Consider the following 71,851-nt stretch of genomic DNA (forward strand, 5'->3'; position numbering starts at 1 on the left):
ATTTAATTTTTTTTGTGCAAGAAAACTACAACAGGAATAGACACATAAACAACATAAAGAGTAGAGTGGCTATGTCTCAACTTAGGTGCTGAAAAATAAAAATCACTAATACTATTGTAATAGAGGTCTAAAACAGTTTTTGAATCAACTTCGAACTAAATCTTATTAAGTCCACAATCAGAAGTCAAATAAGAATATAGACTTGATTAAACCTATATTTTACAGAAACTTAAAACTTGTATAAAAAACAATTAAGGTGGAAATTCAGGTGCAGTCGACTTCAAGTAAAGTTATATCTAAGAGTCGTTAGATAATCCGACTGATTTGACTAAATTTTCATCTAACGACTCTAAGGTATTAACTTTATGTGAAGTCGACTTCACTTGAGTTTTCACCTAATAATAATAAGAATAATAATAAGAATAAGAATAATAAAGTAGAAAGAATATAGTTTGAGTTGGATGTAAATTTTGAAGTAGGTTTTGGTATTGGTGTCACTAATTGTGCATCACTTCTTGTCTTCAATAACCCCTCCACCTCGACTATGTCACATTCGTGTAAATCCAGATATTCAAGATGAGGACAACCATTAAGAATGGCTCTCGAGCCACTATTATTGAAGTTGCTTGGAACAAGTTGGAGATGGCGCAAGTTGGACATATTTTGTGCAATAGCAAATTCTTCTCCAGTATTGTTACGATTGTAGTTAAACTTCAATGATTTTAGAAGAGGACAACCTCGGCCAATTGCCTCTAAAGCAATACTAGATACATTGAGACAAAGGGTAATCTCAAGTTCCTCTAACAATGGAAGCTTTTCAGCCATCTTACATAATCCTTTGTCTGAAATTTGATTCAAGCATTGAACAAGTCGCAGACGTCGCAATTTATGACATCCCCTGTTAGAAATCACCATACAAACTTAATGGTTAAGCAAAATATAATAAGGTGTCTTCTTCATGAGATTAAAACTTGTTTATAATAATTATGACACTTCTTCAATCATGTGTGAAAATCCTTTAATTTCAATATATATCTTGTTCATTACATCTTATTCTTAATATTCCTTCCAACTCAAGTTCTGGACACATACGTAAATCTAAAGATTCAAGTTGAAGACAACCATCAAGAATGGCACTCAAGCCACTATTGTCGAGATGGTTATCAACAAGTTGGAGATGGCGTAAATTGGACATATTTTGTGCAATAACAAATGCTTCTTTGTTACCGTCACATTGTTAAATTTGAATGATTTCAGAAGAGGACAACTTCGGCCTATTACTTCTAAAGCAATACTAGATACACAGGGACAAAGGCTAATATCAAGTTCCTCCAACAATGAAAACTTTTCAGCCATCTCACATAATCCTTTATCTGAAATTTCATAGAAGCATTGAACAAGTCGCGGGCGTCGCAATTTATAACATCCCCTATTAAAAATTACCATATAAATTAAACTGTTAGTTTTTAAATCCACAAATAATTTGTCCAGGTCATTTATTCAGACAATTCAACAACAATACACCATAATCATAATAATATACCAGCAAGATACACAAAACACAACAATAATATGTATTATCTGAGCTTCACTTAGAGAAGTAACAACATATACTATCCTTTACATAGCATAAATTCTAACTACTATCTTCATGGTTAAGCAACATATGAGTGTGGTGTAAGTAAAATTGACACTGCAACAAAAATAAGGTGACTGCTTCATGAGATTAAAACTTGTTTACGATAAGGTAAAATTCAGGTGGAATCGACTTCACGTGAAATTGATATCTGAGAGTCATTAGAGAGCTATGAGATGATTTGACTGATTTGACTAAATTTTCATCCAATAATTACATACTTCAAACATGTGTGAACGTCCTTTATTTTCAATGTATATGTTATTCTTCATCCATGCAGTAGTTAATAATAAATGTTGAATTCATAAAGCTTGTAACAATTTTCAACAATTATAATTCAACTTCAATTCTTCAACTCGATTATAAATTATTGATGAGCTTAGTATAATTACCAATACTATACAAACATCACAGTAAAAATCATATGCCAATAAATGTTAAAAAGTAATTTTATACAATGAAAAATGAAAAACTTTGAACTTACGAGTCAATTATGTATTTGAGGAGATCATCGGTACCAAAATACTCGATACTTATGTCTTCCAACTGGCCACAGCTACGATCGATTGCACGGCGGCACATCTTCTCCAATTTATAGTCCACCGAATTGCGAATCCCAAGATCGCACATGTTGATGGTGCGCCACAAGAGCGGATCCATGCAGATGCTCCACCATTGACGGCACACCTGCTGGACGCTAACCAAGATGTCAACCGTGGAAAGCCTCGAGAAGATCATCAAAGTTAGGTCGTTCGGAAGACCAAGCCAGTTTCTCCCGGCGGTTTTGCGTTTGCGGCTGCGCTTGATAGTCCATCTGGCCATTGGATGAGTAAGGAATTGAATTTGTGGGTTGTTAGTGTTGGAGTGAAAACAAAAGCTTTTTAAATAACATGTGAGTGATTAGAATCCCTATTTTAATTGCGTGGGATGCAAGTCATTAATATTTATTTTCCTATTCCTTCCTTTGAAACCGTCCTCTCCTATGATGAAGCCTCAACTTTCTTATATCTCATCTCTTGAAATATGTGGCCAGTTATTAGGTATTAATTGAGTACTTCAAATGCATATAGATATAGTAAGATGATTTAGTTTGTTCCAAATTTAAAGAAATTGTTGATATGTTGTTTTTTTTTAACTATTCTTTTATAAATTTAATTTTGATGTTATGATATTTAATATTTTACATTTCCATTCAATCATATCTGTTTCTTTAAATAACCATTTACGTGTTGATTATTCAAAATTATTATTTTTACTGACATAGTAATACATAATTAAATATTTGTGTAAAATTATATATTAAAATTAAATTTATTTTTTATGCTTTAACGTGTGTTCACGAGTTTTGAAATATTTTGAAGGAAAAAAAAAAGATTTCAAAAATGTAAAAGCAGTTCATAAATTTTATTATTTAAAAAGTAAATATGTTAAAACTTTTTTTAGTTTTTCAAATCCCTTCAAAACTCCTTATTTTTTAGGTTCTTAAAATTGGAGATTTTATTTAATTTTTAATTAAATTTATTTTTTTATCTTTAACTTAAATCTAATATGTTATTATAAGTAATTAAAGAATGAAATTATAAAAATTATATATAATAAATATTTTATATTTTTAACCTATTTTAAACCAATAAGACAAAGACAGATTTTAAAATTACTAAGTTCTTCAATTATCTTTAATTTCTATATTCTATATTTATAATTAAATTACAAAATCAACATCAAATTTGTTGAATAATGGGCAAACTCATCTGAGCTTTTTACCGATTTCAAATTTAATTTTTTGAGATGAAAAAAAATTTGTTTAGTGAAAAACACTTGCAATCCTTATTTTATTTGTTGTGCTTTCTCTTTCTATAAATGTCAAATATGCAATTCTAATTCCATTGTTGTCCTTTATAAATTATAATGATTGTACCATAATTTGATTCCAAAAATTTCTTTCCAACAATCAAATCAGCTATGATTATTTCCTCCTTTGCCTCTAATAGCAATTCACATATTATGCTAATGCTAATCCACTTTTTCTTTTCCATATATTTGCTTGATCTGATCTGTTATGCTTTCTATGTAGATTCCAAATAAATATAGTAACATCATTTAATTTGTTTGAAATTTCATTAAAGGAACGAATTTTGCTGGCGTGTTTTACCTTTTAACCAATTTGTTGACGGGTTCTGAAACAGAAAATTTGTGGCACATGAACTTATTTATGAATATATCATTTTTCTTATTGTTTGTAACTCTTGGACATGATTATTTAATTTTTTTTGTGCAAGAAAACTACAACAGGAATAGACACATAAACAACATAAAGAGTAGAGTGGCTATGTCTCAACTTAGAGGTGCTGAAAAATAAAAATCACTAATACTATTGTAATAGAGGTCTAAAACAGTTTTTGAATCAACTTCAAACTAAATCTTATTATGTCCACAATCAGAAGTCAAATAAGAATATAGACTTGATTAAACCTATATTTTACAGAAACTTAAAACTTGTATAAAAAACAATTAAGGTGGAAATTCAGGTGCAGTCGACTTCAAGTAAAGTTATATCTAAGAGTCGTTAGATGATCTGACTGATTTGACTAAATTTTCATCTAACGACTCTAAGGTATTAACTTAATGTGAAGTCGAGTTCACTTGAGTTTTTACCTAATAATAATAAGAATAATAATAAGAATGAGAATAATAAAGTAGAAAGAATATAGTTTGAGTTCGATGTAAATTTTGAAGTAGGTTTTGGTATTGGTGTCACTAATTGTGCATCACTTCTTGTCTTCAATATCCCCTCCACCTCGACTATGTCACATTCGTGTAAATCCAGATATTCAAGATGAGGACAACCATTAAGAATGGCTCTCGAGCCACTATTATTGAAGCTGCTTGGAACAAGTTGGAGATGACGCAAGTTGGACATATTTTGCGCAATAGCAAATTCTTCCCCAGTATTGTTACGATTGTAGTTAAACTTCAATGATTTTAGAAGAGGACAACCTCGACCAATTGCCTCTAAAGCAATACCAGATACATTGAGACAAAGGGTAATTTCAAGTTCCTCCAACAATGGAAGCTTTTCAGCCATCTTATATAATCCTTTGTCTGAAATTTGATTCAAGCATTGAACAAGTCGCAGACGTCGCAATTTATGACATCCCCTATTAGAAATCACCATACAAACTTAATGGTTAAGCAACATATAATAAGTGTGGTGTAAAATTGACACTGCAACAAAAATAACGTGTCTTCTTCATGAGATTAAAACTTGTTTATAATAATTATGACACTTCTTCAATCATGTGTGAAAATCCTTTAATTTCAATATATATCTTGTTCTTCATCCATGCAGTTACTCGGTTATGTTTAATCATACGTACATACACTTGTCTAATTAATAATAAATGTTGAATTCATAGAGCTTCTAACAATTTTTAACAATTATAATTCAACTTCAATTCTTCAACTCGATTATAAATTATTGATGAGCTTAGCATAATTACCAATAAAAATTATATGCCAATAAATGTTAAAAGAAATTTCATACAATGAAAAATGAAAAATCTTGAACTTACGAGTCAATTATGTATTTGAGGAGATCATCGGTGCCAAAATACTTGATACTTATGTCTTCTAACTGGCCACAGCTACGATCAATTGCATGGCGGCACATCTTCTCCACCAATTTATATTCCACTGCATTGCGAATCCGAATGTCGCACATATTGACGGTTTGCCACATGAGCGGATCCATGCAGATTCTCCGCCATCTACGGCACACGAACTGAGCACTGGTTAAGATCTCGATTGCGGTAAGTTTCCCAATGATCATTACAGTGAGGTCGTCCGGAAGATGCAACAAGTTTAATTTCTTCGCAGCCTTGCAATATTGGATCTGACGTCCATTGCGATTTACAAAGTTCATAGGTAGGCAAATGAGGAATTAGGGTTTGAGTTAGTTGTGATTTTTAGGAATAGATTTTGGTGTTGGTATTGATATTGCCTCCAAGCCCCAATTATATATCTACGCGATTAGTATTTTGCTAATTAATTTCTTTTTTCTTTTTCTTTTTTTTTCTTAATACTGAATCTCTTTGCGTTTGACTCAAGCCTAAATATAGATATAACAGATAGACGAGTGCATAAATTACCGTGTTCTAATTCTAGACAACAGACGCCAAAATAAAACTAATAACAATTAATAGTATCTTGTGGGATACTAGCTTAAATGTTTAAATTGATTTTTTTTTTTAATATAGTCTCACCACTAAATTTAAAATAAACCTAGGTTGTTAGACAATATAGTTCATAATTGAAGAAAATCTCAAATAAAATATTTGAAATGGATTTAGTTCAACTTAGACGGAGTCGATGAGATATTTGTATAATGTGTACAAGGTGTACAATAGACTGTTTTTTAGCCTAATATAAATTAAAAATAAAAGTTATCCACGAATAATAAATTTAAAAGCTCTCATTCAATTATTTCACATTAAATTTAAAATTTTCAACACTCAAAGAAAAAAAGACAAAAAAGAGGTATAATGATAATAACAGTAATCATTCTTTTTTACTAAAAATATATTGTTTTTGATTTACTTGCTTTTGACTTTGTTACTTAGATTATTTTTTTATTAGTTTAATATTGATGATGATTAATTATAATAAGAAATTAAGAATACATAAAGAATACAAAAAGTTAATCACAAAATATTTTTTCAGATTTATATTTTCAAAATGAATGAAAACATATGCGAAAAAATATTAACAAAATTTTAAGAGATTTATGCGAAAATTAAAAGAATGAAGCCACACACGATAATTCTCATTTGAGGTATTTTATACTTCAACTCGTACGTGTATATTATTTCTCAGATATTCTACCTTATTATTAGACTCTTAATTCAAAAAAATAATATATTTTTATCCAAATTTACTATAATTTGGATTGAGTAATTATATAATTATTTAATGTCATGCATGAAAAATATTTCAAATAAACACATTATATGTATAATAATATATGAGAGGTACCAATTTACCCTTTACTTTCTAAAGTTTAATTTTAATACATTGATTGACAATATAAAATATAAAAATTAATGTTTATTTTTTATTTTATATATAAAATTTTTTGAATAATTGAAGATACAAATTGTTAATTTTTAAATAATTAAAGATACAAATTATTAAAGACTGACAATTTTAGTATAGAAAAAGAATTGACTAATGTTAATTAGTTTAAATTTAGGCATAAATAACAAATTTTTATCACGTAAAATTTTTCATTGACAATAATTTGAAATAAATAATTTAAAAGTACGTAAAAAAATGATAAAAATATTCTTCTTATAAAGAACTTTATGTTGTAACTTCTTGGTGATTCTGTTTAGAGTTTATGTTCTTATTTATTCTGTCCTTATTATTTATGGATAGTTTAAATATGATTATTTGGAATATTAGGGGTGCTTCTAATAAGTTAGCCCGGGTGCATTGTAAGGAATTTGTTAGGAAATTTAGACCTGTTTTCTTTATTGTGGTTGAAACTCACTCACCTTTTCAGCATTTAAAATTATTTTGGGAAATGTTGGGGTATCACTCTGTTGGTATAGTAGAAGCAGAGGGGCATAAGGGAGGTATTTGGTTTCTATCCTCTATGAAGGGTGTTTGTTGTAAGTTCATTAATGCTTTTGACCAGGGTGTTACTGTTGAGGTTCACTTTAATAATTTAATTTGGAGGTGTAGTGGCATTTATGGCAGTCCTCAATTTAAGAAAAGGGTTCTCCTTTGGGATTATCTTGTTGCACAATCCATGGTTTTTCAAGGACTTTGGATTGTTCTTGGTGATTTTAATGAAGTCAAATTTTCTCATGAATCTAAAGGCTGTCAATTTTCTCATCAACGAGCAGACATGTTTGCTACTTCATCAGGGGATAGTGGTTTGTTTGATCTGAAGACTATTGGGAGGCAATTTTCTTGGTACAGGAGGGTGAAAAATTATGTTGACGTGGCAAAAAAGCTTGATCGAGTCTGTATAAATAATAGTTGGTTATCTATCTTTCCAGAGGCTTATGCAGAAGTTTTAAATAAGCTTCAGTCTGATCATTGCCCTATTCTGGTGCGTTGTATAGGTCGTCCTCAGCCTAAAGGGAATCGACTTTTCCGATTTGTTGCTGCTTGGGCTACTCATCCTGGGTATAGGGATATTGTGAACCAGTCATGGTGGTCTGGTAATAGAGGGATTCATGGCAAGCTTTCAGAAGTACAGAAGAATTCACTAGAGTTTAACTCGAAGGTATTTGGTAATATTTTTGTTAAGAAATCTGAATTAGAGCACCAGATTAATTATTTACAAAAGCGTTTGGAAGTGGTGGATAATATTTATTTGCGTCAGAAAGAGCAACAGTTGCTTGATGATTATAATAATACTCTAGTGCAAGAAGAGCTCTTATGGTTCCAAAAGTCTAGAGAGCAGTGGGTTAGGTTCGGGGATAGGAATACAAGATTCTTTCATATTCAAACTCTTGCGCGAAGGAAGCATAATAAGATTCATGGCCTTTTTCTCAAGGATGGAGTGTGGGAAACTGATCCAGAGGTTCTGAGTTAAGAAACAGAGTCTTTCTATAAAAGCTTATTCTGTCATTTGGATGATGTTGATTTGGGTTGCCTTGGTGATGTGCCTCTTCCTTCTCTAAATGAGGAAGCTTGCAATAATCTTACGGCACCAGTTACTATGGAGGAAGTCAGAACAGCTGTTTTTCACATGAACTCTTTTAAAGCTCCGGGTCCTGATGGATTTCAAGCTTTCTTCTTCAAAGAATATTGGGAGATCATTGGTCTTGATGTTTGGAAGATGGTTAAGCAGGCATTCTCCGGTGTTACTCTTGATCCGAGAATGTTGGAGACTTTACTGGTTCTCATTCCAAAGGTTGAATCACCGGTATCTATGAAAGATTTCAGGCCGATTAGTCTTTGCAATGTAGTTTACAAGATCATCACGAAAGTCCTTGTTAATAGGCTTCGTCCTCATCTTGCGGATATTGTTGGCCCGCTTCAAGGAGGATTTATTCCGGGACGAGGAACTCCTGACAACATCATTATTGCTCAAGAAGTCCTCCACTTTATGAAGAAGACTAAATCAAAGAAAGGCACACTGGCCTTTAAGATTGATCTGGAGAAGGCTTATGACAGAGTTGACTGGAGGTTTTTAGCTCATACCCTTAAGAGTTTTGGTTTTCCTATTCCTACACTTAATTTGATTATGAATTGTGTCACTGCTTCTTCATTATCTATTCTTTGGAATGAGAGTCGTCTGAATGGCTTTACTCCTAGTCGAGGTCTTAGACAAGGAGACCCTATGTCACCCTATCTTTTTGTGTTGTGTATGGAGCGATTGGCATGCTTTATTAGTCATCAGGTTGATTTGGGCTTGTGGGAGCCGGTTGCTATTTCTAGAGGGGGACCAAGAATATCCCACTTAATGTTTGCGAATGACTTGCTTCTATTCTGTAAAGCTACAAAGAGACAAGTGCAAAATGTGATGTTAGTTTTAGAGACTTTTTGCAAAGCATCTGGGATGAAGATTAATGTGGAGAAGTCTAAAGCGCTTTGCTCTAAAAATGTCTCTGCAACAAGGAAAGAGATTTTCACTGGGGTATCCTCTATCAGATTTGTCCAGGACTTGGGCAAGTATCTTGGAGTTACCCTTAGCCATTCTAGGGTGACTCGTTCAGTTTTCAATGGTGTCCTGGATAAGGTTCGGAGTAGGCTAGCAAGCTGGAAAGGAAGTTTACTCAATCGGGCTGGTAGACTCTGCTTGGTTAATTCTGTTACCGCCGCTATTCCCACGTACCAGATGCAGGTCTCTATTTTTCCCAAAGGAATCATTAGTAAATTGGAGTCTATGATGAGAAATTTTCTTCGGAAAGGACAAGTTGATGGAAGAGGATTGAATCTTGTTAGTTGGAAGGTACTAGTTACTCCAAAAAAATATGGAGGTTTGGGGATTAGAGATCCTTATTGTGTAAATATTGCTCTTCTTGGGAAGCTAGTTTGGACTTTTTTTCTAGCAGCCAAACAAGCTATGGGTCCAATTGTTGGATGCCAAGTACCGATCATCTCTATATGACTGTTTTAGTTATCCTAAGAACAAGGACTCTCCCATTTGTAGGTATCTTTGCAAGACTTGGGAAGTGTTGAAGGATGGGTTTGCTTGGTGTATTGGAGATTTGAACCAGAATTTTTTGTTTTCTAACTGGAGGAGAGAAGGACGGTTATCTAATGAGATGGATTATGTTCACATTTCTGATTCGAATCTCCGGATACAAGATATTTGGTCGGTTGGTAGGTGGCATTTGGATACTCTTTATTCTCCTTTATCTCAAAATCTGAAAGGTAATATTCTCTCTTACAATCCAGATGAACAAGCAGGTCCGGAAGTGTGTTGGTATTGGAGTGGGTCTGCTGTCAAAGTCTATAACTCACGCAATGGTTACTTGTGATTGTGTAAGCAACTGTTTGGTTGGGAGGAGCGGGAGAATTGGCTTTGGCTTTGGCGTCAGCTTGTTCCGAAAAAGCATAAGTTTTTGGCTTGGTTGTGTCTTAAGGAGGCTCTTCCTACTGCAAGTTTTCGCTTTAGAAGAGGGATGTCGTCATCGGATAGGTGTCCAAGATGTCTTTCTAGCCAGGAATCGGTTTTACATTGTATTTGGGATTGTCCAAAAGCTCAGGTTGTCTGGCATAGGTTGGATATTTCTTGTCATCCTTTGGATTTGAAGAACTGGTTCTTGTATCATAGCAGAGAGCATCCGTTCAAGTTCTTTTCGGGACTTTGGTGGGTATGGCGAGCAAGGAATAATGACATATTTAATCCCCATGAAACTTGGCCTCCGAAAAAAGTGATTTGTCTGGCATTAACTTCAGAAAAGGAGCTTAGGAATATTTTTGAATTACAACGTATGTCCCTTCCCTCTACTCTAAATGGTTTTTCGAATCCCCCATCCATTGGTACTTTTAAGATTAATTGTGATGCTAGTTATTTTGGTTCGGGTGATAGTGTTGGTTTTACTTGTGTTATTAGAGATTGTAATGGGAGTTGGCAAAGGGGTGTTTTGGAATGATTGAGAGTAATAGTATTCTTCAAGGAGAATTGTTTGCTATTTGGAGAGGATATTTCTTAGCTTGGGATGTGGGTCAACGAGATGTTATTTGTGAGACGGATTGTGTGGAAGCATTTAATCTTGTTACTCAAGATGGTTTTGGGTTTATTGATCCATTGGTGCTCAAAATAAGAGATATCATGCATTGGAATTGGCGTGTTGACTTTCGTTTGATTATGAGATACAAATACGGTGGCAGATACTATAGCAAAGATGGCGATGAAGTTACAACTTTCGCATGTGGAGCTTCTTTCACCTTGGGAAGAGTTTAAAAGTAGTCTTAAACGGGACTGCTCCTCTATTTAAGCAGTTCCTTGTTTTGTTTGTTTTGTTTTTCTTTGTTTAATTTATTTCAATCACAAAAAAAAAACAGAAATTTGTGGCACATGAATTCAATTTATTAAAATGTTACAAGAAAAAATAGAATATATTTACAAATACTAATATATATAATATATAGATATATATGTTGAGAAATATACCATTATATATATATATATATATATATATATATATATATATATATATATCATTCACCAATCAACTTTAAAAAATACTTCTATTGTCATACAATTTTGAAAAATGTTATATTTATGTTTTTTTGTATATTTTTATTTAGTATTTAAAAATAAAATTTAAAAAATACAAAAAATTATCTTATATATATGAAAAAGTTTAAAAGATTAACTACCGTTTAAGTCAACTCAAATCAAATAAATTGTACTTATTATTTCTGTTGAGACGTTCGATGCTTATTTCTGTCGAGACGTTTATGCTCCACCTTGTTGTGTTGAGCTTTTTATTTCAAACAAAATTTTGAAAAATTAGAATAGTGAAAAAAAATTTTTTCTATAAAAGATATATATATATATATATATATATATATATATATATATATATATATATATATATATATATATATATATATATATAACTTGGTCGCAAACTATGATAACCAAGTGAATGGTGATTATAGGTGGCTATTGATAACTTCAAGTTGACTGACAAATATGGGAGTGATGCCTGACAGTTAGAACTTAAAACACTAATCAAAATGTTAAGTTATATCTTAATCGTGTTTATGACTAATCCAGATGTTCAAGATATGGTGGGGTAATCATAAGGTTTTGAAGGGTGGCAAACATTGCGAATATGAAGCGAATCAACTACATTGCATGAAGTTTAAGTTGTCTGTTACAGTTGGAAACCTTAACCAAAGTTACAATATGTTACAGGTGAAGGAGAAATGTGTATGTGGTGATTTTTGGGGAGAGAGGAGGTTAACGAAGATTGAGAAAGACAGTCCAAAACAGGTTCATTCATTCAGAGGTGGAACCCTAGTTCTTTCTCGAGACTTTACCAAGCCAATCACTCACTGTGTTTTTCATTTCGATCCATTTTAATTTTATATTCATTTATTTATTCCTATATTTTTATAGACTTGGAACTCTGAAATTGTCCTTTTGAAGACCGTATAATATTATTCCAGCAAATTTATTGTTCATATCCGACCTCTTTAAAGAGGTTGGACACGATGAAATGAGATAATTTCCAAAGAAAATGGGCAGTTTGTGCTTATTTAAGAAAGTAATTGTCTTTCCAAATTTTTCTAACTATCTCTATCTTCTTTAAAAGATAAATCTTAACAAATTCCCAAAATAAAGAAAATGGTTATCCTTTAGTGAAGATGGAACTACTCTAGCAATTGTTATCTACTCTACTATAAATACATCGACACCCATAAAGTATATACACGTTCTACTCTATTAAAAATCGAAACTCTAGCAAGTCGAACGCTGAATGCATACAAAAGTATCCAGACCTCACATCAGACGTTACCATACAAAGAAATTCAAACGTAATTCTCCAAACAGTTATATTATTCAAAAACTTCAAACAATTATTTATTTCTGACGAGAGATGAAATCAAACAAATAAAATAAACACGACCTATATAGAAAATTATAATTTTAAAAAAGAAAATACTAGACTGCAATAATTCATGTGCATCTTCCATTTCATAATATATGTTTTTTCGTCATTAATTCTGCATTTTTTTTCTTCAACGTTTCTTCTTGCTTTTGGATTTAACATTATTCTTCTTTCCCGTACTTGATCCTGAATTAATTCTTCTTGCTTCTCGTTTTTGAGCTTCTTGTTTTTGAGCCCGCTTCTCATTTTCATAGTCAAATACTTCATCATCGTATGCGGTTTCAAAGCAAAGTCCCCAAAATTGAAAGTCATCACAAGGTGCATCTGGATCCCTCAAATCTTTTAATTGTTCATCACATCTTGTCCTCAATTTCCCCTCCAACTTGACATGACAACATAGGCGTAAATCCAAAGATTCAAGATGAGGACAACCATCAAGAATGGCGCTCAAGCCACTATTGTCGAGGTAGTTTTTAAAAAGTTGGAGGTGGCGTAAGTTTGACATATTTTGTGCAATAACAAATGCTTCTTTATTACCGCCAGCATTGTTGTTATACTTGAATGATTTCAGAAGAGGACAACGTCGGCCAATTGCTTCTAAAGCAATACTAGATACTTCGAGACAAAGGGTAATATCAAGTTCTTCCAACAATGGAAGCTTTTCAGCCATCTCACATAATCCTTTGTCTGAAATTCCATGGAAGCATTGAACAAGTCGCAGGCGTTGCAATTTATGACATCCTCTGTTAAAAATTACCATACAAACGGTTAATTTTTAAATCCATAAATAATTTGTCTAAGTTACTTATTCAGACAACTCAACAACAATACACCATAATCATAACAACCAGCAAGAGAAACAAAACACAACAATAATTCATGTTGGTACTCTCTATTAACATTTGAACTTCACTTAGAGAAGTAACACTAAAGATGCTATTTTTTAACAACCATATTATGTATATAACCAAATTAATTACTAGAATAAAATATATATTAAAATACAAACTACACACTAAAAATAAATTACACTGATTTTAATTGTTAATTTTAATTTACAAATAACAATTTTTATCTTTTATATATGCATGAATTCTAATTAATATCTTACTAGGCAAAAAATATAAAAGTGGGGATAATAAGACTGACACTGCAACAAGATAAAAAGGTGACCCTCATGAGATTAAGACTCGTGAACAATCTTTAATAATAAAGTTTGTAATTCATGAAACTTTTAACAATTTTTAACAATTGTAATTCAAGTTGAATTCTTCAACTTAATTATAAATTATCGATGATCTTATTATAATTATCAATACAAACATCACATTAAAAATCATATGCCAATAAATGTTAAAAAGTAATTTTATACAAATAAAAATGTGAAACTTTAAACTTACGAGTCAATTATATATTTGAGGAGATCATCGGTACCAAAGTATTCGATACTTATGTCTACCAACTGGCCACAACTACGATCAATTGCATGGCGGCACATCTTCTCCAATTTATAGTCTACCGAATTGCGAATCCCAATATTGCACATGTTGATGGTGCGCCACATGAGCGGATCCATGCAGATGCGCCACCATTTGCGACACACAAACTGAACGCTGGTTAAGATCTGAAATGTGGTAAGTTTCTCAATGATCATCAAAGTGAGGTCGTTCGGAAGATCCAACCAATTTAATTGCTTCGCAGGCCCTGCATTAATGGATCGGTGGTCCATTGTGATTTGGAAAGTTCACAGGTAGGCAAATGAGGAATTAGGGTTTGAGTTAGTTGTGATTTTTTAGGAATAGATTTTGGTGTTGGTGTTGATGTTGCCCCCCACTTATATATCGCGCGATTTATATTTGCTAATTAATTTGTTTTTCTTTCTCCCGAACCGTTTTACGTGCGCCTCAAGTTCTAACTGATGCCTTCATCCACAATAATATTTAGACTGAATACATAAAAAAATAGTTAGAATAAACAAAAATAATATGTTTATTTTTTTTCAGTTTATTTTAATTTTGGAAGTAGATTTTTTACTTTGTCAACGAGTTATAATTCAAATGACATAGTTTTTCCATACTCACCTTGAGATCGCAGATTTAAATTTCACTCCTAACTTTAAAAAAAATAGATTTTTACTGTAAAAAATATTAGAATTAACATAATTTTTTTAAAATTAAGAATATCTGTAATTAAGAACCTAATTAGATTTTTAAATGTATAAATTGAAAAAAAATACTATGTTAACTCTAATATTTTTTACACAAAAATAATTTAATTACAAAATTAAAAATAATATAACAATAAATATAAACCTTCGTAAAAATGTACCATCATCGATTTTTATCTGTAATGCGTGAGTGTCTTCTGTGTCAACCATGTCTTAATAAAAACACATTTAGATACTCCTAAACACTGTGACGTATTAGCGTATCTAACATTATTATTAAAATGAATTTAAAAATAGTATATATTATTATTTATTTATATAAAAAATATTTTAAATATTTTTTAATAATTAAAAAATTTAAAAATTAATTTATATTTTAATATTAATAAAATATTAAAATATTAAAATATTATAATTATATGTCTACGTATTATGTATCAGTGTTCGTCATATACTTATATTACTGATAATCCTTTTGATCATTACTCTTTTAAAAATCAATTATGACTTTAATGTAATTAGAATTATTTGTTTTTACTCAAATAATTACCATATTTCTATTATTATTTTACACCAACTAATTGATCACAGAAGGCTTGGAATCAACCATTAGTGACAACTCACTTTAAGTCTTTAACCCTGAAACAGTACAACCAAAAACTTGCATATTTGTTTTAGCAGATATAGTGTTACCGAAACACACTTATTTTTGAGAGCCAAAGAAAGTCTCCTGAAAAATTTTGGTCTTAGGCGCTTAAACTTGCTAACGAATATGGTCTCTCAATTTTCATACTCATTTCTCTTCTTAAACTTTTTCTTTTTTCTTCTTCTTCCTAAGTTTTTTCTTCTATGTCGGTAAAGAAGCTCTAATTAGTTCTTTTGGGATAATCTCTCAATGTTTCAGACAACATCATTTTATTGTAATTGATTTAATTTCAATTCAATAAAATATTTTTACCTTTAAAAAAAAAGAAATACTTCCATTGTCACACAATTTTGAAAAATGTTATATTTACGTTGTTCTTTTTGTATATTTTTATTTTAAGAATTTAAAATAAAATTAAAAGTTATCTTTTATATATATATATATAAGGTGTGAAAAAATAGTTTATATAACAACATCACAACTATATGTGGTAGTTAAGTGAGGGGTGGCTATGAGTGGCTTTAAAATGATGGACAAATATAGAAGTGACACCTAACAATTAAAACACTGATTAAAATGTTGTTATGTATATCTTAATAGTGCTAATGATTGACTCAAAGATGCTAATCAGAAGTTTTTTATCACCTTGGCAATGTTGGCAATATAAGAAAAACCAAATGACATAAGCGTAATTGTCATTTTTTTGTAAATTGCAACCAGATTGTTCCATATTTGTCACTTGACGAAGGATTTCAAGGTATCAAGAAAAATGGTGGGCGAAGATTTTGAATAAACTATATTGCCTGATTTAAGTTATTTATTGTGGTTGCGTACCTTAATCCAAAGTTGTAACATATTACATAGAAAGAGAAACATGTAAGTGGGGATTTTGGGGATAGAAGAGGTTGAGAAAAATTATGAAGACTGTATAATAATAATAATAATAAATGTCTCAACAAACTTATATTATTTAAGAACTTAAAACAATTCTTTATTTTTGACTAGAGACGAAATTAAACCAATAAAATAAACATATCTATATAAAAAATTATAATTTAAAGAAAAAAAACATTAGACTGAAATAATTCATGTGTATCTTCCATTTCATAATATATGCTTTTTCGGTTATTAATTTTGCATTTCTTTTTTCTATGTTTCTTCTTCCATTTGATTTTAGCATTATTCTTCTTTTCCCTACTTGATCCTATAATTAATCCTTTATACGGTAATCTTGATTTTTTAATACATTCCCATATAGCATATATTTCCTCCCAATTTACTTCATCCAAAATTTCTGCCTCTGTGTATATCTTTTTTCTTTCTCGGCTCTCTCAGCTTCTTGTTTTTTAACCCTCTTCTCGTGTAGATACTCATATAATGCATCATGGTCTGTGGTGTCATAGCATCGTCCCAATAATTGAAAGTCAAGGGGTGTATCTGGATCTCTCAAATCTTTTAATTGTTCGTCACATTTTGTCCTCAATATCCCCTCCAACTCAACATGGTAACACTCGCGTAAATCCAGAGATTTAAGATGAGAACAACCATCAAGAATGGCGCTCAAGCCACTGTTGTTGAGGGAGTTTCCAATAAGTTGGAGATGGTGTAAGTTGGACATATTTTGTGCAATAGCAAATGCTTGTCCGTTACCGTCACAAATACAACCATTGTTAAATTTGAATGATTTCAGAAGAGGACAACCTCGACCAATTGCTTCTAAAGCAATACTAGATACATCGAAACAAGGGGTAATATCAAGTTCCTCCAACAATGGAAGTTTTTTAGCCATCTCACATAATCCTTTGTCTGAAATTCGATAGCATTTAACAAGTCGCAAATGTCGCAATTTATGACATCCCCTGTTAAAATCATCATACACACTTAAATCCACAATTAATTTGTCTAAATCACTTATTCAGACAACTCAATAACAAAACACCATAATCATAATAATATACTGGGAAGAGAAACAACACACAACAGTAATGCATATTCGTACTCTCTAGAGAAGTAACAATAAACATACTAAGAATACAAATTTAAAATACAAAATACATATTAAAAATGTATTAAACAACATATATATTTATGAATAATGCTATATGTATATTAAAATTAGCCACCAAAGTCAGCCACCTGTATAAAATATATGTTAAAATATAAATACACATTGAAAATAAATTAAACCACACATATTTATACACAAATACATTGACGACTGATTTTAGTATACAAATAATATTTTTGTATATTTATATATAAATACAATGACTAATTTTATTAGCTGAGTAGTAAATAGATAGCACTTTTTATCCTTTATATATGCATGAATTCTAATTACTATCTTAATAATTAAGAAACACTTAGTCATGAGATTAAGACTTGTTTATAATGATAACACTTCAAAGTTCAAACATGTGTGAACAATCTTTAATTTCAATATCTTGTTCTTTATTCATGCACACTTAGTCACGTACACTTATTTAGTTAATAATAAATTTTGTAATTCATGAAGCTTTTAACAATTTTTAACAATTGTAATTCAACTTGAATTCCTCAACTTAATTATAGATTATCGATGACCTTATTATAATGAAGAAGTATAAGAGTCAATGAAGTACATGTACAATGTGTACAATAGAAATTTAGAAATGTTCGATTTAATGGGATATCAAATGTTTATTATCCTAATACCCATATAGTTGTTCTAGATAGTATAGATGTATTGTATTTGAGAAATTAGTAGTATTTTATGGTTCATTTTTTAATTCATGTTAAGCAAAATAAACAATCCATTGTGCACATTATACAGATACTCTGTTGGCTCTCTAGCTGAATTCAATTATAATTACCAATACAAACATCACATTAAAAATCATATGCCAATAAATGCTAAAAAATAATTTGATACAAATAGAAATGAAAAACTTTGAACTTACGAATTAATTATATATTTGAGGAGATCATCGGTGCCAAAGTACTCGATAGTTAAGTCTACCAACAGGCCACAACTACGATCCATTGCATGACGGCACATCTCCCCCACTTTATAGTCCACTGAATCGTGCACACCAATATCGCACATGTTGATGGTGCGCCACATGAGCGGATCCATGCAGATGCGGTGCCATATGCGGCACACGAACTGAACACTGGTTAAGATCTGAAATGTGGTAAGTTTCCCAATGATCATCAAAGTGAGGTCATGCGGAAGATCCAACCAGTTTATTTTCTTGGCAGGCCTTGCAAGAATGGATCGGTAGTCCATGGCGATTTGCAAAGCTCATAGGTTTTGGTGTTGGTGTTGCCCCCAGGCCGCAGAGAAGAACAGAACTTGATAGCCTTAATGGATTAATAAATTATGTCTTTTTCATGGTCTCCAATGGAACCCTAACCCTAGAAAGCTTGACCGATCCCTAAATCATGAACAATGCATTGAAGGAGGAGGAGGAGCCAAAGGGGAGGTTTACCTGAACAGAGTGGGATAGGAGGTATGGGGAGAGAGCGCACCGAGATTTAAAGAGAGGCGACAATGGAGGAGGTTACACAGGGTTCCATTCTTCTTTCGGATGCGAAACTCGGGTCGGGTTAGGTTTCGAAAGAGGAGGCATTGAATAGCGATGAGGATAAAGAACGGACTTATGGTATGAAAATATTGAGATTTCATTTTATATTTAAAATTTTCAATTTCAAAATTCAAATTGATTGCGTCAGATTATCTTTTCGGAAAGAAGAAAAGATGATATGGCAGACTAAAACCCCATAGTGGTCCTTGAGATTGACGCTGTGCATCAAAATTGTTTCTGAAATTTAAATTTTACCAATTACGTTTCTGAAATTGTGAAAATTGCACCATAGTAGTCCCTGACCCGTTTTCCATTAACGGCGCGATGACGTAGCTTGATGACGTGGACCTTTGGTGACACGTGTCACTCCATGGTTTGTCCACGTGTAACGGTATGCTGACGTGTTGATCAACGACACATGGCATGCTAACGTGGATGAGTATGCCACGTGTCATAGTGCTATTTTGCCACGTGTCAGATTATGCCACGTGTCGCAATGCTATTTGTCCACATGTCATCTACTATGTCATCGTTACATGTGCATCAAATTGGTCCCTTACTTTGCATCAAATAACTCATTTTAGTCCCTAAAATTGAATGTCGTGCACCAAATTAGTCCCTTCATCAGTTTTTTTCTAATTTTTTTTATAAATTTAAACTTCTCATTATATATTTGAATACACTAATTTTAATTATATTTTTTATTATACATATTTTATAATAAATTTTTTAATTAATAGTGTTAACTTATATCATTAAAGTATATGTTAACTAAAACCAAAACTTTATTATTACCTCTTGTGTTTATTTGTATCTGTTTTAATGCTGTTCAAATCATGATTATAATAAATACTTATATTGATTAATAGTGTAATATATGAAAAAGCCGCCTAACTAAATTATAGATAAAATGAATTATTATAATTGACAGTATAAATCTATCTTATTAATTTAGTGAGAAGTTAATTATATTGAAAATCGGACATTCTTAATAAATATTTTATGCATACTTGATAAGGCACTAATTAACTAATATAAATTCGTTATTAATTAATATAAATTCTTCCAACACACAACTATACGTAGAAAAGTATTCAAAATCTTTCTGTTTATGAAACACATGTTCAGACCTCTTACATGGCAGCAATTCAACCTGAATCCCTGACCTTGCCCTAACAATTTTGGATATGTCTATCTCACTCATACTATCTTTATCTATGAAAAGAGACCCACGAATTTTTACATCCTCATCAACCCATTTATACAAGCCGTCATCATCATCTTTTGACACTTTCTTCCCTTTTTTCTTCCTCATCATTCCCAGAAAAACAAAAAGAAGAAGATGAGGGAATGAAATCAAAATTGAAAGTGAAAGAAAACTAACCTCTTTTACTTAAGTCTCACTCTTACAAAATCGTTTTAACCAAACTGAAGTTTTTTTAATGAAACCCTTTAGGATTCCAAATACATGTACCAAACTTTAATAAAAATCGGTTCAGTTTCACCTTCTCAATCATAACCGTTGTTTTTCTCAAAACTAACGGCACTAAATCACCTTAAAAACTGGAACGATACCGTCTCATTTAATGACAAGACGTCTTTTCTTATTTCTTTTTTTTTTCTTTTTCAAGAAAAACTATCAGTCTCTATTCAATTCATTCAACATTTATATTTATTTTCATATTAATTTTAACAAAGCAAGATGAACCGGGGGTTCCATATCTCTAATCAAAATGCTGAGTCATAACTCACCAATAAAATCTCAACCTATTTCATCAAAATATCACTAGACCAAGTTTGGGAATATGATATGGCCGTTATAACTCAGCTACGCGTTATGACTCGGCTATATACGTTATAAATCGGTTATCAATAACAGACATCAAAGAAAATATCAAAACGCTCAAATGTGCCATTACTCTCCGTTTAAAGTAAAATTATTTGGAGACTTAACCATTACTTTTCATTACAAATATATGAGAAAGGGTAAGAAAATCATTTTGATATATTGCAATTTATAAAGCTTATTATTCACTCACTAACTTGAGCGTCGAAGTGCTTTTTGTAGGTGCCAACCCCCTATTCTCTCAGTGCCAAAATATATCTCATCCCGACAAAAGACTTGTAGCTACTAATCGACGAACGAGCTATACAACAGCCAACCTCAATAAAAACAATTATAATTATCAGCCAAATATACTTAAACTTAATATTTGAGCTCTAAATTTTGTTATAACATAATAAATTGATCAACCACAAAAATAAATTACTCTTATACATCTAAACCCTTCATATCAAATATGGACAATATATCAAAATCCACTCGTATAGTAAAAATACTATACTAATAACATAAAAATAATTGCTCTTTTAATTTGGTCACTATAATTTGGCAGCTACAAGTTAAAATTCGGATATTAGGTCAGAAAAATGTTAGAATTTTCATGACTCATAAATAACCAATACATAAACTTGATTGTTATACCTATAATTTGGTCGTTATAATCTAGTTTATTCTGTATTATTTGATAACTACCACCTATTACTCAAAAAATAAGTTTTGCTCAATTGCCTATAACTCGACTAATGAAACCTATACCTCGGTTCAAGTTATAACTCGGTCCATAATTCAAAAACATAATAAATTGATAACACTTAGTACAACGACATAATGACTCCATCACACGTCATCAACTCAATGAAATAGGTAACCACATTGTGGTTCTCACAACAATTGTATCTTATGATTTGCTAATCAAGCATATCCAAAACGCTTAGTCTCTATTTAATTTATATAAGATAACATTAGTTCAAGGTAAAGGATATCTAAAAATTTAATACTCATTTAAGTTACTCTCACTTTATCTTCTTCAAATTATTATTGACTTGAGCAAATACCCACTCCCGTCTAATATTTTTTGGAATCCAGCATATAACTCATCTGTAAAGAAATTAAGACATTTTCTTCTTCTGCAATAAACTATACTTCGGACAGACTTCTTAACAACAAGAACACCTAAAAATTACTCCTTTAAAATCAATTATGATTTTAATGTAACTAGAATTATTATTCCTTTACTTAAATACCACAATTCTATTATTATTTTTAATTTTTTTAGATATACATTAAAATAATTATCAAAATCGGTTATTAATGTAAAATACAAAATACATATTAAAAATAAGTTAAATCAGTCACTAAAAAAATAAAAATAAATTAAATTATACATATATACATTTCTACATAAATACAGAAAAACTAATTTTAATATATAAATAATATTTTTTATTATTTTATTCAAATAAATACCACATTTATATTATACACACAATTTTTTAAAATTTTGAAAATATGGCTTATGTTCTTTTTGAAAATAATATGTCTTGGCAAGACCCTATTCCTTAGAATAAGAATAGGGAATAAAAAAATATAACAAGATTAAAATTAACCATTAAAATTAATTATTAACATTTATATATAAATAACTAAATATATATTATTTAATTTATTTTAATATAAATTTTATATTATAATATATATTTTATAGTAATAATTTAATTTTGGTATATAATTGGAATAATTTATTCATTTTTGTTTGCGTCTTTTGCGATATTTAAAGGAAAAGCATACGCGAACAAACGTATAATGGGGACGGCAACTGGCATTGGCAACCTCTTGGTTTTACGATATTGATTGCCACCGCAATGGCGGATTCTGCGGCGGTTCACATAGTGTACACGGAGCAGCCCCACGGTGAGGAACCTGAGGCCTTCCACATCCGAACCCTCTCCGCCGTCCTCGGCAGGTACCAACCTCAATTCGTGATTTTGACGAACCCTGTTTGTGTCAAATTGAAGAATCAAAATTGGTTGTGTAAATTGGGAAATTTTGATTTGGTGCAGTGAGGAGGCTGCAAAGGACGCTTTGTTGTATAGTTACAAGTCAGCTGCTAGTGGCTTTTCTGCTAAGCTTACTCCTTCTCAAGTTGCTCAACTTTCAAGTATGCCTCTTTTTTAATTAGTCTTTTATATTCTTAATTGTTTCTGTTTGATATATATATCTTTGCATGTGTCTAATTTGATTTTAGTTTTTAAAAGATTAACGTATGAAGTTTGTTAGAATGGATTTTTTGGAACTGAGACTGTGAGATGGCTTCAGCTTCAGGGTTTAGGGTGGAATTTTTTCACTTTTTTTAACTTCATAACCAAACACACCCTTAGGTGGTGTTTATGATATGTCTAGGAATAGAAATACATAAACTAGAAATATAGAAATCTAGTTTGAGGAGGAGGAAGACAAACACGAAGATACTAAAAAGATTTTCTCCCATATATAATTAGAGGAGCAATGCTAGAGGGCTATTAGAGTGATGCTAGAGGTTTATTAGACAAAGACGAAGAATGCTGTTAGATTACTAGACTTAAAAAACTAGACTAAAAGAATTGAGTTGATGGCTAAGTGATGGCCATGGCTCCTAGTATTTCTCATATAATTATGTAAAAATTATGTACATTTTAAAAACTAGGATGAGACATTATTTCTGTCTCATTATGTGTGGCACTTCACTCGGCTTTCTGCTGGTCAGAATTCTTCAGAGGGAACTCTTTTCGGTTGATTGGCTCTCAATGAAAGTACCTATACAATGAACTACAAAACACAGAAGCGAGCTATTATCGCAATGAAAGATATAATGAGCTACAACGCACAGCAGCGAGCTATTATAAACGAGAGAGTCAAAGATTTTATAAGGCTCTTTTTCAGGTGTTAGTCCTCAGATATAGGATTCTTTTTCAAATATTGGTTCCTTGAGAGCCTATCACTTTTATCATCATCTTCATCATGGTCATCACAATGATTCAACTCTGTTAATACAGTGAACAACATCGGATAGGGGTCTAGGAAAATTGACTCCTTTTGATTAGGGTACTACCAGGATCAAGCTGCACATAGTTAGAGTTGAACATTTTTTAATAATATAAATCAAAGTTCATATGAAATGTGAAGAGATACCAATGCTTGAAGTTGAGTATTGAGATTACTCTTGTAATTTGGAAAGAAATATGAACTATACATTAAGGATATTGTAGATTGAATATTTGCATATCTAATCTGAAAGGGTTTTCATGAGTATTTAATGTTGCATCAATCATCACATGTATCTGTATAATTCCTTCTACTTGATTTTTCCTAATATGTTTGATTGTTCTAGTTCGGTTTAATTATTAATATATATATTTTAAATATACAGAGCAACCGGGTGTTCTTCAAATTGTTCCTAGCAGGAGACTTCAGCTCCATGGTGGACCCAACATGGATGAATAAATAAATAAGGGATGTAAACAATCATACCTCACAATCTAGTATAAACTATTATGACTCAGCTATGTTATGGAATTAAGATTTTAGAATATGAATGTATGTATAATAAATATATAATTGCAATTACTCTGATGAATGCCTATGATTGTGTGACATGTTTCAATATCCAAATGGCACCAACATGCCCCTTGTGAGCTCACTAATGATCTGGCTAAGCATTGAGGGATTAATTATATTTGAAGTCTACTCTACATAAGAAAAGAAGGTCCCAGTTAAAAAAAAAAAGGGTTTGAAAAAAGAACACTTTATATATAACTGTTTCATAGTTTATTGATTTGGTATTTGGTGTGTAAAACTAGTGATTCATCAAACACCTCTTAAAAGGGTGGTTTCACTGCCTAGAGTGATTAGCTATTCATCAATCATAATGAACTTTGATTGAAACCAACTCAAGTTCTTATGTTGTTTGTTTCTGGTGAAAAGAAAGGTGCAATTATGTTTAGGGATGATTTTCATGTGTAGTTTTATGCTTGGATTTCATTCATAAGATAAACAAAAGTCTCCTCTGTTTATTTACTATACACATCCTTAGAGTGAAGATGTACAAACTAATCAACACTTAAAACATTCGTCTAGACTGTTGATCATGTGAATTGATTCTACCATGTGAATATTTCACATGATTTCCTAATATGAGATCTTTTTATGGCATGTGATGAAATATAATTAATTATGAAATACACACATAATTAAATCATGTGGAGTTTTACCGCAGATGATTCACACCTGACACCACATTGTTCCTGCTTTATTAACAAACCATGAAGACCTTTAAAGTTTGAATTGAAATCAAGCACATAGTTATTGGATAGTAATTCTAAGTTAAAGTTAGCATGTAGCTTTCTATGAGAGGATTGCATAACATTTGTACTCTTTACATCAAAGAATGATTAGTCTTATCTTATGAACAGTTAAAATGTGTGATGTAGGGTAGATTCAAATACCGTAGGGGAGCAGAGGAATGTTTGCTAGATTTCAAATCATAATGATTGTAATAAGTACAATGTATTTGTTTTTGGTCTCAATATACATAAATACACGATAAGTGATTTTTTATATACATATAATATTTTTGTTTTTATTTTATATTAATGTTTCCTGTGATTAGCAGCACCACATTGACACGTATATATATGAAGAAGGTTCTTTTGTTAATTAGCACATTTAAAAGAAGAAGAAAGCATAGGGTTCATGAATGTCAGAGATTATATACCTTATCCCAACATTATGATCCAAAATGTTCCCTTTCTGTTTACACAAGCATTGACAAATAAACAAACGTGCTTGATATAATTTTGCAATGTATTTTTAAGTGTCACATAACATGGTTTCCTTTGAAGAAGCAGGGACCAAGTACCATGAACCCTCACAAACTAGTGTATATGTTAGTGCCACGTATATTGAGCTGGAATTAGGATAATGAACCGAAACCCCATTTGAAAAGTGTTCAAATCCATTGAATATGGAAAGTTAGAGAGGAATAATCCAGAGTGGCCTTATTATTAGATGGAAAGGTGTTTGTGAAAATGCCTGTGTGAGAGTGAGAGAGTAAATGGGGGAGGGAAATTAAGAATCATGTGGAAGCATGTGGCATTTGGGTTGGAGAACATGCCCAAAGCAACAACACTTAGGTACACCTGTCACTCTCCCATTCCCTTGGAAGCCTCCTTGGAAATTGTGCCATGTGGTCCCCACAAACCCCCTTCCCTTCCCCTAATCCAATCCTTTATAATTAGGCCTCAATCTTAATGCTGCTACACAAACATACACAGCCTTATAAATCTAAATCCTCTCTCTCATTCTTGGTGTCTATTTTTTTGAAAACTAACCTATAATGGGAGTTTCTTCACATCCTTTTTCTTCTCTTGTTTCCCTCTCTTTGAATGATCTTGAAGTACTCAATGATCCATCATATTTGTGGAGCAAGGTGAGTGTCAAGGGTGGGAGGCCAAGAACAAGAACAAGAAGGGTTTTGATGAAGAGGATTGGTGGTTCTAGAAGATCAAGAGGAAGAGGAGCCAAATCCAATAATGGGATTCAGAGCAGGGTGAGAACATTGAAGAATCTTATACCAAACAGTGACAATAACATGGGTTTGGATGGACTCTTCAGAGAGACAGCAAATTATATATTGTCTTTGCAAAATAGAGTGAGAGTCATGCAGGTCATGGTTAAGGTTTTAACAGGTTCTGGTGGTGATGATGAGTGATGAATTGATTTTTGTTCTTCAGATTGTAAAGACTAATTAAATAATTATGGTTCATAGTTATAGAAATTCTATATTTATTTTTCATGTCATTCTTTGAGTTTTTTAGATCAGTTTTCATGATCATTTTAATGTCTCTAAAGGTGATGAACCACTATTACTGGTTTTGTTACAATTCTTTGTCCTTTTTTAATATATAATTTTACTTCTCTTAATCAATCCCTCATTTGGGGGATTATTCATTTTTACATAATAGTGATCTTAATAGGTTCCAATCCATATGACTACATGGTAACTAATGAGAGAAAATGAAGTTAAACGAGTTTTTAGAAACTAAAATATGGTTAATGTTGTTTGTAAGAAACTATATTGCATCTTATACAGATGTGAGTTTGATTTTTACTATTAATGTGAAGTCAATTTTATTAATATGTAAAACTTTAGAAATATATAACTTAATTCTAAAATATAAAAAGAATTTAATTTTTGTGTATATAAAATAATTTTACACATATATTTAATTATGTACCATTATATCAACAAAAACAATTATCATCTAAATAAACAAACATGATTGAACGACTTTATAAAATAATTTACACTCCGTACATTAGAATTCAATTTGGTAGAAACTCAAATAATTCTTACAAAAGATGGACCATGATGTTTACCTATTCAACTAAGTATTTATAAGAAGAGGGAAACATCCTAAAAGGTGAAGGAAAATGAAGGAGAAAGAGATAAACACTGGTTTTAAACATATCCTTTCCATTCACATGATCTGATTTTTTTTTTCTTTTAATCTAATTCTTCTGCTCTTCATTATTATCCAATATTGAGGCATAGAGTTCAAGCCATTTTGTTAGTTCAATTGGAAGGAACCGTTGAAGCTGTAGTCATGATTATCCTTTAAAACCTTGCCAAGGTGGTTATTCTCATATATTTGGCAAAGACATGTTCAAATCTAGCTGTAGTCTGGTCTTCATGGTTGACATCATATGGTGCAGGACACCAACCATGTGCTTCTTGGTGCTGGAACCACCAATATAGAATAATAACTTCATTTTTCTGTTACAATTCTTAACTATAATTATTACTAAAATTGTAATTGATCAACGACTACAATCTTAAGTTACTTACATAAAAGTGTCATATTTGTATAGGATAGATATGCTTTCGATCTTAATTCTTATTGACAAAATATAAATACTTACTTGAGCATCTACAAATGTTTTTTTTTGTAGATATCCACTTTTTAATGTTTTTTTATGACTGAGTTATACTCACTACCGTCCAAAAAAAAGATATGTTACAATATTACAAGTGACAAGCTATATCTTAAAAGTTTATCTACTCAAAGAATAAGACCATTGAATTTAATTATTCTTCAACCAATTTAATTTCAATTTTATACATTCATCTTATGTAAAAACACAATTTTAAAGTGATAATAAGCATCTTTAAATTTTTGTATTTACTTGCATTAGTAGAAGTAGGTGCATTGGACTGTTAGAGATGGTATTAAAATCAATACTAAAAGCGTCAAAAATGATAATAAAACACGATAAATTCTTAAATAAAATTTTGATTCACAACAAATTAGTTTTTGATTCGCTGGATTAAAAGATACTATACGAACATGTTTCATAACGATGTAAATACCTTGTCTTTATAGATAGGTTAGCTTGATCCTTGATTGGTCCCCTTTTCAAGAATTTTGCAAAGATATTTATGATACACCTAATTAATGTAATGACATCCGTCTAAAATTAGACTAAATACTATTTATTTGTGAACCAAAATTAATGTAATGGGGTAGATTTGTCTATAAAATGATGTTATGTTATAATTGATATGCATGCATAGCATAGATGACAGCTCATCAGAACTGAGAACTGAGAAGAAACAAAAACGTAACATAATAATCCTCACTCTGTTACCATCAAAATTTACTTGTTGATGCTATATAGATACGTTCTTTCTCTAGCAATGATACCTTTAATTTTTAGCGTACAAAAAGAAATTGAGATGTAGACATAACAACCACTAAACTTGAATCATGCATTAAAATCAAATCCCATCGTACCTTTATTAACTTGTGTATGTGTTATGTAATTTTCATCATCTTATCTTGTACTCCAAACTTTTCTAAAAGTACCATCAAATCATCAATACAAAACAATATTAATTGGTATTTATAACTATTTTATATAGAAATATCACTTTTATTTTTTTAATTAAGTTGTAAGTAGAGAAATTATAATTCATAAACATATATTAATTAGTTTCAAGTTTCAACCATTAGATGAGACATAAGAGCATTTAAAACAAATTCTATGATGATGTTGTATTGTAAATTTGTAATAATATATCGTTTGGAAAATACTATAGAAACAGATCCCAAAATATTATTTAAAAAGAAATTAAAACCATTATTATCAGGTTTCTTAACTCAATCAAACAGTATCTCAATATAATTGTCATTATTCTTGCTTTGCTCAAAGGACTCTATCTCAATCCGTACAACAATGGTGGACCAACTTGTAATTCATTAGTCATGTCGTCTATTGTAGAAATAGAAATACATAGCTGTCTACATACAGTGCATTAAAAAGAAAAAGAAAAGGATGAAAAAAAAAAGAGAATAATGATATCTGTGCAAGATCCTGATAATGATGATCAAGTTAGAATACAATAATGCAACTTTATCCAAAGTATTTTATATTTGAGGATATATTAGCTTTAGCAATTGGATGAGCATGTGTGCCTCGTGTCTTTCAATGTGATGCAAAGGTTTCAGTGTTCTTCTCAAAATGTGAGTATGTGGGTAATTATGCCATCAAAGAAGTAAGTTAAGTGTATTCTAAATTAATTATTAATATAAAATATATATTAAAATAAATTAAATAATATATATAAATAAATAATAATTAATTATATTAATTAATTTTAATATATATAATATTTTTGATAAAAATTTTCAACTCATTTATAAAATCAATCATGATATTTACAATAAAAGTTTGTTACTAAATAAATTATTTATATAGAGCAATATTAAAATATAAAATATATATATTAAAATTATATAAAATAATGTAGATAAATATATACTAAATAATTTAATAATTATATATTTATATAAAATTTTTGTTTTTATTTGTGGGTGTTTTTCATTTGATTTTAAAGGGTACATTCGTACATGTTAATAATTTCATTTAGACCAGAAATCCACATAATCACTATTCCACCACGAGTGTCTTGTTGAGTGTTGACTTATTCCAAGCTTGCACTACTTATGTCTTATGGACTTGACTTATTCTATCTTTCTATTACTATATCGTTTTAATTCAACTTTTTATTTAATATTATCAACAAATGTAAAATTAGTTTAAATAATAAGTATTTATTATCATTCTAAGTAAGGGATTTTGAGTTTTTTTTTTTTTTTTTGTGTTTAAATAAAAGAGAAGGCCAAAGCAAACACCTATCTTAAATCAGAACGGATGATTTGTTGAAAAACATCATTAAATTCTGACTAAATCACATGATTAAAATTACTTTTTGCTTTATATCTAGCCATCTAATTTGCCATTTTATTTGCTTCTCTAGTTATCCAATTGACTTGAACATATCAAGATCATGATAAAAGCTCTAAAATTTTGTGAAGTAAATCAAGAATTTTAGACGTGTACCCACCACTAGAGTCATATAAAAGGTGTAGAACGTCCAAACAATCCGTTTCACACACAATATTTCTCAAACCGCAGTCCCAAACTAAGACAAACACCCTTCAAAATGCAAAAAATTTACATCTAGTGATAGACCAGGGAGGAGAACTACCAAAACAGTTCGAGATTCAACTCCCATTATAGTCTCTAATAATACGGCTAAAAGCAGCTAAACTCAAATCAGGGAATAAACTTGCATTAAAAGCTATTACCTACAGGGAGTTTTCAGCACCAACGATTCTTGAAGGTGTTGAATGAAGAACACCGATACATATAAAGTCTTAGGTTCATGATAATGCTTCTGATAAGGGCAACCACTTTGTGATCCGTCCAAAGATTCCCAACATTAAGAACATCATTACACTTATTCCTCCACAACTACCACACTCTGACCCCAAAAGAACCTCATTATCAGGCACGACCTTTCTAAACCAAGCCTTAATGGAGGTTCCTTCAAACGAGTCAATAAAGCGAGGGTCTAACATATGCCAAAGACTCTTGGATTTAACACAGTCTTGCAGGCAATGTTCAATTGTCTCCTGAGTCGCATTGCATCTCTGGCACAAATCCGAACTAGCTATATGCTGCCTGAATCGGAAAGCCTTTGTCGAGAGAGCGTTATGAAGCCTAAGCCACATAGTGAACTTGATCTTCTCCAAAAAATTTAAATGTTAAAGTCAGTTCCAATCACTATTTTCATCCTTATTCACTTTATGCTTCAACAACCAACTGTAACCTTCTCTTGAACTATACTTTTTTGCCCTTGCAGGCCACCAACTCCACCTGGGATCCAGGTCTGCGGAATTTGGGTAGAAAAGGTCGCAAATGAATTGGTTAACTGCAAGAGGAATTGTCGTAACAAGCGTATCTACCACTTAAGATCCATCACACCACGAATCAGTCACTACGAATTCCGGCTCAAATATGCGAACATAGGGAATAAGATCACAAAGTCTTTCAAATAGAGTCCATTTATCATATAATGGGATTGCTGCACATCCCCTACATTCCACCTAAACTCGTCTTTAAGAGTCTCATATATTTTAAGAATGTTCTTCCAAGTGGCTGACGCATTCTATCCATGACTACCACTAAAATAATTCGAATTTCAGAAGTATTTTTGCATCACAATATGCACCTATAGTTTGTTTCTATTATTGAAGCAATCCCAAATCAACTTGCCAAGAAACGCCAAATTAGCACAATATGTATCTCTTACACCCAAACCATCCACCTTTTTGGGAGTAATAGCTACTTCTCACTTAACCAATGGCAACTCTTTCCCATTATTATGGCCTTTCTATAAGAACTGTTGCATCAATGAATCAATCTTTTCACATGCATACTTTGAAAGGAGAATAACCTGCATATTGTAGACTGGAATAAAAGCCATTACCGACTTAACCAAACAAAGTCTTCCTACCTTATTTAGCAGACATCCCTTCCAACTAGCAAGCTTGTTCTGAATTTTCTCAATGACTTCTTGAGCCGTCCTCCTAGAAGACCTTTCATGCCCAATATTAATCCCCTAGGTACCTTCTCAAGTCTTGACAAAAACAAATACTAGAGACTCTCTAGAGAATCTCCTTCCTTCTCATAGAAATATTCTTTGAACATTGAGCCCTAGACTTACTAAGATTCATTCGCATGCCTGATGCTTTGGAGAATAAGTCCATGCACTTTATAACCTCCTCTACCTGAGATTTTGTAGTTTTACAGAACAGTAGTAGATCATCAGCAAACATCAAATGAAATATTTTTGGGCCATATCTGAAAATTAACATGATATCCACGAGCCTTGAGAAACCCAATGGACAATAAAACAAGCAAGACACTCCATACAAAGTACAAAGAGATAAGGGGATATGAGATTTTCTTGTCTCAAACCCCTCTATGAGTTAAAGCTCTGGAATTTGTCACCGTTCCACAAAATAAACAAAGAAGATGACGTCACACAAGGCATAATAAGATGAATAGTAGCCTTCGAAAAGCCAAACCGAACCAAAGAAGCTTCAAAAAATCTCCAGTCCACCAAGTCATACGTCTTCTCCAAATCAATCTTAAAGGCCATAGTCCCTTTCCTAGACATAGTGTTCTTCATGAAAATCATAATTTTCTGCACAATAATATTTTCCGTAGTACCTCTTTCCGGGATAAAACCATTCTGAAGTGGGCCAATGATCTCCGAAGAAAAGGGTCTAACCCTGCTCACCAGCACTTTCATAATGATTTTGTAAAGAACATTACATAAACTGATGGCGCGAAAATCACTTAAGGAAGTAGGAAATTTAACTTTAGGAATCAAAATAATATATGTCTCAAAAATTGCAACATTTAGAATCTCTCCCTCAAAGGCTCTCTTAACTAAATTTCACACATCATAGCTCAGAAAGTTCCAAAACTCCTTTTAAAATAGGGTTTGAAAACCATCTGGTTCTGAAGTTTTAAAAGAATTCATGGTCATTATAGTTCTTTTCACCTCTTCCAATGCCAGCAATTCAACTAACCTTTGACAGGCCTCATTATTAAGGGAAGGACTGGAGAATTCTCTCATAACATTTAGATCAATATTATCTCTTGTTGAAAAGAGCTTTTGGAAGAAGGAGTTCGTTTCTTTCTTTAGCTTCTGCTGCTCTGTAGCCCAAGTTCCATCTTTGAAAAATAGTCCATGAATCTTGTTCTGCTTTTGCCTGATGATTGTTTGCAAGTGAAAAAATTTAGTGTTTCTGTCACCACATCGAACCACTGCCCTCTCGTTTTTTAATACTACATAAGCTCTTCTTGGAGAAGGATAGTATTTAGCTCATCATGAATACCTTGTTCTTTCACCCTCAACTTCGGATCCTCCATACTCTCAAGAAAAATCTGAACATCATTCAATTGCCTCTCCAACTCTTTCTTTTTAATAAACACATTACCGAAGATTTTCTTATTGAAAAGAAGAGCATCCTTGTGCACGTTGATCAAACTTCTAACAACATCAGAGGTTCTTTTATTCCAAGTTTCACGAACAACATTGCTAAAAAGCGGATGAGTCATCCAGGCAGTTTGAAATCTAAATGGTCTCAAACCCCTCTTGACTTTCATAGTCAGTGTACATTTGACGAGCAAAGGACAACGATCAGAATGAAGACGCACCAAAACCTCATTATAAGCCTAAGGAAATAACAATTGCCACTCTTGATTAACAATAACTTTATCCAATTTTTTCACAACATGCAAACCCCCTCTAACCTGTACCAAGCAAAACTTCTTTCAATATCCCCATATCAAACAAACGACAATTTGTCAGAGTCTCCAAAAAAACTTCTGACCTAGCCTGACTGAAAGCACCCCCACTAACCTCACTCTGCATTAGAATCTCATTAAAGTCCCTTAGTACAATCCAGGAATCCTGAATCATATTTAAAATCCTGATCAAATTATTCTACGGATCCATTCGGCTATCAACATGTGGATTAGCATATATAGCACTACAATAACTAGAAATATTGTCTATAAAGATTTCAAAATTAATACATTATTCAGTCATATCTACTATTCTAACAGTCTGCATAGAATTAGAGCACAACACTCATATTAAAGAGATTTTAAATTTAAATTTTAGAGATAATAATTTCTTTTTGAATATATTAAATATTTTTAAAAAAAGTATATTCTCAATTTTTCATAATCTCTTTTAATTTTTTAATTTATTAATAATTTAGTGTATTTGTATTAAAATTTTATTTAGATATATTAAATTATCAATAGTTTAAAAAATAAAAAGTCAATTATTATAAAAAAAAGTATTAATTTTTTTTAATTTAAAAAGGTACGTACATTTTTTATTTCATTTGGTATTTAAGAAATTCTTAACATATTATTTTATTACTTTAGTAAAATAATATCCTAATGTAATTTAATTTTTTTATTTTTTTGAAAAAATACAGTTTTAGTATTATTTAACCCATGTTCTCATTTATATACTAACAAAAAGAAAATTATTTCATCAATATGACTATAAAAAAAATGAAAAGACCATTATAATTTTCAATAATAATCCTTAAAAAAAAGGGGGACAAACAAATCCAAAACATGAATAATTATAGCCTTGACAATTGTTGCACTGAAATTAAAAAGAAAAATAAATGGTGGCCATTTGAAGGCTAATATAGCATAGCACCAACAACACACCACAAACAAGAAAATCTTGCATTTGTGTGAAACACAGTTCACAGAGAAAGAGAGATAGAAGGAAAGAAAGAGAAGAGAAAAGAGAACCAAAAAAAGAGAGAGAAAAGAGGGTAAAGTTACAATCTTTATCTGTTTTGATCACACCCCATTAGAGTTTTTTCTTTCATTTTTTCTTCTGAGATGCAGAAGCATAATAATCCTGCAGCAAAACCATGTTCAAAAGGCAGTAACACTGTGCTGCCACATCAAACCCCAAGATTAAGGGACCACTACCTCCTTGGGAAGAAGCTTGGTCAGGGGCAATTTGGTACAACATATCTCTGCACACAGAAATCCACAGGGAAGCTCTATGCCTGCAAATCAATCCCAAAGAGGAAGCTTCTTTGCCAAGAAGACTATGAAGATGTGTGGAGGGAGATTCAGATCATGCACCATTTGTCAGAGCATCCAAATGTGGTGCAGATTCAAGGCACCTATGAGGATTCTGTGTTTGTGCACATTGTCATGGAGCTTTGTGCAGGGGGTGAGCTCTTTGATAGGATCATACAGAAGGGGCATTACAGTGAGAGAGAGGCTGTGAAGTTGATAAAGACCATTGTTGGTGTTGTTGAGGCTTGTCACTCTCTTGGTGTCATGCATAGGGACCTCAAGCCTGAGAATTTTCTCTTTGATACGCCTAATGAAGATGCTAAGATGAAGGCCACTGATTTTGGCCTCTCTGTCTTCTACAAGCCAGGTTGGTTTGTGAGTTCTTTCTTACACCCACCAAATGTTTGTTTTAATGATTGTGTGATTGGAAGATTCAATCTTTATTGGTTGTTGTTTGGAAATGAATTGTGGGAAATTGTTTTTGATTTTGTTGCATGTTATCATTGCTTTATTATTCTGTGTTCTACAAGCCAGGTTCGTTCATTCATGATTTTTAGTTATTGTGAGACTGAAAGATTCATTCTTTGTTGGTTGTTATTGGAAATTAATTGTGGAATTGTTTTGGTTTATTACTCTGTGTTCTGCTAGCCAGGTTCATTCATGAGAGAATTGTGATGTGTGTGACATTCCCATGCTTTCTATGATCATTGTGAGATTGAAAGATTCAATATGTATAGTTGTTACCTGTTATTGTAGTTGATTTCACAATATTGATGATCGTTCCTTTGTGTCAAAATCATGGAATGCTATAGTTTTTCATTGTATTTTTTTTTTAATTTTTTCTGGATTTAGTGAGGTCTTAATTTCTTAAACCTAGCTAACTGATGTATTCATAGGGTGGGACTGATTGTATTGTCCACAAGGAGCATGAGTTTTAAATATCATCAATGTTCTTCATCACGAAGCATCTATGTGTTTTTTTCTCATTTGCAACATGGATTTTTACTTGTATGATCTATCATTAGATTTTATTTGTTTTTTTTTTTCTGTCTGCAGGACAGTCTTTCCATGATGTAGTTGGAAGTCCCTATTATGTTGCCCCTGAGGTGTTGTGCAAGCAATATGGACCCGAAGTGGATGTATGGAGTGCTGGTGTTATCCTTTACATCTTATTGAGTGGAGTTCCACCTTTCTGGGCCGGTAATTATCTTAATGTTTATTGTGAATTTCTCGTTCTATTGAATTGCGGCTGTTTAGTGTTTCTTTGCTGTATATGGTAATGTTTAGTCATCTAGTTGTTATATTCTTTATTCCTGAGCTGAATGCACTTCTTCTATTACCTGCAGAAACCGAGTCTGGAATTTTTAAACAGATTTTACATGGGGAACTGGATTTTGTATCTGAACCGTGGCCAAGTATCTCAGAAGGTGCTCAAGATTTGGTAAAAAGGATGCTGGATAGGGACGCCAAGAAAAGAATTACGGCTCATGAAGTCTTATGTGAGTTCTTTTGGTATTAGTTGCGACTGTATTTTCATGTTCTGCTGGTGAATGATCTAATCACATATGAATTTGTGTAATCAGGCCATCCTTGGATTGCTGATGAGGAAAATGCACCTGACAAACCTTTGGATTCCGCTGTTTTGACACGGCTGAAGCATTTCTCAGCAATGAATAAACTTAAGAAGATGGCACTGCGTGTATGTTGGACATTCACCTTTTCACTTTTCCATTTGATTTCAATATCGATATTGATTTTGTCTAAAATTTATTCTACTAATCTACTGAATGATACAAGTTCATAATGATTCATGGCTTCAGAGCTGTATGGTAATTTATATCAGTTATTATTTATATTCAAATTTCACATACAAAACTTCCAAATAGTTCCAATATCTTGTGATCTTTATGTGTAGTAATATTTCTGTTTTGTTCCAGTAAGTGATGATGAAATCAGTGATAATTTATTTTGGTCATATGTAATTCATAATGATATAAAATTTTATATGCTCTATCCAGTAGATGTTCATTTAGATAAGGTGATCGATCATGTTTAGTTTAACTTTGAAAAATTCCTTCCAGGTCATAGCTGAAAGACTTTCCGAGGAAGAAATAGGTGGGTTGAAGGAGCTATTTAAAATGATTGACACGGACAACAGTGGGACAATAACATTTGAGGAACTCAAGGATGGTTTGAAAGGTGTTGGCTCCAATCTCATGGAATCTGAAATTAAATCCCTCATGGAAGCGGTATGGAGATTTTTCATTATCATAGAAGTGATATTAAGGTTTAATAGTATGTCGCATCGGTTCATAGCTTTTTGCTTTGGCTTTGTGTTGAGTTGGGTGACCATTTTGCTGTCCCTTGTAAATCTTGGCAGGCTGACATAGACAACAGCGGAACAATAGATTACGGCGAATTTCTTGCTGCTACACTGCACTTGAATAAGATGGAAAGAGAGGAGAATTTGGTCGCGGCCTTCGCCTACTTCGATAAAGATGGTAGTGGTTACATTACCATTGATGAGCTTCAACAGGCTTGTAAAGACTTCGGCCTAGGCGAGGTACATCTCGACGAAATGATCCAAGAGATTGATCAAGACAATGTAAGTTTCCAATTACAATCTATGAAGTTGATGGTATCTAGTTTTAAGATTTGTTAAAGCGAAATCCATTCTTGTTCTCTTCTAGAGTATTGTGTTGGATGCTTCATTCATAATTTTAGACACCTCTAACTATTTGTACCAAATATCGTATCGAATCAGTATCTGTGCTTCATAGATTAAAGTCCTAATTTAGATACTTTATCTTACAATGTGTGGAGTATAATGTGTTGTGATTCAAATTGTGTTGTTGTTGTGATGTTTAGGATGGGAGAATTGATTATGGGGAGTTTGTAGCTATGATGAAAAAGGGTGATCCAGATATGGGGAGGAGCAGAACCCTGAAAGGCAATTTGAACTTCAATATTGCAGATGCATTTGCAGTGAAAGAATAGACTTCTTGAGAATGCTAACTCAACTACTAATAATCTTTTTGTACAGTTAGGAAACATGAATATGGTAGAAGAGAAAAGGAAAAAAAAAAAAAAAAAGAAAGAAAAACCTTAGTCAATTTTATAGAGCTACATCAGCATCATTATAAATCTGTTCTATGTGTATTTGAACTTTGTTTATTTTCTTCACCCTATGGTTTATTCCATTTGCTTCCCTTTGTTAACATCCGGTGAAATTGCATATATTTCATGAATTTTTAATTTACAATGTTTTTAACAAAGAAAAAGGAAACAATTAGGTGAATGGCATCGCTAAAAAGATTAACTAATAGGTGTTTTCAAAATATTTGTTTAAAATGTTAGATGTAGAAAATTTGTATTAAAAAGACAAATAAATAAATAATTAAATAAATTTTCATCATATTTATTGTATACAAATTTGAAAAGTTTATGATAATAACCTTAATTAGTATTTTTAAGGAATTATTAGCAAAATTTTAAAAGAATTTAGTAATTATTGCTTTTTCATGTAATCTTAATTATAAATTTAAACAATATAGCCTTTTTTTTTCACTTGTATTTTTAACCCGTATTATATTTGCTTTAAATTAAATTTAATTTAATAAATGAGTCAAAAAATGGAGAGAGAAACAATATACACTGTACTTTTGACTATTGGAGTTTATTTAAATTTTTAAAAATTATTATATACATACAAAAAATCAGTTATTATATATATAAATATATATTATTTAATTTATTTTTATATATATTTTATATGAATGATTAATTTAATAATTAATTTTTTATATATACATAATATGATTGGTAAATTTTGCCTATTAAATAAAACAAAAAACCTTGAGAACTAGCAGTTTATAATAATTTTGGTTAATATTTAGCGGTACAAACATTAAATTATTTTTAGAGTATATACTTAAATTGGTCCTAAGAAATTTCAAAGTGGATGTTTTAGTCCTCAACTAAAATTAATCACTCCGTTGGTCCTCAACGTTTTTTGGCGTAAGACAAATTGAACTTTTTTTTCTCATCTCCGTTAACCACTAACGGAAGGAGGTGATGTATCGTGTGACTGTAATGAATCAGCTGTGAAGTTCCACGTGTTTCGTTCGGACGAATTGGTCCCTAGCCAGACTGATACAAAACACTGCATTTTAGAATAGGGCACGACGTCGTTCAGTGAGAGAAAGAGTCTATCAAAACTGAAGCATCTCTTTGCCTTCCCTCCACCAAAACAAAATTACTCTGAACTCCCTCTCTTCTCCTAGGTTTTACTAAGGAAGCCACCACCACGTCAACCTGTAGTCCTCTGACCACCTCCGTTGCTGTCGTCGACGCTAGGGTTTGAACGAGTCAACATTATTGCAGAAGAATTTCCCTGTGAGTGTTTCGCTCGCCACGGCCACTGGTCGAGGTTAGTATAGTGATGAGTTTATCGATTAAGTTGTTGATGGTATAGTTGATCATTGTTGACATTGTTTAACGGTGTGATCATGCAGTAGTTGTTTCTGTTAGAATACCATTAGTTGCTGGAAATAAAAGTTGTTTTTGATTCTTTGATACTGTTTCACATGAGTTACTGATAAGTGTTGTGGTGCATACGTATACGAGGTTAACATGAAAAAGACACAATATAAAGTGATGAACACATCGTATTGATGTATTAAGCTGATTATGAAATTTATCCAAATAAGAGAAGTTAGAGTAACATTTAGTGTTGATGAAATTTTATCTAAATTTTGTCTGATTAAGGGTAACGTTTAATATTCTAATATTGATAGTGCTATTCCATATTTGTAAATTACAGATGACTGAGTGGGTTACCCCTGTGTTTTCAACATGGAGGGAGCTTTGTCAAAGATAACAAGGGTGAACTTCTGTATCTTAATGGCAATGTAAAAAGATTTCCTCCGATGGATCTGGACTTAGTGAATTACTTTGACTTGAAGAAGTTGTTTGAAGAACTCGGCTACCATGAATTCAAGAAGATGTGTTGGTATGATCCAAGAGCTCCTAGCATGGAAGCAGGCTTACACCCTATTTATGGAGATAAAAAAATTAGAGAGATGTGTGATGCAAAGAGGGAAGACAAAGAAACTGATGAGTTGTACTCGAGCCACGTATGAACATGTAATCAGACCAGTCAACTCAGAGGAGTATTGGAAAAAGACTGGTCTCTTGGCTCTAGAGCCACCCACCATTAAGAGACCTCCTGGACGCCCAACGAAGAAAAAGAAAAAACCTGATCCTATTGAGGATTCACCAGATGTAATAAAGGGAAGAAGGACATTTATGGTCACTTGCCAAAAATGTGGTCAGACTGGTCACAATGCAAAGACATGCAAGGGACCACCAAGGCCTAAACCATCCCCAAAGGTTAAGAAAAATGGACAGCCAACAGCAACGAAAAATACTTCATTTGCTCCACCATCACAAGATGAAGTCCAAGTCTCCCAAACAGCACCCCAACCACTGCCACATGTATAATCTCATTTGAATTTGTTGTGATCATATTGTTGTCATGCTGCCTGCATTCTTGTGATCTTTAATGTGATAGTGACTGATTGACTTAATACTTAAGGATCTATTTGCCTAATAAATTATCTATTTGGTGATCTATATGTCAGATAGATTATTTAGTTGGGGATCAAAATGTCTAATAATTTGTTTATTTTGTGTTCTATTAGGAGCAGATAACCAATAGTTCAAGCCATGTTGCACCTCCATCAACATTTAGGCCTCCAAGACCTAAACAACCAATTAGGAGGTCACATTCTACTCCAGCACCTACCCCACCATCTGCTCCAGCACCTTCTCCAAGACTAATCATCTCTGCAGCACCACAGAGGCCTACCCAGTCAGCATCACCTGAAACACTTGCTGCTACAAGTTCTGGCACAGCTTCAAAAATCTTCAAGTTCATGCCAACACCTGGACTAAGGCTTCCAAAATAGATTTGATCCTACTGTGTCAACGTAGTTTTATGAGTTTAATACAACTTTGTCATATTTTGTTATGTTGTTAGTACATCTTATTGAGACAACATGGTCTGTCTATGTTTGGTTATTATGTTGATAGTGTATGTCACTGCACCTTTTTTTTGTGAAAGACCTTAGTATTCATAGCAAAAACATAAAGACTAGCTACCTTTTTGTGTTAAACTTTGGTTATATGGAATGCAAGTATGGTACTTGGATTTAAGTATGTCTGATTTTATTCCATTTCTAATGCAACTTTTCTTTATTCAGAAAATACTCATCATTCATCTACTCATCGTTCATTGCTTGTCCTATCACTTACAGATTAGAGTTGCATAAACAAAAGTTAACATTGTAATTACTTGTTACACTATATAACATAAGATAAAATCTTCCTTAAACTAACTAAATCCTACCTACAAGAAGACAGAACATAAATCCTAGTATGAAAAAGAACACAGGACTGCAGCACTCGAACCATCGTCTATTCTCAACGGCATTCTTATTCTTCTTCTCAAATGCATCAAGCAATTCTTTCAACTTTTTCACCTTCTCCACCAGAGCATCATCATCCTCTTCATCATGACCATCACATTGAAATACCCTATCAAACCACACAAAGAAATTACAGTGGGGAGTTTTCTCCTGCCCATAAAAATAGAAGAGTTTAGAGTACAACATTATCAGAAATCATGTTTTACATACAAAAAAAATTTAAAATCATCAATACATTACCCTGTAAAAAGAACAACCAAAGAAAGGTCTTTTCGGATTTTTCTCCGTTCCAGACTCTACAACTATGGCATAGGCTCCACAATGACATCTTGGAGTTTCTCCTTTGACGACTCTGAACCTACCGCCGTGGACAGAAGCACTGCTAACACTGCCGTCACCACTACCTTTAACTCGCCGTCGATATGAACTTCCACAACTATCTCCGGCAGCCATTGTTAACACTATAGCCTTCGTTAATTAGGGTTTTGGCAAGAGGAAGAAGAATATTTTGATTTCACACGTCGTTTCATGGCTATCTGTAATTTTTCATTGTCGTTTTTGTACAATCCACCCCAGGGACCACGTTGTCTACTTTCTCACGTGTCTCTTATCATCTGTGTCACCAACTCAATGTGACACGTTAGATTTCGCCGTTAGACTTTAACAGACCAATTTAACGGAAGGATCAATTGGTCTGACGCCAAAAAACATTAAAGACCATCGGAGTGATTAATTTTAGTTGAGAACTAAAACATCCACTTCAAAATTCCTTAGGGACCAATTTGGGTAAATACTCTTATTTTTAACATAATTTTTATTTGTTTATACATGTAAATTTTAGTAAATGTGAATATAAGTTATATTAATTTATGTGTATAAATTTTAATAAATATAAATATAAATTATATATTTTTTATATACAAAATTTTATAAATATAAATATAAATTATTATTGACTAATTAGTAATTTAAAATAATAATATTTATTAATCATATAATATTACATTAAATTTTATTCATTTCAATTGAATTTGTGTATTATATGAAATAGGTATCAAATATATTAATTTACCTAATGATTTAATAATTATTTTTGCATAACATTTTCATTTGAAATACTCACCCAATTTCCATAATCCAATCAAATTTAAAGTCAACTTTGATCAAATTTTAAACATTATTGCCACCTTTTCACGGCTTTTTTTAATGAAACTAAAAGTAATGATATATTTTAATATTATAATTTTTTATATTTTTTAAAATATAAAAAATATATTTTATCTTAAATTTTATAATTTTTTAATAAAAATTTCTTAGTCTGATTTCTATATTTTTTACAAAAATTTAATTTTTACTTCTTTAATTAAACAGTTCTACGTTTAAAAATAACATTCCATCGATTTACATTTAAAAAAAAAATCATTTCTACTCCAATATAAAAAACAAAAAAGTGTTCTTCCCATCTCATAACTCAGTCTCACATCCGTCTTAAAAAAGAAAAAAATAATAAAAAATATATTTTTTTTTTAATTGAAAAACATAGATAGTAGTTCTGGTAAATAGAAAACGGATAGGAATATAGAGAGGATAGGCCAGAAGCCTCTCTTTCTCTCCCTCTCTCTCTCTCTCTCAACAATGGCTTCTGCAGCTGCATCTCTTTCTACAATCTGTACTTCCTTCACAACCCATTGCGCAATTTCCAACCATAGCCCCAAAACCCCATTCTCTCAATCCACTTTCTTCCCATTCTCTCGTACTCACTCTCTTTCTCTCTCCTTCCAACCCACTCTCTCTCCTCGCTTACCCCTCCTCCCTCCCAAATCCTCTGACACTGCCCAAGCTCTCTCCGACCCTCAACCAGCAACGCAGCTTGTTCAGTCCCCACCGCTTCAGCCTCCGTCTTGGGAGCCTGGTCTCTTCGCTGTCGTCATGGTTTGTTCACTTCATCAAAATGCTACCTTTATTATTAAATTTTTTATTTTGAGTATTTTCCGGAGTGCCCAATTGCTTAAAGTGAATTAGTGAATTCAGTTCGTTTTTAAAATGTGACCCTTGACGGTATTAATTGGTATTTGCACTTGAGTTTTCAGAATTGTGGGTACCCAAATTGTTTCAGTTATTGTTGGTTTGTTTTATTTATTTATTTATTTATTTTTTTGTGCAACTAAAAATATAAATCTTCGTGTAGAATGAATAGTTGAGATGAATTTTTAGGTTTTACTATCGATTATATGGTTGTTTTCTTTTGTGGTTCATGCAAGTATCTTGTGGTTTTTGAGCTGAACTTGTTTCAATTTATGGCGAGTTGTTTAGGTTGGTGGGCGCCAATATATTGTTCACCCTGGTCGTTGGATAACTGTTCAGAGGCTGAAAGGTGCTAAGGTTAATGACAAGGTACATACATACCTTTAATATAGTTTATTCTGAGAGTCAGGTTTATCGAATTGCTCTACTCTTGCTATGTATTTAGAAGTATGGTCCACTGTTATTTTGTATAGAGTGATTTTGTTTGGAATAATTGATCAATAGATGTTTGTTGTTTATCAACAATATAGACTTGAGACCAATTCATGGTCTCCGAACTATGGGTTAGGATCTGTAACTCTCTTTTAATGAATCAGACTTTAGACCTGTGGAAAAATGAGATTATGTTTGAGGGATTAGTGCTGATGCTGCTAAAGTGATAATAATCTGTGCATATCTATCCATAACTTAAGAAACTTCTTTAGCTTTCAGTTGTTTAATTTTAGCTCTTGGAGGCATATGCAGATTGCTTTACATAGGGTTTTGCTGGTTGGCACTGATACATCTTGCTACATTGGAAGACCAGTTGTGACAAATGCTGTGGTATATGCAACAGTGGAAGAGCAGGTATATGCCACATCTTGCTACATCTTTTCTAAGAAAAGACTCTTCCGCCTTAACCATGTTATTCGTAATGCAGGGTTTAGATGACAAAGTAATTGTCTTCAAATATAAAAAGAAGAAGAAGTACCGCAGAACCATTGGACACAGACAGGTAACAAAACAAAGTTGTTCAGCACTTGAGCATCTGCTTCTGCAAACAATATTTATCAAATGCTTGTTGTTTATAAACTATAAAGTGCGATGTTTGATTTGGTTTTCAACCTGTTATTACAGCCAAATACACGCATAAGGATAAATAGCATTATGGGCTATGAGAACTACCCAAAAGTTACTATGGACGATATCAAGGACGAGGATAAGGAGTCATGAGCATCTCTTGTACTGTGCCAATATTTGTATCTTCTTGAATCTTTTACTCATAAAGCTATCATTTTGTTATAGTTGATTTTGCTTGTACTTAGAGGAGCTGTTTAAATTCATATCTGGCTAATGTATGCCATATTGTAAACTCTAGTTCCTAAACACATTGCCATTTTTCATGTTTCCAATTGTCACATTCCAGTTTTAACTAGAAAAGATTCAGCATGGAATTATTGCACTTTCAGCTTTTGTTACCCATCCTTACAACACATGATGGAAACAAATCAAATTTGCAGTTTTGTCTCTGATTAAACCAATAGAGATACAATTTGCAAATTTGATACTGTACTTCCAATACATGACATGATACATACAATGTGACAATCATGCCTACTAATTTCTCCACAACTGTTTGTGGAAGCATCGAGTTGGAGAGGATCAAAATTGAACAGAGAGAATTAAATGAATTTCTCTATTATAACATATATTGATAAACAATGATACAGAGTCAGTTCCTATATGGTGTAAGGCACATATGCTGACAGCTTCACAAGAACATTTATCAAATCCTTCCCCTGATGCCAAAATGGCTACATTATGAGTAACTTAAATGCTTCATTAGAACCCTTGGCCCTTGCTGGATGATCTGATCCCCACTGAACTAATTCTACATTTACCCTCTTCTAGCCATCAAAATGGAAAATAATAATGAAAGGAAAAACAAAAATAATAAAGAACAAAGTGGCTCCACCATATAAAATAAAATGGGGCATATCCTGTTTTTAATTAATAATAATACATCCTTTCTCAACGATATATTGGTTAATCATAATCCACTTTGATCAATAGTCAAAATCTAATTCAATGATTAAGTAACTTGCCATTGATGATATGTGTGGTGAGCCAGCATAGCTTTCATTCATACACTCGCTTCCTCTTCAAAAGTGTAGGACATATGGCAACAAAACCAATGAGGAATAGAACTGAGAATGTCTTGAAATCATATAGATCCTTCAATGACTTTAGATCCCCAAGAGCAAGACCAGCCTATTTAAATAACAATGGAAACATTAGTAGTACAATTACATAAATGCAGAACAGCTACCACATTGGTATAGACAAACCAGGACAGAATTTAACTTGGCCTCTAATCTGGGAGTTTGGAATCAAACGAAGTGAAAAATATAATGTAATTAAAATCAGAATGACATATAGCAGAAAAATGAAAACAGCATACTAATATAAAATGACTATCAGTCTAACTCATGATCAAAGAAACCAAATGAGTGAGAAACTGTTTTTTTTTCTTTTATTTTTAATTTTTTTTCTGGTAGATATAGATTAGTTTTTTGAGTATGAAATTGAAAACAAGCCAATACTCGGTATCCAAATGGAACCATTCTTATTACTTCAATTATCCAATCCAGGTAGATGACCCGAAACACACTCTGATCATGAGGAAAAAAAAGGTTTGGACATAGTTCTCTAATAGTAGTGTACAGCAAAATGTAATGAAGAAACCTAAACAAACTTGGGAGTAGGAACTACTCTTCATGATCATGACAAAACATTCCAATTTAACTATTTTGAACAGATAAACTTCCAAAGTTCCTAAGCTATAAAAAAGAAAGCTGTTAAATTGTCATTAGCAGAGCTTATGGAATAGCATGAGCAACTTAATTCATTTGAGGATCAAGATTGGTCCCCTTAAGTTGATGCGATTATCCAACAAATGTTGCAAGAAACTTCCACAAAGACCCTTTGCCCATATATTCCTGGTTGCCCACTTTGAGTAAGAGGACACATTGATCATATACATCGGAGGTTGAGTTCAAGAAGCTTAAAGTTTAGAAGCCAGCAGACAACTAGAAGACAACTAACCAGAATGAGCTAAAATCACTCAATAATTAAGGCATAAATATATAAACAAACTAGGATTACCACAATATCAAGCTGAGCAGAAACAGGAAAGGGAAGAACATATCTTAAAATTGCAGCAAGATGGGCACAAAAACTTACTCTGACAGTAATATACGACGCCGGAATAAGACCGATCAATGTTGCCAAAAAGAATATATGAAATGGTACATCAACAATGGGAGATGCCAAATTGATGAAAAGATTTGGCAAAGTTGGTGTTATCCTCAGAAAAAGCATGTAATTCAGCAACCTATCCCTACGCTTTGCTATCTGATTAAAGCAAAAGAAAACCAAGTTACAACAAAGTTAACACCACAAAGTTCCACATGAACACAAAAGAAACACAAACCTCAGCTTGGAAAAACCTTAACTTCTCAGGCCACAACCAAGAAACCAAAGGGCGTCCGATTAATTTAGACAAGAAGAAGCAAGAGGAAGCACCGGCAGTGGCATTGAAAACAACAAGAAGGATTCCCCGAACAACGCCGAAGAGCGCCCCAGCCAAAAGAGACATGAAGATGGTCCCGGGAATCATGAAGGTCTGCATGAAGATGTAGGTTGAGCAGTAACCAAGAATGAACGGGGCAGGGTGGTTACTCGCATATGCTGAAAGATTCTCTCTGTACACAAAGAAACAACACAATAAACTACACAAAAAGATTCAAACACACCCTTACACTCAAAAGTCAAAACAACACAACAAATTCCAAAATTTTCTTTTTTTTTTTTCCACAAAAAAAGAGGCTTCCCCCCCCCCCCCCCCCCCCGCGGGGTCTAAATCACTAATGTTCATCTAATGCTAATTTGATTCAAATAAATCAATGAAAAGAGGGATCTTTATTTACTTGAGGAGGCGAAGATCGGAGAGGGTGCGTGGGAGCTTGATGCGGCCGAACTCGGAGGCGGGCATGGTGAGGTAGATGCAGAAAAGGCCGGTGGCAAAGAGGAAGAATACGGCGACGGCGGCGGCGAATTCGCAGGTGTTGAGAGGGAACTTCTCCGATTTGGGCTTCTTGGCGGCGGGGGAGTCGTCCTCGCCATTGTTCTCGAGGTCCCTGAGGAGCAACCTACCGGTATCGACCGCCGTGACGCTCCGCGGCGCCGGCATCGTCGTCGGCAGAAGGTGGATCCGATCACGGCAGTGGCATTCGGGGGTTTATGGAATGGAATTTGGGCGATTACTTGAAAATGAAATTGGGAACCCTAAAGATAGGATCTTTGAGCTGCAATTTCAATTTAATTCGAATTCGAATGCGAAAGCGTGTGGTGGTGTGTTGTGATGTGAGGAAGAAGGAAGAAGGAAGGAGGAAGCTCAGCGTCACCGAAAAGAAGAAAACTATGTTTTAGAATTTTAATTTCTTTTTTTCGTTTTCTTATTATTACACCAAAACATTTATTTCTTTATGTATTTATATGTACTCACTCCATTTTGGAGCCACTTCATTTTCATAACATCATTTTTTTCCTAGATAATATCTAGCGGAATTAACGGGACTGGTTTTTCTCACAGTTATTATTTTTGGATTATATTGTTAAAATCAGTTGATAAATAGTGACGAATAAATTTTGGAAGTTCTATTTGGGGTCTAATTTTTGAAAGATCATGGCCCTTTTTTTTTTGGTCTTGAAAGATCATGACTTTAAAAGTAATAAAAAATGTTTTTGTTTTTGTTTTACTCAGGAGTTGAGAACAGAAAAATGGGCCAAAGCCTAAGCAAGGAAAAATGTTTTAATACCAAGAATTTAGAATTGTTGGGTTTTAGACCAAGTTAAGAAGCCAATTGCCTAATTGTGTATATGGGCTCTTTATGGTTTGAATATCTCCAAAATTATTAAATCTTCATTTGATAGGCAGCTCTATTTTAGTTTTAAGCATGAATTAGCAGAGGCCCAGCACAGATGGTTTATCTATTTGCCTCATACAAAGCTGCATCCGAATTCTAATCCCAGTTGTAGCTGATTGTTGGTTTAAGAACCTATGATATCCATGGTAGTGTGTATGAGTGTATTGTGTGTGTAAAACATAGATGTAATGTCTAAGTTTGAGAGCTGTCTAATCCACTTGACCAAAACAAAAAAAAACATGAATTATTACAGATTGATCATTTGGTTGTGTTGACTATGAAGAAGTCAATACCATTGAATCAATGATATATAGTTTCTCACTCTCAAAATGCGTTACCCGGGTGGTCCAAAGTGCATGTAGGTGGTCCTCAATAATCTCAAGCTTTAATTTCAGAAGAAGCTGACTCAATGGTAACTAAGTAGGGAAAAATACAATACAAAAAATAACGATAAAAATTCAGGTGGAGTTAATATTATGTAAAGTTAATAGTAGTTGAGAGTCGTTAAATGATAATTTGGTCAAACTTATATAACTTCATCTAATAATTCTAAATTATCAATTTTATATGAAGTTAATTGTACCTAAATTTTAGTTTTACCTTATATATAATAATTTTATACGTGCATCTAATTAAATAATATTACATCAACAAAAATAATTATTTTTTATATTAATTTCGTAAATGATCATCATTTTTATATGATTAGGAGACTATGTAACCTATTTTATGATGTCAGTCATTAAAATTTAAATATATATATTATATTGTTAGAAAAAGTATATACCCACCATTAGCATTAAAAAGCAATAAAGATATCAAAGGGCACAATAAGAAAGAGGATGAGATGTACATTTTTAAATATATAGTGATGAAGAATAGTAACAGAAGTTAAACTTAGCATCCAAAAAATAAAAAACAAAGTTAAAAAGAGAGAATTCATGCACGAGCATCTCTTTTGAACCTCTAAACAAATTAAAGTAGAGGAGATTCTTCACTCTTCATAGGAATCTCCATTATCACCATCACCATAGAAAAAAAATAATAATAACATACACTACTATCTCCTAACCCATCTTTAACCTTCCATTTCATCAATCTCCAACTTCTAAATTAGCACGTGCGTCACAAGATGAATATGGAAATAACCTATTTATATGATATAGTAATAATGAATATTATATAATATATATATCCACCATATGCATCATTCTCTAGTTAAAGACTTCAATTATTTTTTGGATATATATATATATAGACACACATACAAGTTAATTAATGATTAATTATGAACCAGGGAAACAACCTAGATGATGATTGATGGTCATGAATTGGGACATGTTTGGATTTGATGAGAAGTAATTAGAAGTATCAGCAAACAGGTTATCCAAGCTTTTCCAATCAATGTTGTTGTTGTTGTTGTTCCTGTCATCACTGCAATACTCTTCATTGTTATTATTAATGGATGATGATTCTTTGACTGCAAAACTTGTTGTTGTTGGGCTATCTAGCTGTGGAAGCTCAATGAGTTGTTGATGATTATTTGATATTACAAACTCTTGTTCTTGATGATGATGATGATGATCTGAACCGAAGGAATGACTAAAATTTGTACCTTCAGTAGGGTGATTCAGAAGATGAGTTTCTGAAGTTAGAAGATCTGTGATTGATAAGGGCCTTCCACCATAGCTACTTTGATCTCTGAAATAATGTGCTTGATGATGATGATTACTACACCATGGATCAAACCCTAATTGCCTTTGATGACTTGGACTTGGTTTTCGAAATGCTCTACACACAACCCATCCTTCTTCCTGTAATATTCAATTATATTAGTCAACGCTTGATTATCAAGAAATTAATGTAAATTTTTAAATAAATAATTTTATGATGCAGAGTTTAATTTTGGGTTAATAGTCAAATTAGTTTCTGAAAGATAAGACATTCTTTAAATTCGTTCTTGAAAGATTTTTTCAATCAAATTGGTCCTTCAAAAATTACGAATTAATCATATCTGTCCTTCAGCTACTCCATTCATAATTTTCGTCAACAATTGATGATGTGAAATGTTAACTGATAGCAAAATAAAATAAAAGTAAGTAGAGATAATAAATTAGATATATTAATTATAAGCTTAGAAGGATATTATGTATGAAATTGTGTAAGATAAGATAGAGAAAGTAGGAGAAGCGTGTTATGATTTGCATTTGGCTCTTGGGCTTTATGAAAAGCAAAGTAACTTTTATGAGTAAGTGCGATATGTTTTCATTACATGGTTGACATTACTACGTATTAACGATTCTCAATCATAACACCAAAATATGGCTGCCTCATGCTTCAAAAAACAATGTTTGTTATGAAATTTCTTAGGGATATCATCTTTAATTTAATTTAAAATGTTCAAAACATTTTACGAAAACTCTTGTGTTTAGCTAATTAATTAATGCTCAATATAAACGCAATGCATGCAAGAACATTACTCAATGATTTTCAATTGCACCCTAATATAAAGAACGCCTTTAATGTTATATTGGTTAAAAATTGATGAAATCTAGAAGCTCTTTTATAGAACTTAGCAAAACAATTAATAAATAAATAAAGAAGATATGATTTAACAATTACTATAGCCAGGTCCACATTATTATTTCTGAAAAGAATAAAAAGTTTAAGTAGTGTATGAGAAAGGGAAAAAGATAAGTTGAAAGCATTATTGTGTAATTGGAAAAAAGAGTGATGACTACTGTATATATGTTTGAAAATAAAGATGGAGTGTGAAAGAGGAAGAAAAGTGGAATAACAAGAATAGTTTTTGACATCCTATTTACTATAAAAATTTATGTTTGCCTTCTCTTTTCACTTATGACTTTTGAAAAGCATAAGAGCTTTTTCATGTTAATTAAATTACAAATAATGTTAAAGAATTATTAGAATTTATTATTTTGATCATCAATTAATGATTAATGTCTAAAAATATATATCAAATTATATTATTGAATTATTATATTAAAAGAATTGAATTAATATAATTAAAAATAATAATAAATAATAAATTTTGATCATTATTTAATATTTTTTTAAATGATATACTTTTGTTATTTATTTAATTACTAGCATTAATTAGCCATTAAGATGTAGCTAGATACTAAATTATTTTAAGAAAAAAATTCGAAAATAAGTAATTATTATTTATACTAAATAATACTTTATATTCTGTTGATGTATTTGAATGTATTTTTTTATATCAGTAAGTTTATTGGTTAATTGTTAGTCGAAAATAATAAATTGTGTGGTCCTGTAGCATTATTAATTGTTATTTTTTATTAATAATTAATTTATTTAAGGTGAAAATTCAGGTGAAATCGACTTTACGTGAAGTTGGTATCTGAGAGTCGACTCTCAAATATCAACTTCACGTAAAATCGACTTCACCTGAATTTTTACATTTATTTAACCGTTTTTAATTATCAACTTTATATAAAGACGAGTACACCTAAATTTCTATCAAATTAAAAATTAAAACAATGTAGAGAAAGAACTTGCCTGAGGAGGGCCATGTTCAGAGGTTTGATGGCGATATTCGTGCATAATCCAATCAGTTTTGCGGCCATTAGGGGCACGTCCTTTGTAGAAGACCAAAGTCTTCCTCATACCAATGATCCTGTTCTTGGACATAACAGCCTTGTCTCTCCCAGTTGCTTTCCAGAATCCAGCAGCAGTGGCTCTGTTTGTTCTTGTTCCTGTTGGATACTTCTTGTCTTTGTGGCTGAAAAAGTACCACTCATTTTGTTCCTCATATCCTAGCTTGCATCTATCTGCACATTGTTCAAATTCATCTACTTATTATGTGGGAATTTCAACTTATGTACCACACTTACACTTATATATGTTAAAAATATAAAATATACATATATTTTACACAAATATATAATGATTAATTTAGTGACTAATTTTTTATTAAATAATAAATACTGTAAATCTCATTATTATATGTGAATCTTACGCCACATTTAATAATAAAAATTATATAAGAGTGTATAAATTCGGTTAAAAATTTAAAACCAATAAAAAATAAATTAGTTGAGGAAGTTATAATAATATAAGTACTTTAATTTTAATTACATTGTATCTCTATATTGTGATATGTACCTTGTATGTCCCATGGTTCCATTTTGTAGAGATCGATCTCAACTATAACATCTAGATCAATTTTGAGGGAGTTAATTTTCCTCTTGAGGTAATACCCCACAAGTTCTTCTTCTGTTGGGTGAAATCTAAATCCTGGAGGCACACATGATTCCATATCCATTGTTGCTCTCTCCTGATCAAAAACAACCAATAATAACTCATTTCACTAATATCTCTATTTTACTTTTGTTAATTAATGAATAGAGATCGAAAAATATTATCCAAAATTATTGGATTTGAGAGATATATAAATAATGTAGGTATCTAGGGCTGACATATATACATAAGTAATGATGATGATGTAACATTGGTATTGGACCCAAAGAATAATATTAGTGAAGCATGTGCGATGAGAAAAATTGGCAGACCATGTGTGGAACCCCACCATTAAAATGGAAACAAAAATATGAGATATATATATTATGATTAGTCCTATATATATAAGTAGCAATAGCATGATATTGATTGAAAAAGAGACACAAATATATGCAATAAGTTGTGGCCGAAAAGCTTGACTTTCATTTCTTTGAGTGTAGTGCACTCTCAACACATACATACACTACTACTCCTAATTCATTCTGCTGGTGGAGAAAGACCTTCTTACCACCACCATTATCATCATCATCACCATTCATCTCACAATTTTGATATAATATATAACATTCTTTACAAACCTAGCTAGCTAGACACAATTCTACATCTAACCCTAACACTAAATAACTTTTGAGAAAAAAAATTAAAAATTTGGGGAAATAATTCTTTCTTTGAATGATGACAAGAAATTTTGAAATAAACTTGATCTGATTACACTTTTGCCAAAATCCAAAACATATTAGACATTGGATTGGGACCCTTTATTTCTATATATATAATATAAAGAAAAAATCTAAAAAGAATAATGTATGAGAAGGTACTAACTAAGCTAGCTAGGCAACACATGAGAATGTGGAGTTATGGGATTTGTATAAAATGTGATGAAAAAATAATAATAATAATGATGGTGTTTATTAGAAAGGAGATGCATGAAATAATAGTATGTACTCACAGGAATTTGTGTTAGTGTCATATCTTGGATCTTGTTAATTGAAGGTAGAGAGAGAGAGTGAGGATGGGAGAATAGATAGAGGGAGAGAGGGGATGTGAATGTTTATTTAAAGAGAGAAGAGGGTGTATTTATGCGTAGGAAGGAATGTTTGTTGAATGGTATATATGTAGAGAAAAGAAGCAGATAGAAGAGAATATTATATTTATATTTATATTTATAGAAGGAAGGGTATTGATTGCGCGTGGTTAGGGTGGCAGATGCAAGCAAGCTAAGGGAAGAGGGGGCCAAAAAGTTAGTCTTGTTTGGACGGCGTGACAACAAGTTTTCACGCCACCCCCCCCCCCCCTTCTCTTCCTTCTTCCACCGTTATTAACCCTTTTCCACCCCAACACTACTCATATTCTTTCTCTTCTTATCAACCCAATATATCTATCTTCTCTTAATTCAATTTTATATCTATCTCAACTCATTCTATTTCATATATTATATTATTCACTTCATAAAATATTATTTTATTATTTTTTATCGTAGTATTAAAAATATAATCATTAATATACTTCCTCCTATTATTAGTTTAAGTACTTTAAAAAAATAGTTTCATGATAACAAAATTTTTATGACCGAAATAAAGATTTAAAATTCGATTCTTGTTATTCTTTAAAAAAAATCAGCATAAAATAAATAAAAAAATCTCTCATTTAAAAAATGTATTATAAATATAATTATTTATATATATCTTTTTATTTGTTTAATTTTTTTTAAAAAACATAATTTTATGACATATAAAAGTTTATTTAACAAATAACTTATTTCAAATAATTTTAAATTTAAATGTTGATAATTTTAACTATTAAAGTGTAAATTAGAATTCTAATTTATATACTATACTATTTCATCTTTATGCTAAAAGATATACATTATAAAAATGACAAATTTTTAGTAGTAATAATATGATAGTCACTGTTTTTCTTATTTATATTATATTTTTTTAGTAATTATATATTTATTATTATTATTATATATTATAATAATAATTATTATATATTTTTTGTGATTATTAAAATATTTTAATAACAAAACATAAAAAAATTAATGTCTAATTATTAATAAATATATTAATGATCATTTTTATTATTATTAAAAATAAAATAAATGACCGCTAAAACTATTTTTTTTTCAGTAGTGATACTAAATAAAGAAGTAAAAGCAGCGATATATATTTTAATTTACATCATATATATAAATGGGTAAAGGCTAATGAAAATTTGAGATCAAAAGAAGAACATGTATGCATGTCACATCATGGTGCTGCTACTGCCCATAAACACAAACACAAAGACTGAGGTTTTCAGATGATAAATCGTGTGTGTTGGTGCGCCGTCCCTCCACAATTGGCACCATTGATTGGATGACACGTGGCAGAAGAGAGAAGAGCTTGTTGAAGAGGTGTCTACATCAAGGGGGGTGCGTTAATCATTTGCATTCCCTCTTCTCTTATGCAACACCCACAACACCTCCACCACCCTCTGTCGTAATGCTTATCCACTTGCATTTATTATTAATTAATTACTCTTTTATTCTTAATCTCTTATTAGCAGCTTAACTAGTGCGCTTGCACCACTATGTAACCTATACATACATTAATCTACAATGTTAGTTATACACTGTAATTTTCATATCATAATTGCATATCAAATATACTACTATTAGAATGTTATTAAGTGAGTAGCCTATCTCACTTCAAAAATTAGTTACAATGATTAGTATAAATTAAATAGTGTCCAATATCAATTATAATATAATATTAGAATCCATTTGATTCAATTTAATTAGATTAAATTATTTTGCTTACGATTATTTTTACAATCAAGTTTAATATTTCAAATAATTACTCATATACTCGTATTTCAGAAGATGTAAGATAAGTTACATATTTTTTAAGAATAAGGTTTTTAATTTAAAGAATTTACAAAAATAAAGCACTTCTCTTCTTTTTTTTTTTATATTATCTTCTAACTCAATAAACTAATAATTAATTTATTATAAATTTAAACTTTATTTAAAATTTTTTATTGATCAATAAATTGTTATTTACTCAAAAACGAGATTTGAATCCTTAATATACTTGTTTAAACAGATGAGAAAATTAACAATTATTTTTTAAAATTCTAATTTTATAAACAATTTTTAAGGTGAGTTAGACTCACTTAATATTAATTTATATATATATATATATATATATATATATATATATATATATATATATATATATATTATCATATATCTAAAATGTTCACATATTTAAACCGGAATCACTAATTTTCTATTAGTTTTAATTACTAATTCATCACTACTTGTTAGATTGGGAAATATCATTTCTCAATTTTGTTGCACATCTGAAATTGCTCTTTGATTATGATTTCTTCCTGTCCGGTAAATAATCACACTCTTTTTATATATTATATACCATATATATATATATGAAACAATAATTATTTGGCAGTAGCTTTCTAGTTACATATATATATGGCCTTCAATTCAGTTTTTTTTTAGAGTTGTTCCAGCTAATGTATGTCTTAATTATTGTGAAAGAATACATTTTTGTATATTATCCCCTTGCAAAGTAATACTAAATAAATATAGGTTTCTTTGAGAACAATGCACTCTTTTTGTGTTAAAAATAATGAACAAATCAAAAAGGTCATTTTAGGATTGTATTGTATATATGAGGGTACGGTTTTATTTAAAAAATAAAAAGATAGCTAATAGATAAAAGGATTAAGTTAACTAGTTTTAATGTGCACATCAAGCTTATATATGTATAAGTTTGGTTACCAACTATGTGTACTTTTCAAGAGTTTATTGTCTTATTCAGAGTTTGGACCCATTAATTTAATTAAATAAAATTAAGTAAGGTGCAAATCTAGGACAAAAACTCCCATTTATTTAATTAATTATAGTGTGAGGGAGTAGTGATCATTGATCAAAAGCCGAAAGCTTGTGTAGAAAGCTTACTATTATATATGTACTCCAACCACAGTATTATTATTATTATATACATGAGAGTGCGGTTTACATATATAAGCTATTATTAATTGCAAAAATACAGCATTATTAATATTATAGGCACTCTTTTTGGCATAACAGAAGATAGAGCAGTATTTAACCAGCAACCAGCAACTTATCGCCTACAAATTAAGTAATGCCTTAATGCTGACACTGACGTCACTTTGTTCCAACACTTGCTTACATATACATATTTTTATCAACCATGAAAATTAGAATGAGTTTTTAATTTATTTGATATTCGGTTGGGTTAATAGTAGTTTTTTTATTAATGTGTAAAATTTGTTGCGTTTTTTTTTTATATGAAGATCATAATACAAATCTGATCTTTTGATTTGTGAAATTTAACTTTTTTTTATTTTTAAAAACCTACTCTTCAATTGGTGTTTTAATTTTTTAAAATTTTTAAAACACAAAATCTACCCTTTGATTTATGTTTTAATATTAATTTTTTTTTAAATATACAAATCCAACTCTTTAGTTTATAATTACTTCTATACTAAATTAAAACACGCCACTTTTTCATAACCGAAAATAACATAACAAAAATTTTTATATAAAAAACAGTCAATTAGAATCGGCCGATCACTAAAATTAATTATCAGTATAAAATGTATATTAAAATAAATTAAACTATATATTTATATACAAATATTTAACAATTAATTTTAAAATTAATTTTAATGTATAATATTTTAAATTTTTATTTAATTTCATCACTATAAAGCTTAGCTTTATTTCATCAGTTGTTGCCAACAAAAATTAGTACAATTGATAAAGATTATAATGTATAATATATAACAATATATATTTTAATTTTTATTTGTTATTCTGAAAATATAATAGTGACTTTTTTTAAGGATTTATTATGTCACAGAACATGCACATGTGTTGCTTTTAGTGAATTAATACCAAATCCACTTGAACTTTTGATTTGAAAAAGAAAAGGCTTTCATTTCATCTATCCATTTTAAAGAAAAAAAAAGTATCATTTAAAATTGAAACTCAGGCGTGGACAAGTTAGGGTTTATGTTCCTATCCAGGTGTTAATTAGGGAGACAGTGTCTTCATCAAATTTAATTAATTTCTATGAACAAAAGGATACAGAAAAAAGCCTGACAATTTCTTGTTTTAATTAATTAACTCATATATTTTTATATTAAGGTGATCATGCTTACCATTTTCTTAAGAGAATGGAGGGTCACAAATTATTCTATACAGTGACAGGTTAATTATTATCATAATTAACCACAATGAAATACCAATCATTAGTTACATTAAGCACAATATTTAGGGTTTGTTTTCTTGACGAGGGGACCAGATTAAACTCACATCAATATAAAAATATTAAGTGTGTCTCGGTAATTAAAGGTAATGCTAGCAAAACAAATAGTCAGAACCTACTTTATTTAGTATTCATTAATTGTCGCAACAATTAATAAATACTAAATAATAAGATAAGTTATAGCTGTTTTTTGTTAATTTTTTTTTGTTATCAAATATTTTTAGTAATCAATATATATATATATATATATATATATATATATATATATATATATATATATAATAAAAGGTCATTTTTAAATTTATATTATTATATATATATAATGCCGATGGTATATATATGTGTATGTTCTTACTTCTTCCTACTATTAATAGATATAACATTTTGATTACAGGAGGCAACGAAATATATAGTAATGTTCAATCTTCAATTCGAGTTAGATACGATCGATGTTTTACGTCGTAATTATCATAGATCTATAGTACTTTTTAATTTTGACCTAGATCCAGATAATGATATTAATAGACCAAATTATTGTGTCTAAGCTAATGTAAATTAATTAATTTGGTGATTTTACTTTATCCTAGCTAGAACTATGATACACCAGCGGCTCGGTTGTTATTTAAAAATTTTAAATATAGGTTTACCAAATAATTAAGGAAAGAGAAAATTGAAATCTGGAGCAAATGTGTGAAAAGAAAGGTTAAAATTTACGCATGCTTATTATAACTAATTAACTAGTTCCACTACAAGAAATATCCTGGGAAATGATAATTAATGTGATGAACTATGTCGTAATAAATTATTTTTTAAAAAAATTTTGAGTGGCTGTATAAATATTAGAGATATAATTATTTATATATTTTTTATCAATTAAATTTTTTAAAAAATTAGTATCAAAATTTTTGACTTAAAAATTTAGAATAGTTCGATTTTTAGTGATTTTAAAAGAAAGAATTTTAGCATAAGACAAAGAGAAAGAAAATCTAGACAAAAAATTCATACAAATTTAAAAAAAAACTACATTAAAAAACATCCTAAATATATAATCATTTATGTATCTCTTCTTACCAATTGAAATTTATAAAAAAAGTTATATCATGACAATTATTAAGATATATTAAGATAAATAATTATATATCTAATAATAACATATTCTTTCGTTCACTGTTATTTTATTAATTTCCTAGCTAGCTTTCAGTATAGGGAAGAGGAGGAAGTGCACCATGTATACCAAGATGGAAATGACTTACAATACTAAATTCAACTTTGGTATATTCAATAAAAAAGTTTAATAGTATAGAGATTTAATTTAATAAAAGTATTAGTAATACTTTAATTTTCATTCGTTGTTAGTGTTAAAAAAAAAAATACACAAACAACTCATTTTGTGAATTGCCACATAAGGAAGAAAATAACTAATTTTTAATAAATTTACTACTAAAAATAATGTTATCTAACTATATAAATTAATTTAATGAGTATATAAAATTTTTTGTCTATGAGTAAATTAAAATTAAATTCATAAATTTATTATTATTATTATTATTATTATTATTATTATTATTATTATTATTATTATTATTCACATGCGATAATGAACCAAGTTTATTTGGTGCATATCAAGCAATACACTACAAATAAAAAATAATATGATCAAATTAAACAAAAAAATGTTATATTTTGTGAATAAAAATGAAAATTTTCTTTATGTTCATCACTTATAAACCTTATTTAATTAATGTCTTAGCTTCTTAGATAGTAGAATGAAGCAAGCTAAGCTTATTAGGTTTTAGTCTCTGTTTGAAGCTAATAAATTAATTTTCTAAAAGCATATATTATATAAGCACATAACAGAAAGCACTAAGGAATCCAGAACCTGTATGTTGTTAATATAAAATGTATGGAAAGCATTCATTGCTTCCAAATCCATCTCATGTATGTATTTGTTTATTTTCATTTCTATCATATGTGGTGAGGAACAGATTGCTTGTGGTATGAACCCTAAAGTTTTGTGAATTCGGTTTTATTAGCTTACAAACAACCCCAAAGACACAAACTAAAGCTTTAAAGCATTGGAATCAAACACAACAGTTGTAGTAGTAGTACGGATATAGCTAGCTTCATTCTACAACTATATTATATTTTATTTCTTTTCTTAAATTACATGGTTTCTTATACAAATTATAATATATATAATTAGTTATGTGCTTTTATCTATTAATTTAATTTTTTAAACAAATAGTTTTAGAATATATAATTGTTGATGCATTGGCCCACAATTTAACCAGATTCAAAATAAATAAAACCCAACTTACAGACATCGTTCTGATTTATCCTTATCCGACACAGCGACATGAGTTCGGTCCAACTTATCTAAATAAATAATTGACTCCTAAAATATCTCCTATTATTTAGAAGGAAGATCTCAACAACTTTTTTAATAGAAGGAAACGGCCACCCTCAAAAGTGAAATTACTCTAAAAATTCGTTATCTATTCTAATATAAATACATTAACACTCTAAGTATATTCAAAATCAATCTCCTAAAAATCTACTTAAATTCTTATTGGTATTACTTTCCAACATTGTCTTAGAAAATGTCTAAACCTCATATCCAAGTCAAAAAATAACCCAGTTTTAGATAACTCCAAAATAATAATATTAAAATTTTTATACTTTATAAAAAGTTTGATTCTTATTATCTCAAAAAAAATTAAGCATGAAATTAAAGAAAAAAAACTAGTTATGCAAAAATTCATGTATAAAAAATTCATAAAAAAAACTCTTGTGTGAAAATATATATTACATATAATAGATTCATGTATCTTTACCTAGTTATTAGTTTAAATTTTTGACAAAATTTATGTAAAAATCTAATTTTTATATATTAATACTGTAAAAGAATTTATATAATTATTTAGTCGCATTTTATCATATCAATACAAATAACTATTTTTAATTTATTATCTAAAAACTTATCTAAATCTATAAATTTAACTAAATAACTGTATAAAATTTTCTATATTACAAAATTATCAAAATTAAACAAATTATAAAAATAATCAGAATGAATGAGAGGGACGACACAATATGAATAAATTAAAAGAATATATGAAGTTCTGAATATGATTGTGTTAGGTCCCACGCTTGTGCACTTTAAGGACCCACTTAGGGGTTAAAAAGTTTCTATTTTGGACCCCACTTTCCAACCAATTATCAAAGGATGAAGAAGAAACAAACACTGACAAAAGAAAAGGTTTAGTTGAGGGGTTTTGTTCCCATTGCATCATCAAATTTTTCTTAAGGTTTTTCATGGCTTATCATTTTTGTTTTTAAATATAATTTAACTTCTACTACTTTAATTGTTGATAATGATGAGAGGTCTTTTACCCATTCCATAAACTTATTTATCTGTCCTTGAAGTGTGTGTCGTTACCAATCTTTATAATAGTGTTCTTCTGTAACTTCTATAATTTTGTACGAGATAAAAAATGATGAAAAATAGTGAGAAAGCTTATAAGATAATAAAATGTAGTGAATAGTTAAGGCTCATTTAATTTATTGTATATTGAATATTATTCATATCTTATTATATATTTTTTCATATAATTTCTGTCAATATTTTAAATATGCCGTATCATATTTTTTTTTAAATTTAAGTTAATAAAAAAATATAAATAGATATATTTTTAACATATTTTTTACATAAAAATCTTTTTTTAGTTTTGAGTGAAATTTTTTGTATAAAATTTTTTTATTTGTCTTGTATTAAAATTTTTTTGTCAACAATGATTGAACTTTAAAATTTTAGATTATAAAAATTCTAATATTATATTAAAAAATTGGTAAATTCTAGCCTATCCTTCCTATAATAACATGTAATTTACCCTCTGTGACATGTCATCTTTTAATTGGTTGCTATGTTAACTATGGTTAAACTATTGGTAATTAAATTATAGCCCAATGTGGGTGATTATATAATTTACTAAAATATTAAAAATTCAGTCTTTCATCCTTCCCCCAAATTATCCTCCCACACAATGATGTTAGAGGGTAGACTTCTGTGTTCAATCATCTCTTGAGGTAACTTGTCAACATTAGTTTCATGAGAAATGGAGATAACAGATGAACCTTCGTGTTTTTCAATTCGAAAAACTTCATAGGTGCAACCTGTTGAGAAAATAAATAAATAATAATTTGCTAGTTTACTCATTAAACTAAAGCATATGAATACAGATAATTGTAGGACATACCTTCGTTGTGAATGGGGATGATTGATAAAAATATAACTTTACTTTTTAATGTTTATAGAAATTATATATTTATCCCTCTTATAAAAATATTTAATTACAAAATTATCCTACTTTAGTTAACATATTAACTCTTATTAAGTTAAATTAACTCAAACTAAAACTAAGCATCCAATTAAAACATACCACGTCACGAGGGGTAATTTACATGTTGAAATAGAGAGGGTTGGGTAGAACTCACCTAAAAAATTACTTCTCCTAAAAATTTAAACAGATAAAAAAATGTTTAAACTGTTATATATTTTATAAGTTAAAAAAACAATTACAAATTATTGTATTATTTTGAAAACATCCATAGGGATTTGTTGGTGTCCTAAAACAAATAATAGTTAGAATTAATCTCTACATACAAGTCTTTTCACTATAAAAGTCCTGAAAATTCCTAATCTCTAGCTAAAACGCGCCTTTTATGGCATGTATATTTTACGCGCTTCCTTAACAGATTTTTCAATTAATTAATGCGCAAATATATAACTTTTTAGAAACACGATGATGAAGATGAAACACGCGAAGAAAAAAGAGGAGAAATACAAAGAAAAAATAGAAGAAGAAGGAAGAAGAGGAAGAGAAACGTGAAGAAAAAATGACAATTATGATTTTCATCGAAAAAGAAAAAGAAGAGTCGTTCTTAATGGTGAGAGAGCGCTTTGAAAACATGATGCGCGTGTTAACACACTTTTATAAGTGAGTATAGTTTTTGTTGGATTTAGTTCAACATGTAAAACTTATAAATAAAAAAGACTTGTATGTGTAGGATGACTGTAACAATTATTTAGTTAGTTATACAATAATATGCACCAATAATAACATTAAGAGTCACCAATAATACTTTAGGCATAAAGTGTGTTTTTGTGTGTTACTCATTAATATTTCCATAGTCTTAGGAACCATTATTCATTCACTGTTCTCCATTCACTTGACAATGAAGTGTTCATTTGCTAATTAAACATGACGTAATTAAACATACACACCATCTAATTAGCTTAATTAATTATATGAGAATGACTTAATTACCAATCAAAATAGAAGTTAGATAAATATATATGTGGCCATAAACACATTAGTCTCTCATAGTTGTCAAATCAGTATCTTCAAAATGAGATTGTCTTTTCTTTTTTTTTTTTAAATCTTTCACATTAACATATCAACATCTTCTTGGGTAGTCGGTTGAATTTTCAACGCAAAAGAAAAAATAAAACCTTTTATGACCTTATCAATCTTCTACTCTAGTTAACCATGACAATGAAACATTACATACACTAGCTTCTTTTAATATTAATTAATTTTCAAATTTAATTCCATCATGAAAAAAATTGATAAAATAGAAAGGAAATCAAATAAAAAATGATGGGTCCCATTTCAAATTCTTATAGATCAAAGAAAATCATGATCCCAATCTGAGAAAATCATCACAATCTGATATGATCTACCGACTTTGACCTTTTCAATTTATATTTTAATGCTGTAATTATTGGCTAAGAATATATTTTCCATTCCTGATTGGCCTAAACCTCTCACTATCAATAATATTTGATTTTTGTTTATTAACAAAATGCTTAATTAATTAATTAATTAACAACAAATAAAGTTTAGCTCGAGTCAATTATAATTATAAGTACTTAGCACAAAAACAAAACAAAACAAAAGAAGTAATTATATACATGTATAGCAATTATAATAATTAATTAGGAAGAACATAATAAAACAAAACAAAAGAAGGTGTAATTATTATTATGGGCGCGTGTGGAAGTAACATAACATAAACATAAGATCTTAGGATCTTATGTTAGATACTGCTGTTGAACTCAAACTGTCTGAGAGTGACCCTATTGATAGAAGAAATTGAAAGTTACACAAAAATAAATTGGTTGAAGCACTCATCAGAGTGTGTAAAAATTTGGGGTGGGACAAGCATTACTCTCTCTGTAAAGTGTAAACATTTCAACTTCCACATGAATTGAATCTTAGCTTCTTAGAGAAACCTTCCTCAACATATACTATTATGAAAGCCACTGCATGTGCACTTCTATTATGTTTTTCTCAGCCACTACATGCCTGTAAAAATATCTATCTGTATATATTAATTTTGATTTATTTATAACATAAAGTTTTCAACTATATTATATATGCATAAAAAAATAGTCATTTGTTTAAAATATACATTATAAATAAATAAAATAATATATATTTATATACAAATAGACAATAACTAAGCTGTAAACAAATGTATTTTTTTATATGACTATTTAAATAAGTATACGAAGAAGTATAGGGAGTCAAAAGAGTATCTGTACAATGTGTATAATGGAATATAGGAATGTTCGATTCAGTAGGATATCAGATATTTATTATCCCTGATGTATGAGTGTATTGTGTTTGAAAAATTAGTAGTATTTTACTTTAAATGTTCATTTTTTAACTCATATTGAGCCAAATAAATAGTCTATTGTACAAATATTTCACTTACTTTCTAGCGGGGCTCTAAGTATATATATGTATGGTTATTTTTCCTAATATAAAATAATTTGATATTTGTATAAAACTTTTTCATGATATTATTCATGCATAGAGATTAAAGTCTTGTTTGGTAACTATATCATAACATAATTTTAGAGATATTGAGAGGTAAAAATTTGTTTGAAAAATCATATGAATATAAAACATAGACACAATAAAATTAGAATAGAAACACAATTTTTCTATTTTACTTTTAATTTGGTTCTTATTTTTCTTAATTTATTTTGAGACACACACTTAACAATAATCCTAATTTAAGACATTATTTCATTCTCTCTCTCTCTCTCTCTCTCTCTATATATATATATATATATATATATATTGAGAAATGAAAATTCTCTCATAAACAATTAAAAGTATAATATAATGCCTTACCATTTGATGATATGCCTATGAAATTATTCACTCTTCTTTGTCATGATTGTATATAGTATATGTAGGGCTATTTTTGCAAAAAAAAAAATAATATTAACAAAATATATAACCTAAAGGTGTAGTCCTACCACTAGGACCACAGCTAGATATTTTCTGTGAATGAGTATTGCTATAATTAAGAGTTAGGAGAAAGGGAAAAAGGAACCAAATAAAATTTTTTCAGGAATCTAGATTTCAGTGCAATCACCAAAACTTGTGTGTGTGAACAAGATGCAAAATTCATTGGCTGAAAGGGGAAAGGCCCATTATTATTTTAGCATGCAACATAAGGAAGAAAGAAAGGATTAATCATTGTGATATATATATCCTGTTCCCTCATTTTATTCAAATATATATACTCTCTATGTAACAACCAAAAAAAGGGCTCCCATTTTTCTCCATTTTTATTTATTTCTTTTTTTGTCTTTTCTTTTTCTCTACTTTTTTCTTAGGCATAAGGGTTCTCTCAATAAATTAAAATTAAATTATACTATTAATACAAAAAAATAAGCTGCTATTCACACCACCACTTTGAATGGCATGCTAATTAATTAAGAGCACTCACTAGCTAATTGTTCCACTTAAGCCATATACCAAATTAAATTATTAAAGTATCTTAGACATGCAATAAGAAGACTTAAAATTTTACCTTAATATAAGCATGAATAATGTCAATTAATCCGCATCAAATCAAAACAGTGGAAATAGTTAGTGGAAACCCGCCATTTTAAGTAAATAGTAATAATTGATTAAGATTTTAATTTTGATGTTGTGATAGAGAGTGCAGAATTTTATATGATTATCTAATTATTTTTTAGGATTATATATGTAAAAAAATTAAAATTCGTCAAAAAAACAAATTTTTGATACTATTTTAACTATGAAAATATATTAATAAAAGTTTTGTTAAAAATAATATTTTTAACATATAAGTAATTGTGAAAAAAGTTTAAATCTTATTTTGATAAATATTGGTTGTCAAAAATAATTTGTTAGAAAAAATTGAGAATATATTTTCTATGATACTTATTAACCGTCAAAAATACTATTTATTTTGACACTTATTGACCATAAAAAATTTTCAACAAAGAATGATATGAGATCTTGAAATCGAAGAATAAACTGAAATTTTGAAGATAAAGAATAAGTAGTATGATCCCAAACTGAGAGCAGTGTGATGTCAAAGTTGACGGAGCCCAAAGAAGAAGAGGAACACCGGAGTAAATTGAAAACAAATGAGTGTCAAAATTGAAGAGTAATTTTCTATGGTCAAATTATTCATCAAGAAAATATAGAAAAATTGACATTTGTGATATTTATAAAAAATATATATTAATTTTTATACTTAATCATGGCTGTTAAAAAAGACAATGTTAAAATAACTTTTTTTTTTTATAGTGAACAATACACGATTAATTGTTTGTATAAAACTATTTTGACAGTACTTACAAATTAAATTCTTTAACTAATTAGTCAACTTGAGATGGCAAAGAAAAGAAATTTGAGTCAAAATTCTTAAGCAGAGAGAAGATTACATTTGAATGTTCACTAAAAATGGTGTCACAATCATGGCCGGTAACCAAGTTGTGTCAATGGGTAACGGACGGCACCAATGTCCAGTGATATTCCACCATAGTGGGTCTCAATAGGAACATTGCAACACCAAATTAACCTTTACCTTTAACTCAAAATTGACTTTATTATCCAATGTTAATGTTAAATATATAATGTTGCTTACTTGGGGAGTTGGGGTCAAAATATCATGGCAATGATGCTTGGTATGATTATAGATAATATGGGGTTAGCAATCTATTAGCAAAATGAATATAATGTCACATATATATTAATTATTATAGCTTCTTCTGAACATCAAGTGTGCCTACGTTATAGTTTCTTGTCAACTTTTGTATGATTGAAATAATATGAACCACTTATATGTGTTGTTGTATTATTGTGTGTGACCCCCTTACAACAAATAGGAACAACATGCTAGTTTACAAAACAAAACTTCAAGCTCAGTCAGTAAAAGACAAACACAAACAAAACAGCTAATACTTTTTGTCATGTCCTTTATTTTACATTTGAACAAGGCAAACCTTTCTCCTTACCATCTTTTATTTTATTATTATTATTATTATTATTATTATTATTATTATTATTATTATTATTATTATTATTATTATTTTTGCTTCACAATACTAGCTAGTGAGAAACGCACATTTATTTTCTAAAGAAAAAATCTTAATTAATTTGAAATCTCTTATATTTTTTGTTTTTTCCATGTTGAACAACTAGCACATGTTGTGAATTATTTTTTTTAAGAGGATTTTGCTAGGTAGACAATGTTTTTTGTGAGCAATATGAACAATAGGCTCTAAAATTAGTCCAATAAAGTAAAAATATACTACATCTCTAAATTACCCACCTAAATCTTAGTATTAGGATGACCATCCGCACACCTAGTGAATTAAATATCCGATATATCCATTGTTCAAATTGTTTAATATTTTCATTATTTACCTGTACTTTTCTTCTAAAAATAGTTAAATTTTATAACATTTATATTTATTTAATATGTTTTTTCATATATTCCAATAGTAATTTTTGTGCTTAAAATACAATCAAAATATTAACAGAAGTTGTTCAAAAAAACAATTTAAACAATATAAAAAACTTAAAAAATTGTTCATTTATTACACAGGTGTTCAAAAAACATAAACTATATAAAAAAAACATAAATAATCAATATATGAATGAGCAGATCCAAATCCAATTAACAAAAAATTGGAGTAATCTTATTAGCTAGTATAAGGTTCCATCAAGTATGTTTGAATGAAGTAGCTGAGTAAGGGGGGAGTGGATAACCAAATAGATTGTAAGGAAAGCAGCCGCAGAAAAGAAGGTATTGGAAGGTGAAATGGGGGGTTAATAATGGACCCTACAAATACATAACACTGCAAAACTCATGATTTTGATAAGGGGGGGTGTGGTGGGGTTTGCTTCATGAAAAACAAATAGAAATAGTGCACATCAAGCAATGCAAGTATATATAGCCATTTGGGGCGGTTTGTGGGACTACTATGGAGGTTGGGCTACTCACTCCCACATATATATATAAACATTAAATGTATTTATAAAGCATACTACATTTTTCAACCTTCTTCATTATATACTACTACTATATCTATCTATGGATAACCTATGAGCCTTTTTCATTTAACAACTATATAATAGCCTTCTTCTAGAGAGAAAATTTTAAGCTTAACCCAAGTATGATAATGACATGCCTTGTTTCACAACCCAACTTGTCTCCCTTAGCTTCTTTAATTTTAATTTAAATATTTCATCTGTGTCATAGATGGATTGATCATTACTTCTGGGGATTATTCCTTTTGTCTCTTATTGTTCCTATGCCTTTATATATATATAATAATAATAATAGGCTATTAACTAATTAAGGAGGAATATTGTTTTCATTTTTAAATATGGTAACAACCTTATCTAAAACTAATGCTTAACAAGAAAATTTCTGCCTCACATTATTATTATTATTATTATTATTATTATTATTATTATTGCACTAAGTTACCCTTTAAAAGTAAAGTAAATAATTAAATTAGTCCCTAAAAGATTATTTATTTTCTAAATTAGTTTTTTAAAAAATTTTTTAATCAAATTCGTCCTTTTAAAGATTTTAAATTAGTCATGTTAGTTCTTCTGTGATTTTATTTGTTTATGGTGTCAAAATTTGTTAATGTGATAGGTTAAGTGACATTCCAATACACATTTAAAAGTTTTAATTGACTATTAACATGATTAGTATATAAAATTAGATCAAATCAACCCCAAATTGAGAAATTCTAATGTCTCAAGTTCTTTCTACAAATTAGGTTTTGATTTGATCTAGTTTTATAAACTTATTATGTTGGTAGTCAATTAAGACTCTTTGATGTATGTTGGGGTATCGCTGAATGTGTTATATTAGAAAATTTTGATATTATTAATAAATAAAGTGACAAAAAAAACTAAATTAATTTAACATTTTTAAAGGACGAATTAAATTCTTTCTCGGACCAAAGATGTAAATTTTTTTAAAAATGAAGGATATGAAAGAATTCCACATGATTAGATACTGAAAACAAGCACAAGTACAAGGCATCAATAGCCCTCCAATTTAAGCTCCCCACTTGTTTTCTAAGTTACACAGAATGATAACTTTCCCCTTTATACATCCCTGTAAAGGACAAAATCCAATCTTGAATACTCCTGAGAAATGAAAATGAATTTTCTTTCTCTTTTTTAATTATGGAACAAAAAATTTAATTCATAGCAAGTTAACTGTACTTACAAACTAAAAAGAAAACTACATCAAATTCAAATTAAATACAGAATAAATTCTAAGTTTTAGGCCAATAAAAAAATTCTAAGTAAAAAAAAATATCACCTGAATACAAAAAATCAATCATCAATTAACCATTACATATAGCAATATATGTTTGGTGTCTTATAAATTTTTTTATTATACTACTATAAATAAGCTTGATTATTTATTTGTTATAAGTTTGATTATTCTAATAACTGATTTTTTAATTTTAAAAATATATAAATTAATATGTATAAACATACATAAATGCATAATAATAGATTTCGATGGTTATTTTTAATATAAAAAATAATTAAATAAATATTTTTCATTTACGTATACACACTAACAAAAGTTCACCTTCTAACAAAAGTTGCTTATACATATTGGGTATAAACTAACTTTTTATGAAAAACTTAAGCTCAGAAGTCACATCTTTAATTGATGAGTTAAAGTTGTTTAACATCTTTTAACTAAGACCGAGACTTATAAATAAGTTATTTTGTATTTAATTTTTTAGTTTTAAAAGTGTTTATTTAAAAAAAAGTGATAAAAAAACTTTTTTATTTTTCCCACAATATCTCTCAACCCAACAGGCTAAGGATTAATCCGTTGCGGAATTTAAACCCCCAACACTTGCTTAAGCGGACTAATGAGTTAACCACTAGACCAACCCAATTTGATTGATAAAAAACTTTTTTATTATAAAAGAAATCTTTTTTTTAAACTTTTTTATAAGCACTTAAATAACTTAAAAAAAAAGTAACAATTTGATTTTGAAAATTATACCAAACTTTAATACTATAACTTTTCATAAGTTAAAAGTAAGAAAAAGTTACTTATAGACCTATCCAATCTTACCCTAACTATTTGTGCTTTAATGACACCTTAAACAATGCTTCAAGCCTTCAACCATCCCTCTCCCTCTAAGATGCTATATGCTCTGGCAAAACAAAATCATTCCCAACACCACTTGCTCGTTCCTTTAAAAAATTTCTCGATTTTGATTTCATAAAAAGTTAGCAACAAACAACTAATTGTGCAGCTTTTGGACACCCGATGATGATGGACAGACAGGGTTTTGATGTAATAAACTTCAAGATATTTATAGGTTTTTTATATATTTATGTTAGGGAGAAGTTATATATAAGGTCAGAAAGTTATTATAAAGATAGGCAGAACAATGCAACATAAAGATAGGTTATAACTTTTGACTACCTTTAAAAAAATGTTCAAACTATATAGTATATAGCCAACTATTAACATAGAAATTACTCAACTTGCATAGCGCAAGATTTAATGTTACATTCCCTATAATAATTCAGTGAAAAATATAAACTTACTACAGAGGTCGAATCCTAGTCACTATATCTGTAGTATGTTCCTGGCTGGTATAAACAAGGGCACAAAGCACAATGGATAATACAGATTAACATGCTTGATAAATGCACAATCTGTAGGTAGCAACCAAGCCATTTGTTCAATGAACTTCACCAGAGAATATTCAGTGTTCATCCGAGTGCAACTGAATGATTAGAATTCTTCGTAGCAAGAAGCACATGGCTGTACTCAGCAGCACCTACAGGCAGGTATGCATTTAACTACAGGGGATCAGTTCCTCTAAGAAGAGTTCGTCAAAAAAGATGAACAACGATGTCGAAAAATGCCAGGAACCAACCATCAGAAGACAAATTAATTTTCTAAGTTTCATTGAACAGATCCTGTCCAGGCAAAAGGGCTTCAAAGATGACATCTTAACTCCTAATCGAATCATTCATAGGAAGTTTCTCTGGAAGTTTCCGGAAGAAAACCTCGAAGATAAGCCCTGCGACATGCCTTCTGCATCAAGTTTTACACTTTTCCTTCCAGCTGTCAGATCCTTTTCGCGGTCCCACGGCTTCCATGGATGTTGACCCACCCACTCTTCCTTCTCTGGCTTCTGCTGCTTAGATTTTTTCTTGGACTTGTTAGAAACCTCTTCTTGATGCTTCTGCATCAACGTTTTTGATCGTTTTGCCTTGTTGTATTTGTCCACCAACTCTGCATCCGCACTAGTCTTTTTCTTTTCCTCTTCATTCGAGGCAAGCGCAGTAGCTTCATTGTATGCTTCCAAATAACTGCCATATAAACAGCATTGTTATATGCCTCTTCAATATGGTCAGTGGTTGACACCAAATTGATAACCCAAAGCATTCAATAATGAAAGAGGAATTGAGGAT

The 71,851-nt window shown here is 30.5% G+C and overlaps 9 protein-coding genes across 11 annotated transcripts in view; 3 read left to right on the plus strand and 6 right to left on the minus strand.

Moving 5' to 3' along the window:
- Nucleotides 1-4,108: 4,108 nt before the first annotated feature.
- LOC112709615 (putative F-box/LRR-repeat protein 9) lies at nucleotides 4,109-5,648 on the minus strand. Its single transcript, XM_072203972.1, has 2 exons — nucleotides 5,209-5,648; nucleotides 4,109-4,794 (listed from the first exon to the last, which is right to left on the minus strand). The coding sequence occupies exons 1-2, from the start codon at nucleotides 5,556-5,558 to the stop codon at nucleotides 4,254-4,256; spliced, it is 891 nt and encodes a 296-aa protein (XP_072060073.1). The 5' UTR covers nucleotides 5,559-5,648; the 3' UTR covers nucleotides 4,109-4,253.
- Nucleotides 5,649-12,853: 7,205 nt separating this feature from the next.
- Nucleotides 12,854-14,452, minus strand: LOC112709616 (putative F-box/LRR-repeat protein 9). Its single transcript, XM_025761501.1, has 2 exons — nucleotides 14,124-14,452; nucleotides 12,854-13,466 (listed from the first exon to the last, which is right to left on the minus strand). Exons 1-2 carry the CDS (start codon nucleotides 14,450-14,452, stop codon nucleotides 12,854-12,856), a joined length of 942 nt encoding a protein of 313 aa, XP_025617286.1.
- A 2,019-nt stretch (nucleotides 14,453-16,471) lies between these two features.
- LOC112712538 (F-box protein SKIP19) lies at nucleotides 16,472-19,179 on the minus strand. Its single transcript, XM_025765450.3, has 2 exons — nucleotides 18,476-19,179; nucleotides 16,472-17,395 (listed from the first exon to the last, which is right to left on the minus strand). The coding sequence occupies exons 1-2, from the start codon at nucleotides 18,802-18,804 to the stop codon at nucleotides 16,813-16,815; spliced, it is 912 nt and encodes a 303-aa protein (XP_025621235.1). The 5' UTR covers nucleotides 18,805-19,179; the 3' UTR covers nucleotides 16,472-16,812.
- Nucleotides 19,180-22,676: 3,497 nt separating this feature from the next.
- Nucleotides 22,677-24,587, plus strand: LOC112712539 (subtilisin-like protease SBT3.17). Its single transcript, XM_025765451.3, has 3 exons — nucleotides 22,677-22,908; nucleotides 23,006-23,103; nucleotides 24,352-24,587. Exons 1-3 carry the CDS (start codon nucleotides 22,808-22,810, stop codon nucleotides 24,423-24,425), a joined length of 273 nt encoding a protein of 90 aa, XP_025621236.1. The 5' UTR covers nucleotides 22,677-22,807; the 3' UTR covers nucleotides 24,426-24,587.
- Nucleotides 24,588-34,496: 9,909 nt separating this feature from the next.
- LOC112712540 (calcium-dependent protein kinase 11) lies at nucleotides 34,497-38,182 on the plus strand. The gene is made up of 7 exons (XM_025765452.3): nucleotides 34,497-35,331; nucleotides 36,021-36,164; nucleotides 36,311-36,463; nucleotides 36,548-36,663; nucleotides 37,046-37,213; nucleotides 37,345-37,569; nucleotides 37,833-38,182. The coding sequence occupies exons 1-7, from the start codon at nucleotides 34,776-34,778 to the stop codon at nucleotides 37,959-37,961; spliced, it is 1,491 nt and encodes a 496-aa protein (XP_025621237.1). The 5' UTR covers nucleotides 34,497-34,775; the 3' UTR covers nucleotides 37,962-38,182.
- A 4,529-nt stretch (nucleotides 38,183-42,711) lies between these two features.
- LOC112712543 (large ribosomal subunit protein bL21c) lies at nucleotides 42,712-44,918 on the plus strand. Its single transcript, XM_025765454.3, has 5 exons — nucleotides 42,712-43,384; nucleotides 43,766-43,846; nucleotides 44,222-44,323; nucleotides 44,397-44,471; nucleotides 44,594-44,918. Exons 1-5 carry the CDS (start codon nucleotides 43,088-43,090, stop codon nucleotides 44,687-44,689), a joined length of 651 nt encoding a protein of 216 aa, XP_025621239.1. The 5' UTR covers nucleotides 42,712-43,087; the 3' UTR covers nucleotides 44,690-44,918.
- Nucleotides 44,919-45,138: 220 nt separating this feature from the next.
- On the minus strand, nucleotides 45,139-48,042 carry LOC112712541 (uncharacterized membrane protein At4g09580). Its single transcript, XM_025765453.2, has 4 exons — nucleotides 47,446-48,042; nucleotides 46,950-47,220; nucleotides 46,700-46,870; nucleotides 45,139-45,727 (listed from the first exon to the last, which is right to left on the minus strand). Exons 1-4 carry the CDS (start codon nucleotides 47,706-47,708, stop codon nucleotides 45,596-45,598), a joined length of 837 nt encoding a protein of 278 aa, XP_025621238.1. The 5' UTR covers nucleotides 47,709-48,042; the 3' UTR covers nucleotides 45,139-45,595.
- A 1,240-nt stretch (nucleotides 48,043-49,282) lies between these two features.
- LOC112712544 (NAC domain-containing protein 30) lies at nucleotides 49,283-54,179 on the minus strand. 2 transcript variants are annotated; one of them, XM_025765455.3, is made up of 4 exons: nucleotides 53,675-54,179; nucleotides 52,591-52,762; nucleotides 51,985-52,256; nucleotides 49,283-50,258 (listed from the first exon to the last, which is right to left on the minus strand). In XM_025765455.3, exons 1-4 carry the CDS (start codon nucleotides 53,693-53,695, stop codon nucleotides 49,731-49,733), a joined length of 993 nt encoding a protein of 330 aa, XP_025621240.1. In that variant the 5' UTR covers nucleotides 53,696-54,179; the 3' UTR covers nucleotides 49,283-49,730. The 2 variants fall into 2 exon arrangements, with proteins under 2 accessions (XP_025621240.1, XP_072060074.1); XM_072203973.1 differs by having other exon boundaries at nucleotides 49,283-50,254; nucleotides 51,981-52,256; nucleotides 53,675-54,086.
- Nucleotides 54,180-70,816: 16,637 nt separating this feature from the next.
- LOC112712545 (uncharacterized) overlaps nucleotides 70,817-71,851 on the minus strand; it is a 5,549-nt gene continuing 4,514 nt past the window's right edge. The window contains exons 11-12 of one of the 2 annotated variants that reach the window (XR_003157819.3): nucleotides 71,311-71,749; nucleotides 70,817-71,211 (exon numbers count right to left, since the gene is read on the minus strand). Coding sequence is in view for 1 of the 2 variants with exons in the window: in XM_025765456.2 (XP_025621241.1) it covers nucleotides 71,407-71,749 (343 nt within the window). In the remaining variant the exon portion in view is untranslated. Of the gene's footprint in view, nucleotides 71,750-71,851 lie in introns of both variants that reach the window. The other variant, XM_025765456.2, reaches the window with a different exon arrangement.

Source organism: Arachis hypogaea, chromosome 9 (genome assembly GCF_003086295.3).
Source record: "Arachis hypogaea cultivar Tifrunner chromosome 9, arahy.Tifrunner.gnm2.J5K5, whole genome shotgun sequence".
NCBI lineage: Eukaryota > Viridiplantae > Streptophyta > Magnoliopsida > Fabales > Fabaceae > Arachis > Arachis hypogaea.

Bases quoted from the DNA above. Each gene is read 5' to 3' on its own strand.
- LOC112712540 (XM_025765452.3), top strand. From the start codon at position 34,776: ATGCAGAAGCATAATAATCCTGCAGCAAAACCATGTTCAAAAGGCAGT. The intron at 35,332-36,020 runs GTTGGTTTGTGA...TTCTGTCTGCAG, and splicing joins CTCTGTCTTCTACAAGCCAG to GACAGTCTTTCCATGATGTA. The intron at 36,664-37,045 runs GTATGTTGGACA...AATTCCTTCCAG, and splicing joins TTAAGAAGATGGCACTGCGT to GTCATAGCTGAAAGACTTTC.
- LOC112712543 (XM_025765454.3), top strand. From the start codon at position 43,088: ATGGCTTCTGCAGCTGCATCTCTTTCTACAATCTGTACTTCCTTCACA. The intron at 43,385-43,765 runs GTTTGTTCACTT...CGAGTTGTTTAG, and splicing joins GTCTCTTCGCTGTCGTCATG to GTTGGTGGGCGCCAATATAT. The intron at 44,472-44,593 runs GTAACAAAACAA...CTGTTATTACAG, and splicing joins GAACCATTGGACACAGACAG to CCAAATACACGCATAAGGAT.
- LOC112709615 (XM_072203972.1), bottom strand. From the start codon at position 5,558: ATGAACTTTGTAAATCGCAATGGACGTCAGATCCAATATTGCAAGGCT. The intron at 4,795-5,208 runs GTAAGTTCAAGA...GATTTCTAATAG, and splicing joins CTCAAATACATAATTGACTC to GGGATGTCATAAATTGCGAC.
- LOC112712539 (XM_025765451.3), top strand. From the start codon at position 22,808: ATGGCGGATTCTGCGGCGGTTCACATAGTGTACACGGAGCAGCCCCAC. The intron at 22,909-23,005 runs GTACCAACCTCA...GATTTGGTGCAG, and splicing joins CTCTCCGCCGTCCTCGGCAG to TGAGGAGGCTGCAAAGGACG. The intron at 23,104-24,351 runs GTATGCCTCTTT...TTAAATATACAG, and splicing joins TCAAGTTGCTCAACTTTCAA to AGCAACCGGGTGTTCTTCAA.
- LOC112712544 (XM_025765455.3), bottom strand. From the start codon at position 53,695: ATGACACTAACACAAATTCCT. The intron at 52,763-53,674 runs GTGAGTACATAC...GTTTTTGATCAG, and splicing joins TGACACTAACACAAATTCCT to GAGAGAGCAACAATGGATAT. The intron at 50,259-51,984 runs GCAAGTTCTTTC...TGAATATTACAG, and splicing joins CTGAACATGGCCCTCCTCAG to GAAGAAGGATGGGTTGTGTG.
- LOC112709616 (XM_025761501.1), bottom strand. From the start codon at position 14,452: ATGGACCACCGATCCATTAATGCAGGGCCTGCGAAGCAATTAAATTGG. The intron at 13,467-14,123 runs GTAAGTTTAAAG...AATTTTTAACAG, and splicing joins CTCAAATATATAATTGACTC to AGGATGTCATAAATTGCAAC.
- LOC112712541 (XM_025765453.2), bottom strand. From the start codon at position 47,708: ATGCCGGCGCCGCGGAGCGTCACGGCGGTCGATACCGGTAGGTTGCTC. The intron at 47,221-47,445 runs GTAAATAAAGAT...CTTTGTGTACAG, and splicing joins TCCGATCTTCGCCTCCTCAA to AGAGAATCTTTCAGCATATG. The intron at 46,871-46,949 runs GTTTGTGTTTCT...TGCTTTAATCAG, and splicing joins TAAGGTTTTTCCAAGCTGAG to ATAGCAAAGCGTAGGGATAG.
- LOC112712538 (XM_025765450.3), bottom strand. From the start codon at position 18,804: ATGGACTACCGATCCATTCTTGCAAGGCCTGCCAAGAAAATAAACTGG. The intron at 17,396-18,475 runs GTAAGTTCAAAG...TGATTTTAACAG, and splicing joins CTCAAATATATAATTAATTC to GGGATGTCATAAATTGCGAC.